Source organism: Canis lupus, chromosome 21 (assembly GCF_048164855.1).
Source record: "Canis lupus baileyi chromosome 21, mCanLup2.hap1, whole genome shotgun sequence".
NCBI classification, from domain to species: Eukaryota; Metazoa; Chordata; class Mammalia; order Carnivora; family Canidae; genus Canis; species Canis lupus.
In genome coordinates, this window is record NC_132858.1 from 52,211,959 (window position 1) to 52,284,047 (window position 72,089).

General features: G+C 34.9%; 2 long non-coding RNA genes across 2 annotated transcripts; both read left to right on the top strand.

The window, feature by feature from the left end:
- Positions 1–5,557: 5,557 nt before the first annotated feature.
- Positions 5,558–52,383, top strand: LOC140613549 (uncharacterized). Its single transcript, XR_012014540.1, has 3 exons — positions 5,558–5,612; positions 50,663–50,838; positions 51,907–52,383. It is a non-coding gene; the product is annotated as an uncharacterized lncRNA (long non-coding RNA).
- LOC140613548 (uncharacterized) lies at positions 24,065–30,884 on the top strand. Its single transcript, XR_012014539.1, has 3 exons — positions 24,065–24,161; positions 28,205–28,283; positions 30,603–30,884. It is a non-coding gene; the product is annotated as an uncharacterized lncRNA (long non-coding RNA).
- Positions 52,384–72,089: the final 19,706 nt, after the last annotated feature.

Genomic DNA, 72,089 nt, shown 5'->3' on the forward strand with positions numbered 1-72,089 from the left:
TGATCATGCTTTAAAAGAGAAACAACTCTTTCAATAGTAATGTATTTTAGATAACTTTCTTTTATTGAACACCTTCTACCTCTAAAAGGTCAACTCTTAACATTTTAGAAATTATTATTTACTGAAGACATTTGAAACTAATTACTTCAACTTCTCTATCATTTATTTTGGGATTTAGTATTAGAAGTATTTCCTACTTCGGCAGAAATTAGAGCATCAAAGTATTATCTGAAAATTAAGGAGACAGAGAAATTTTCACTATGAATCTCACTTTTACCAATTATAGAGTGATCATTTTGAACTTTTCCATGGAAATAGAACTTAAAAATCTCATCTTGTGAAGACAATTAAAAAACTCTAGAATATTCACCACATTTAAGAACTGAAAGGCATCTTTAGATAATTTCACACCTTGTAAGTACGACTTTCTCTTTCATTTGAAATAGAATCTGAATTTAATTAGATAAGTGTATACCCAGACTCTCCAGGGCAGTCAATTTATTTAAAAGAAATTAGGTAACTGAGACTCAAAATGTATTTGCCAGGAATGTGCATTGTGTGTCATTTAAATATACAAATTTAAGAATTGGAAGGAAGTAGATAAATTTAAAAAAAGAAACCAAGTAAGAGTGACCTTATTTTAGAAAACAGTTACAATTATATGTTAAAAGATTTTGTCATAATACATAATAACTTCCTCAACTTATAATGAAAAGTTATTTTTTAAAAGATTTTATTTATTTATTCATGAGAGACACAGAGAGAAGAGGCAGAGACACAGGCAGAGGGAGAAGCAGGCTCCATGCAGGGAGCCCGACATGGGACTCGATCCTGGGTCTCCAGGATCATGTCCTGGGCTGAAGGCAGCCAAACAACTGAGCCACCCAGGGATCCCAATAATGAAAAGTTAAAAGAAATCTGTATTCTAAAATACTGTCAATACCAAACTACTTATTTATATATAAACAATTATATAAAATTATATAGCAATTTATAAATAATTATAACTTTATACACAATTATAAAAATAAGTAGAAATATAATTATAATCTAATAATTATATATTTTTCTTTATAAAAATGATTCATGGTTTACTTGATGCCATTCTTTCATCATTCATCAAGTATTTATTGTCTCTACATGTTGAACAAAGCATAGGATGATGGAGAGACACCAAAAATATAAAGCATAGTTCTTGTACTCAAAGAAGTTATAGTCTAAAAGGATGCGCAGACTCTTTTATTTGATGTTTTTGCCTTTTAAGTTTTCTCCTACCATCAATTTAGTTGGTTATTCCTTTCTTATCAAAACTCTTTCATCACACTCTCCTTCTGGCTGCACTGAGTATAAACATTTGCTCCTGCCACTACAAGACACCAACTGTAACTGGTTCTCAGTGTCCTGGCGCCTTCTGAGTTAACCCTCACTCTGCTGTAGTCATCATTACCTTCACGTCATCAAAAGGGACACACAGTTCCAGACTCCCAGTACTAACCACTCACCATTTCCCTGATCTTTGTTGCATTCAGAAAGAGCTTCTAACAAATAAAATATTGGGATTTATTACATTTTTTCATATCATATTATACTGAAGTATTTTCACTGAATTACTCTTGAGTATAGTGAATCAGTGGTCCCACACATGGTCTTCTTCTCATGAATATTGTTTCATCTACAAGCCATGGATTACCTTGGACCTATTTCTTGAGAAAATGGGTCAGAGAGTCTCTCATTGTTTACTATTATTTATTCACCACATGTTTCATATCTGTGCTTATTTCAAAAGAGTTATTCTTTATACTTATAGTTTTGGGGCTTTTTTTTTTTTTTTTTTTGTCCATATGGCATTCTCACTTTAAACTTACAATATTAAATGAAAACGTAATGTTGTGCTTCTATTTTGAAATACATTTGCTAATTTGTTTTTATTCTAAATGTGAATTTTCTTTCAGGGTCTGTTTTTTATGCTTTATTAAACAAGAAATACATTGTGTCACACTGCATCTCAAAGCCTGTTAAGAGGTCAGTTCCAGACTTCAGTGCTGCAAAGACAATGTACTACAGACTTCCACAGATGCAAAAAGAAACTTTAAACAATGCACATAAAGAAATAAAAATAAATTCCAAAACAGCCAAAAAAATTGCTTTTATAAACTCCAACTTTGGGGTGCCTCAGTGGCTCAGTAGTCGAGCATCTGCCTTTTGGCTCAGGTTGTGACCCCAGGGTCCTGAGATGGAGACCCCCATGGGGTTCCCTACATGGAGCCTGCTTCTCCCTCTGCCTATGTCTCTGCATAGTGACAGGAATAAAGACATAAAATCTTAAAATATATATAAAAATTAAAAAAAAAACCCTTCAGCTTTGACAAAACTAAATGTGAGAGCAAAATACATTGTAGAGAGTTTTAAAGAGGATTCTGTTACCAAAAATTCAAAGCCATATCAAGCTGTTTGCAGTGGAAAACAAGGGGGATTAAGTCATATATTCTCATATATATAAGGGAAACTTTCATAATGAGGCAAATCAAAACCACTTGAGAATTATAAATGTGTTGTAAAGGTATTGCCATATTATTGCACTATAATACAAACAGTTAAAAATGAAAGTGCCAATTGACAATGTAAATATACCTAAAACTAAATATAAAAAATTATTAAAATTTAAAATGTTCAAAATATAATGAAAAGTGTCAAAAGTATAAAAGATATATGCATACATTTAAAATTACTAGAAATTAAAAATGTGTACTTGTCAAAATATATTAATAGAGGAAAAAACAAAGAAACCCATAAAAACCAAACTTTGAATAAAATATAGACCATAGGCATGCATACCTCATTTTATTCCATTTTCCTTTATTGCACCTCACAAATATTGCTTTATTTTTTTATATAAATTGAGATCTATTGGCATCATTTTACGAACTTGCTCACTTTGTGTATGTGCAAAATATTGGTAATTCTCAAAATATTTCAAACTTTTTTATTATTACTATATTGGTTATAGTGATCTTTGATCATTGATTATGACTCACTAAAAGCTCAGATGATGGTTAGCACTTTTTAGCAATAAACTATTTTTAATTAAAGTATGTGCATTGTTATTTTTAAATGTGTGCTCCACACTTAATAGACTAAAACATAGTACAAAACATAGTTTTTATAAGCACTGGAAAACCAAAAAATTATCTGACTCATTTTACTGCTATAGTATTGCAGTGGTCTGGAACTGAAGAACAAAATATATCAGTTTAACTAGAGATTTGTTAAATCTTACTGCTTAAATTCTCCTTTTACAATGGCAAAAAACATGATTCTTATATTTGATCAAACAAAAACATCTACCTAGATTTCTGTTAAAAGTGTATATCTGAAAATGAAGCCAAATAACTACAAACAAAATGTTGGGCTATTAAAAATAAAAACTTCATATTGAAATGTTTTTTAACATTCAGGAATTAAAAATCAAGGATAAAGATGAACATTAAATATTTCAGCAAGCATCACTATGTTTTGTCACAATGTAGAATCTATAAAAAATGAGGAATCATGGATTTTTATACTCTAATAGAACTCTTAAAACTATTTCCCCTAAGACAACAAGTGAAAAAAAGTCAACACATTTTTTTTTTCCCTCTTTGGATGATAAAATTAGTAAAATGTAAATGAGGTTTTCATAGAAGATTTTACATATATAACAGTATAGTATATATTCAATGACTACTACTGTTTAAAGTGCTGTGGAAGTTCATGCATGGAATGGTTAAGTAATTTGCCTGGTCACACAGCCAACATGGGTGAGTGCTGTAATTTGAGACCAGGCAAATGGTCTTCAGAATTTGTGTTCTTGTAATCATTACTTTTGCTAGTAGAAAAACTGTCACATTGGGACACCTGGGTGGCTCAGTCAGTTGAGTATCCAACTCTTGATTTCAGCTCAGAGTGTGATCTCAAGGTTGTGAGATCAAGCCCAAGTAGGACTCCTCACTCAGTGCAGAGTCCACTTGAGTTTCTCTCCTTCTCCCTCTGCCCCTCCCCCTGCTCAGTCTCTCAAACAAACAAATAAATCTTTAAACAAAAAGAAAAACTACCACATTAACAAATACTACAAATAATCTATGTTAAACAGACCTCAGTAACTGTAACTCAGTCAAAGTAACTTTAAAATCACAGTGGAATATGAAAACCTCCAATCACTGAAGAGTTATTCATAGTTTCGAAGGGCTTGATTGATTTATTTTTATTCTTTTTTAACTCTTCTTAATTTTCTTCAATTTACTAAATGATTTTCTTTAATGAAGTGCACGAATGAAGTGAGAAGACAAAAGTCCCATGTACTTGCATTATTCACCATGTGTTACTCCAATGGGTTGTAGTGAGTCTTTACAGCACTCTCCTGCCCCATCACAACCACCAAGTCCTTTGCATAAATGTCAGCAAACTGCATAATATATAAGGACTGTTTCTCTTCCAGGTGTGTTTAGATGTGTTTAAAATATATATAAATATGTACCTGTGTATTTAAACCCATACACATATGTATGCACATGTATGTATTATATACACTTTTTGTAAATTGTTCTCTACAGCCATAATTTCCCAGGAGTATATCATATTTTATCATATACCTGTCAAAGACAACAGCAGACACCAGTTAGATCAGTACAAACAGATTTTATTCAATAACTACTGATGGTGGGGGAAAGAGCTAAATTCATTCTGATTTGTGCAGAATTGAGTGATTTAAAGGTAGAATGACAGAAGGGGATGGGGCAAGACTTGTGCAGAGTTGAGAGAAACTTTACAGAAAGTGGGGAGGGGAGGTTGGCCCACATGACACCCACGTGGGCTTGTTGACTGTCACCACTTGACGTTAAGCTCCTACCCTACCAAAGGGAGTGGGGTTACAGGTGAATTTTAAAAGGATTTATAAATTTACATAATTTATTAACATAGAATTACTTGATTCATTGCAGACATGGATTGTATACAACACACAAACAATGCCTACCTCTCAACTGAAAGTGATATTAGACTTAATGTTCCGTCCTTTTTTGTTACTCATATATTTTCCTATATGGATGGGTCAATAACATAGCTAACTATAACTTTTTTAGACAGAACACTATTTTCATAGGGGGGGGGCTCCCCACAAAAGAATTTGGGTAGCAGTTGAAATAGTAAAAATGCAAGGATAAAACTTTTATCAACTACTGCAAAATTAAAACAAATACTGTAATAAAACACCTGCAGCCAGCAAAACATCATCTAAGAGACTATTCAGTAGATTAATGCAGAATCACTATATTCTCCTACAATTCTACTAGTATTTTGAGTAATGCTCTAAGTAACCTGAATATAGAAATTTAACCCCATAAAGAATTTGAGTTGCTCTCCTTAACTCATATTATTAAATACTGTGCCATCAAAGCAATGTAAGATAAAGAAAACTACAACTTAACCAAGAGTGTACATTTATGTTGAAAAGGTCACTACTGCTCATTAAATGGAATGTTTAAGGACTGTGACATAAGCAAAACATTCAGAATCCAAACCACTGCACTAGTCTTAGTGGTGGCGCTGCTGTGAGTTCAGAATCAAGGTGTGAACAGGTAATATTGATTCACCGAACAGGGATCTAAATAGAAATTTCAAAATGCTTGGTTAGTGCTCTTGTAAGGAGCATTGTCTATTTCACCATAAAAATATTGGACTGGAAAATGAAGCCAAAATATATAAGGCATTTTGCCAAGCACATATTTCATGATTACATTATTTACTTTTGTTAGATCTCTAGAAACTGTCCATTTTACAGTTTCATTTGGCTTGTGTGGATTAAGACAAGTTCCTGCTGCATGTTGCTACCATTTTCCCCCTCAATCAGAGCTTTCATCAGTCTTAACAATTGATTTTTGCAAAGTCAATTGGATAGATCAAGCAGTTAATAAAACTTTTTTTCTGAGCAAGAGACAAAACAGTCACAGCAACATTCTATCATCCAATATTCTATTTTTATTGGAGATAGAAATATAGCTGTTCTGTACTCTTGCTACCCACTTATTCCCTTAGAAATATGTCACAATGAGTGATATTTTGCCTTTCATCTTATAAAACCTTTCAATCGTATTAATACTGGCATAGTCCTGAGATGAGCTCTATTTACATTTCAATTATTTTTAGAACTAGGTTGTTGCTTAATATTCAACGTTTGGTTATTCATATCTTTGGTTATTTTAAAATATCACTCATTCCATGTCCCCACTATCTAGGACAAAGCAATGCAGATAGAAATTGCTAAATATGGTATTTTGAAATGAATGAATAAATGAATCATCAATCAATCAATCAATTCAAAGAGTCTGGTTAAAAAATGACACAATATGGTGTATGGTCTATGGTAAGCTAATTTTAGGTCTATAGTAATTGAAAGGATGAGATTTCTCCTATCTAATCTTTTTAAGGTGCTTTTATTCTAGATCTGTCCCTGTTGTTAATATTTTCTCTAATATCCTGCCAGAAAACCTTGCTAACTCATTGCCCTATTGTCTTTAGCACTAGATAATACCTTTTCGATATGTCTGGTACACCGCAGGTAAATTAGCTCTCACACAAAGATATCAGACCTTTCAAATCTCAACTATTCCCTCTGGTTATATGATAAATTATTGACCATAACACATAACATATTTTGCAGAAGTCCCCACCAACCACCCTGGCCTCAACTGTAATGACTTCAAAACAGAACTTCTACCTAAGGCACAGTGGTTCTGTTACCATTAATACCACCCAGTGGATGCCTCTTTGCTTAGGCTAATATCAGCATGGACATTCTTGCCTATGTTTTGAAATAAATGGCCAACAGAGCTTGCATGAGTGATTATAAATGATATAATTTCAATTTTCCTCTCTTTGATTGCATACATTGAATGGTAATTGGTAAATTCCCAGGGAAATGACAATTAAACATCAAGTATCAATGATAATTGATAAATTCCCAGGGAAATGATAACTTATTTTTTTCCCCAGAAAACTACATGTCCCATGCTAAAAGAAAAAAAGAAAAAAACCACACACACACACACACAACAAAAACAAAAATGGAGCAAACCAAAACTATACAATCATTCATCCAATATAGAGTCTTTGGGTGTCTATTGTGTGCCAGGAAAACTGATAGAAGACCAGTGGAAGACATAGGTTCCTATTCTGATGGAACTTGCTTTTACTGTGGACATAAGGATGAGGAGGTATAGGAAATAAAAACAAACAGGCAAACCGATAAATCAACAACATAATTGTAAATATTATATATTTGTTTATATCTGACTTGTTTTTTATGAGAAAATCTGGGAATAAGTGGGAAAACAAATGCAAAAAAAAAAAAAAGAAAGAAAAAGAAAAAAGAAAAAAAGAAAAAAAAGAAAAAGCCCACCATTGGTGAGATCAAACATGGACTACTTCTGAAATACCAAACTCAGAGCTGATAAGGCTGAGCGGACTTGCTTTGGAGCAAAATTTAAAGGGATTCAAATAAAACCTCAGTAATCCAATCATTTTTATGCAATATTTTAAAACATAAACACAAAATTAATGTCTAATATCCATAATAGACTATGGAAATGTTGTAAAGAAAAGCTGTTGTCATATGAGCCTGTATTTTTGTTGAAAGGGAACAGTGCACTGTGATCACACCTGGTTCCCTGCTGCCCCACTCCACCCTATTGCTTCTTTAAAAAAACAATGATTTTATTTATTTATTCCTGAGAGACACACAGAGAGAGGCAGAGACATAGGCGGAGGGAGAAGCAGGATCCTCGCAGGGAGCCCCATGCAGGACTCGATCCCAGGACCCTGAGATCACGACCTGAACCAAAGGCAGATGCTCAAGTGCTGAGCCACCCAGGTGCCCCTACCCCATCGCTTTATGAGGCCTGATGATGGCATGGTAACAGATTGGGCAACAAAGGGATTTAAATAGAATGCTAATTTTTAGTTGTAGAGATTTTATTAGCTTTTCTGCAGGTTCAAGACTTGGGAGGGTATTTTGATAAGCATATATGGCAATGCATATTTTCTTTTCCCTCTGGCTCCACTCTGGCTCAGAAGCTCACTGGAGCATCAGGTGTGCGGTGGAGGGTCAAAAGGAGGAAGACAGAGGTACCGGTGCTGGGACAGAAGTCACTGTTATGAAGTTAGGAGAATTTTACTCTGCAAATTTCCGTGTACATTTGAAGGGTAAAGGTGAAATGCCTTTCACTGGGGAGTGAGGCTAATCAGTTGGCATTCAGCGTCATTCTGTCCTTTTTTGTTTGCATGTTAAGACAGTAGCAACAGGTTGTCAATTCAGAATGTAATATGTTTTGTTATATCTGCTGTTATCTTTGACCCAAATTCCAGTGTATATGCAATTGCGTCTAATAGGCTGAAGCATAACTCATCTTTCTGAAAGATATTGCATCTAGTTATAACTAGTTCATGTGATTCTTTTTATTTTCATTCATGTGATTCTTTAAGATCATTACATTAGTTTCATACTACATCCTCAGAGAGCTTTAAGTATTTTGTATATTTATATCTTTGCTTTCTAGAACAAAACGTGTTACGCTGACTACATAAAATGTTGCATCGTCTAAATTTATAAACACAAAATGTGGTATTATTCAGCACTGAGTTTGACCATTCTTTGAGTTTTTTTTTCAATCCAGGGGTCTCAGTGTTCTTACTCAACAATACATCTGAAGTAACCTCATTACATAAATGCGTTGAATTACAAACAGAAGATCAAGGAATTATACCGCTTAATACAGTCACTTAATTGGCTAAGAACACTGAGGACAGAAATGGAGATTTAAATATACTCTCCATTCTATAAAACATGATGCTGGATATCTCCATTTTGATTTCATTTGATAAACTGTCACCTATGAAAATTAAACTGTAACCTTATTCACCTCCATCATAGAGAAAGAAGATGTTTAAACTTTCCCATCCTGACATAAGGATATGGGGAGTCACACAATTCGAAATCTAATTAGTGTTTAATAAGCCATTTGAAATGATGTCATTCAACTCTTACAAATTAATCCTGCTCTTTCAACACCTGCTGGTATTTTGCAACAGTAATTATTTCATGACAAAAAGAGGCCTGAACCAGTCCACATTAACATAAGCATCTCTTCTGACTACTCCACGCATTTCTCTCTGAAAGATGTTTAATAACCTCCTCCTGGCTTAAGTGGAGAGAAACTGCAACAGACATAATGAGGCTTGCTCTGAATGGAAGACCGTTTCCTATTCTAAAATACAATTTCAAAAGGTCAAAGAGAGAAAAAGACCTTCCCCAACCTATTGAGGATCTTTCAGAGATTCCTTAACGAAGCACTTGTCTATTCATTTTTCAAAAAAACAAGACTTGCATGGATGGCATAATAGACAAGGAAATTTAATATAAAAGTACTCTCAGTAAAAGTGGAAATCTCAAAATGAAGTAGTATATCTTTTTTAAAAAATAAATTAAAAAGTAATATAACTGAAACTGTCAAATTATTGTTAAATCTTCCCTAAACCAGTGTTTAATATCTCTGCATAATTGGCTGCTTTGGTTTAGCTTAAATTCAACTTAAATGTTATTGTTTCATGATTAGTAGTTTTAGTTATAAAATTACTAGTAGCAAAGAGAGAGAGAGAGAGAGAGAATAATACTTATTTCACAAAATTTCTGGGATTAGTCACAGTTATGAATGTGAGAATTTCTCCCACATACTAGTCATTAACAGATGCTTGTGATTATCTTCCTTGCGTCCACTACTATCCTAGAAATCCCAGGAAGTTCTAGAATGAAGACAAACATTAGGGCAACTCAAAGTCCATGAACTTCTTCTACGTAACAACTACACTTTTATTGGAAACAAGATTCTTAACAAATAGATTGTTAATTGTAAGTCTCAAAATACTACATTTCTATTGGAATAACTCTAATTCATATTATTTCAAGTAAAGAGGAATGTGTAGTCACATCACTCAACTCATTTGACTGTTTTTTCTTGTTCTAGCCCCATATTCATCTGTCTTCATCCAAAAGAAATAATTCTTTATTCAAAAGAAATTGACTCTTTACTTGAAATATTATGTTTCTGTTAAGTATTCCTTTTCTTACTCATATAGAGGGAGGCCTATGTTATAGTTTACCATCCTCATAAATGAATAAATAAAAAGGAAAAAGGTAATCCTTTTCTAAAGTTTTTTGCTATAAAGATAAAACCTTGGCAGAATTTGCTTCAGGCTCCAATGTTAAATTGAAAATATTTGTAGGGATGCCTGGGTGGCCCAGCGGTTGAGCATCTATGCCTTCCGCTCAGGACGTGACCCCGGGGCCCTGGGATCGAGTCCCACGTCGGGCTCCCCGCAGGGAGCCTGCTTCTCCCTCTGCCTGTGTCTCTGCCTCTCTCTCTTGTCTCACGAATAAATAAACGAATCTTTGGGGAAAAAAAAGGAAAGTATTTGTATAAGCAGTCAAATGGCAGACGACTTCCTTGTATAAGTAAAATGAGGACATTGACCATCTGTGTGTGTCTCTGCATGTGTGTGTTGTCTAGACTTTTGAGGAGATATAATAGAAACTGTTATCTGCCCATCCAATGTCAAATTCTCCCCGTGTTTTATTCTCAGGACTTTGATTTTGTTAAATACAGGAACACACCTGGCCTCCTGTGAAGCTAAGAGTGGTGAATAAGCAACAATTCATGGAATGGCCCTATGCAAAGGACACAGATCTTTAAAAGGTCTTTTCCACAGGTCTTTACTCCTTTGTGAGCCACTAGGCGATATAGGAGGAGGTGCTGACTTGCAACCATGAGACAAAGAGTGACAAAATCTAGATCCTAAAGTTGGTCATAATATATATATATATATATATATATATATATATATATATATATATGAGTTTGGGATTATGACACCTCTGTCTTATCAGGTGGGCACAGTCTGCAGCCCTCTCTCCTCCCTTTGGTCGGACTTCTTGTTCATGTGAGAAAAATAAAATCTCGATTTTTGTTATCCTACTGGAAGTAGTATTCCTAGTACTTGGAGCTGCATTCAGTCCCTCTGACAGAAGGCACTAGAGAAATAATACCCATTATACCTACAACGGCTTTTTAAAAGGAATTTTCTTAGTTCTAGAAATATTTGTTGAAGCTCAAAATTGTAATAGCAAAGACTAGCTTGAGTCCATCTGTAAGAAAAGACTAAATAAAGAGCAGAGAGAGAAAGAGTTCTTTTCAGAAGATTGTTACATTCCAGAAAAAACTCTGCTGCTCCCATTTCCAAGCCAAGTGAGGGAGGTTTATTTAAGGGAAACTTGAAAAAGTGAGGTTTTCCATCACTATGAAAACAGACAACAGCTGCCTCTCCCAACACAAATTAGTTTATGTTTCTGTGTCTGTGCTTCATTCTACCAAATATTACTTTGTTTTTGTGACCACATGCAGGTTAAACCACTTAAACAGCAAAACCTTGTCTGTTATTTAAGGTAGTAATGTCTTTTTTTTTTTTTTTTTAGTATCTTCCCTGTTGTCTACACATCTAAGGGACTTTCTTCCTCTTTCACGCAATTGAAATCCACCCTTTTCTACTTTTCAGTTCCCAGTGTTTGGGTCCCATAGTTTCTGAACCTCTGCATGTCTTCTCATCTTAAAATTCTATTGCTGAAAATCTATTACATTCTGCAAAGAAATTACAGAGAATTTTGGGAAGATTGATCATTTTCAAAGTGTATAATAGATCTTCTCAATGAAAAAGAGTGTTCTCCAACTAAATTTAAGGCATGTATTTTATGCTTTTACTTACTAATTTTCAAATCTTACACCATTCATGTTATTAGCTCATATCCTCATCCAATGTCAGATTAAACCATAATTGTTTTCCGTTTGGGTGCTCAGGAAGTAAAAAGCTCTGAGTTTCTATAGTTGTGGTTTTATTTTTGTTACTCAATGAGGGTTTTTTTGGTTGTTGTTGTTAAAATAATCTTTTTTTTAATCTATGCACAGCCTACACCTAAGAAGTGGGGAGTTATAGTCCAACCTCAACGATGCAAAATTTATTTAGAATTCTTTTGCATAACAGATTTATCTATTCTCCCACATTTAACTTATCTATTTTCTATTCTTACACATTTATTATTATTTATTATTTATTATTTCTAAATGTACTTAGTTCTATCATTCCATGCACAGATAAATATTTCATATTTTATAATCAAACACTATTTATTTATTTTATTGCTCAAACAGTCCATCTTTGACCATTTGGAACCACTTGGTCCCTGCATCCCTCTGACTCATCCCAATCACAGTGTTTGTTGTTTGTTTTTTGGCACTTTTTCACTTGCTGGCCCTATAAGGTGCACCAGCCTTATAGTATGTGCTTTTTGCTATGGCCCTAGATTCAGTCATTTTTCCATGAGATCCTGTTAGTTTATTGTCAGGATATAATATAGTTGCATATTAACTATATGTGGGCATATTTATAAATGTTTCTATATGTAGTCATCTATATTTTTATTAAGCAAAATACAGCTCATTCTGATATCTCCAACTCTAACCCAGTAGCACATGGATCATTCCAGCCTCTTCCCCTTGCTCATCTGTAATTTCCAGTTACAGCAAGGAGACACCTAGTTTGCGCCGTCCACCAAACATTTACTTAATAGTTTAAAACTAGTGTGCTCCTATAGTGCGTTCACAAGTGTTAATCCATAAGTCTATAGGAAACCATTTTATCTATTAAAGCAAGTGTTTTGTTTAGTTTTTAGGTAGGCTCTACATCCAGCATGGAGCCCAATGTAGAACTTGAACTTAGAACCCTGAGACCAACACTTGGACACCTAACAGATCCAGTCTTGGGATCACCTCCTAAAGCACAGTGTTTATGTGCAAGGTTCTGTTGCCTCTAGTCCTACAGACCCCATTAATTTCCAAAGTGATTTAGGTCACCATCATTTCCCCCCACCCCCTTGAGTAAGATTCCTTCTTATATTTCTAATACAGTTAGATTCTTATGTCATGGTCTTACATTTCAACCTGTTATGCCTGGACCTCTTAAATTATTCTATCTGCTGGCATCAAGATCCATTCTTTGTTCTGTAAATTCTATGGATTTTCATAAACATGTGGTGCCATGAGCCAACTTTAACAATGCCATTCATTTTCCTCTTGTGCTTCTCCTATCCAACCTTCATACTTCCATCCTGGAAACATCTGAGTTTTGAATAGATGTGTAAAGCTGACCAAAGACATGTTGCTGTTTTTCAGTCTTAAGAAGGAAGTGTCTTGTCTCTTTCTGATAAGGATGATATTAGCTACCATTTTTTTGAAATGTTCTTTATGAAGTTGAGAGCCTCTTCTTAGTTTGCTAAGTGTTTTTTTTTTTCTTTTGTGGAATCCATAATCAATTTTGTCAAACATCTGCAGATGCTTTTTCCACATCAATTTATTTTAACCTGTTGATGTAGTGCATTGCGGCACTGATGGACTTTCCAAAGTTGAAATAGCCTTGCATATCCTGTTTGGTTGTTGTGCATAAAACTTTGTCTACATTGTTGGATCTGATTTGCTAATATTATGTTGAGGATTTCTGCTCTATGTTCATGAGAGACAGTGCTCTGCAGTTTTCCTCTTTTATGATGTCTTTATCTGGTTTTGGAACTAGAGTAACACTGGCCTTTTTAAAGAATGAGTCAGGAAGTATTCATTCTGCTTCTATTTTCTGGTAAAGAATGCAGCAAATTGAAACCAAACAGATCCTTACTGATTCTTGCCTCCTTGATCTAGCATTACTGCAAGAGAGGTGTTGAAGTATCTGGTGGTATACTTATCTTTCTCTTCTTGTAGTTCTTCCAATTTTTACCTCCCCTATTCTGGTGATCTACTGTTAAAGACACAAGAATTTAGGATTTTTTTTTTTTTTTGAGAAATAACTCTTTTATCATCACTCAATTCCTCTCATTACTCCTGAAAATTCTTCATGTTCTAAAATCTATTTTATGGAAATTAATGTAGCTGTTCCTGCTTCAATTTAGTGAATGCTAATATGACATATTTTCCCATCATATTACTTAATCTATCCTAATTTTTATAAATAAAGAGGATTTTTAATAGGCAACATATGTGGCAGCCCAGGTGGCTCAGTAGCCTTCAGCCCAGGATGTGATCCTGGAGACCCAAGATCGAGTCCCATGTCAGGCTCCCTGCATGGAGCCTGCTTCTCCCTCTGCCTGTGTCTCGGCCTCTCTCTCTCTCTGTCTCTCATGAATAAATAAATTAAATCTTAAAAAAATAATAATAGGCAACATATAACTTGGTCTTGAGTGTTATTCACACTGACAATTGCTGTTCTTTTAATTGATCTATAGATTATTCACATATGAAGTTGATTATGGATGTTGAATTAATATCTACTCTATTTGTAATTTTTTTCTATTCATTTTATGTGTTTATGTTCCTTCTTTTTTTTTGCCTTCTGTTTTTAACTGATTATTATCATATAGTTATACTTGTGTACCTCCTCTTTTAGCATCCCCATTACACTTCTTTTTAATTTTCTTTTTAGCCACTGCCTTCAAGTTTGAAATATGCATTTCTAAATATGAGAAAAATCTGTGTTTTCTTTCATATTTGAAGGATAATTCCACTGGACACAGAATTCTATAGCAGTGTGTTTATGCTCCTCTTATCACTTTAAGCATGTCACTGTACCCCCTTTTGTTTGCATGGTTTCTGATGAGAAAGTGCTATAATCTATAAATCTTATAATTGTTCCTTTCTATGCAAGTGTTTGTTTTCCCTTTCGTCTTTGTCGGTTTTCTCTTTGTCTTTGGTTTTCAGAAGTCTGAATACAGTTTTTGAGTGGAGTTAATATTTTTCCTGCTTGGTTTTCTCTGATCTTCCTAGATTTAAACAGAATTCTATGTGTTCTTTTTCACATTTAGTCTTCAAAAAATATACACATGTCTACAAAATTATTTAATTCTGATTTAAATATATATCTTTAATGATGAATATTGTTGATTTGACAATATTAATGCTATAAAAAGTTGAATGTCTAACTGATATCAGATGGAGTTATACATATTTTTCATTTATTGATGGAAATATCACATTTTTTTTTTAAGTTTGCGTTATATCAGCTTCATGGTCATTCAGTATCAGGAAAGTAATATAAAGTACATCAATAATATCTCCCTATAGTTAAAGAAATTTTATGTCAATCCCTTATATTTTTAGTAGCAGCAGATTTCTTCAATAATAACAAACATCAGGACAAAATAATCTTATTTTTCATTCTGTGCTGTAACTAGGGAGATGGAATTTTCTCAATTTTTGACCATACTATTAGTACCACACATAATAATTTAAGGTGTTATTTCACATATATGGAACTACATTAGTAGAATTAATTCCACTATAGTGAAACTGCACTAAAATTTCAAAAAACATTTCTTTTTTCTTTCAGTTTTATTGAGTCTAATTGACCAAAAAAAAAAAAAAGAAAAAGAAAAAGTAATATATTTAAAGTGCACAGTGTATGAGGCACCTGAGTGGCTGAGTCGGTCAACCATCTGACTTCAGTTCAGGACGTGATCTCAGGGTCCTGGGATAAACCACTCAAAGCTCCCTGATCAGTAGGGAGTCTGCTTCTCCCTCTGCCCCTACTCCTCTCTCTCTCTCTCAAATAAATAAGTAAAATCTTTAAAAAAAATAAAGTGCACAATGTAATGATTTAATATATGTATACATCATGAAGATATTCTCACAATCAAGGTAATTAACACATTAATCACTTCCAATATTAACATCTTTTTTTTTTTTTTTTTTTTGGTATGTCACTAAGTTCTATTCTTTTAGAACCTTTTAGTTTCAAGAGTAGTCAAGTATATGTATACTGTATATGAGATTCTCAGACTTTATCCATCTTATAACTGAAAGTGTTTACACTTTAACCAACTTCTCCCCATTTTTCCCTTCCCCAGTCCCTGGAAATCACCATTCACTCTCAGTAGATACAAGTTCACGATTTTTCCCCTCTGGCTTATTTCACTTAGCATAATGCCCTCCAGTTTATCTATGTTGTTGCAAAAGACAGAATTTCCTTTTTTAAAAAAAGTATACATAACTAATATTTTATTTGTATGCATATACACCACATTTTCTTTATTCACTCATCAGTTCACATACATCTAGGTTGTTTCCATACGTTGGCTATTGTGAATAAAACATCAGCAAATATGGGAATAGATATATCTCTTTGAGATAATTATTTTGTTTCCTTTGGATATACACCAGCAGTGGAATTGCTGGATCGTTACTTCTATTTTTAATTTCTTGAGGAACTTTCATATTGTTTCCTGGTGGAAATACTAGCTTACTCTCCTAGCAGCTATGTACAAATGATCCCTTTTCTGCACCTCCTCATGAATATTTATTATTGTCTTTTTGAATATATATCCTAAAAGGTATGACGTGATACCTTATTGTGGTTTGGTTTGCATTTCCCTAATAATTATTGATGTTAATTGGGCACCTTTCCATACACCTGTTGGCCATTTGTACATCTTCTTTGGAAAAATGCCTATCAAGGTTCTTTACCCAGATATCTGTTGGGTTGTTTGGATGTATTTTTCCTATTCAGTTGTATGAGTTACTTATATAATTTGGATATTAACCCCTTACAGAATATGTGATTTGTAATATTTTCTCCCATTCCATAGCTTGTCTTTTCTTTTTGTTGGTGGTTTCTTTTGATGTGCAGAAGCTTTTTAGTTTGATGCAGCCTAATACATTAATTTTAGTGTTTACTGTCTTTTTTGCTTTTGATGTAATATCCAAAAAAAAAATCATTAACTAGACCACTGCCAAAAAACTCACCCTCTATTTTTTTTCTAAGTGTTTATGTTTTTCGGTCTTTCATTCAAGCTTTTAATGAATTTTAATGAATTTTGAGTTGATTTTAGTTTATGGTATAACATAGGGCTCTAATTTCATTCTTTTGCATGTATGTACCCAGTTTCCCCAATACTATTTATTAAAGAGTTTATCCTTTTCCGATGGCATTCTTGTTGTCTTTGTTGAGAAATAATTGACCATATATAAATGGGTTTATTTCTAGGCTATCTATGCTGTTCCATTGATCTATGTGTCTATTTTTGTTCTAATACCATAACCTTTTGCTTACTATAGCTTTATAGTATAATTTGAAATCAAGAAACATGATGTCTACTAATTTGTTATTCCTTCTCAAGATTTCTTGTGCTATTTGAAGTGTTTTGTTGTTACATACAGATTTTAGAATTTTTTTTCTATTTCTGTAAAAAACACCATGGGAATTTTATACAAATTGTATTGAATCTGTAGGTTGTTCAGAGTAATATGGACATTTTAGCAATACTAATTCTTCCAATCCATAGACATGGAGTATCTTTACATTTATTTGTGTCTTCTTCATTTCTTTCATCAATGTCTTATAATTTTCAGTGTACGAGTTATCCACTTCTTTTGTTAAATATATATTTAAGTGTTGTATTATTTATTATTATATATTATGCATTATATATATTCTTTATATTTTATCTGCAACTTTACTGAGTTCATTTATTAGTTTTAACATTTTTTTGATGAAGTCTTTAGTATCCAGTCATCTGCAAATAGGGATAGTTATAAATCCTCCTTTCTAATTTGGATGTCTTTTATTTATTTTTCTTTCCTAATTGCTCTGACTGGGACTTCCAATAATAATTTATATAAAAGTGGCAAAAGTGAACACCTTGTCATATTCCATCTTATGAAAAAGGATTTCTACTTTTCACCTCTGCATGTAATGCTAGCTGTGGTATTTTCTTATATGGCCTTTACTATGTTGAGGTACATTCCCTCTATATCCATATTGCTGACAGTTTTGATCATGAAAGGATATGGAATGTTATTAAATGATTCCTCTTAATCTACTGAGATGATCATATGATTTTTATCTTCCATTCCATTAATGTGGTGTATCACATTTATTGATTTGAATATGTTGAATAATTCTTGCATCTTAGGAATAAATTCCATTCCATCCTGTAATGTATTCCCTGAATGTACTGTTCAATTAAGGTTGCTATTATTTTGTTAAGGATTTGTGCATCTATGTTCATCAGGGGTATCAGCCTATAGTTTTCTTTTTTCATACCATTTCTGTTTTTTTTTTTTTAAGATTTTATTTATTTATTCATGAGAAACACAGAGAGGAGAGATAGACAGAGACACAGGCAGAGAGAGAAGCAGGCTCCATGCAGGGAGCTTGACGTGGGACTCTATCCCTGGTCTCCAGGGTTAGGCCCTGGGGTGAAGGCGGCGCTAAACCACTGAGCCACCCGGGCTACCTGTCTGTTTTTAATATTGGCATAATTCTGGCTTCATAAAATTAGTTTGAAAGTGTTCTATTTGTTGAAAGAATTTGAGAAATATATAAATTATTTCTTCTTTAAGTGTTTTGTAGAATTCAGTGTTCAGCCATCTGGTCCTGGACTTTTCTTAGTTGGGAGAAATTTGATTACTAATTTAATCTCTTTGTGAGTAATTGGTCAGCTCAGATATTCTATTTTACTACAATTCAGTCCTTGTAGGTTGTCTGTGGTCAGGAACTTATCCATTTCTTCTTGGTAATCCAATTTGTTGGCATATGATGGTTCATAGTACCCTCTTATGATCCTTAGTATGTTGTGTTATCAGTTCTAATATCTTCTATTTCATTTATGATTTAATTTACTTGAATCCTGCCATTTTTATTCTTAGTTTAACTAAAGTTTGTCAGTTTTTTTTTTTTCAAAAAAGTATCTCTTAGTTTCATTGATCTTTTCTATTGTCAAAATTTTTAGTCTTTCTTCTGTTTCTTTTTTTCCTGCTCTGATCTTTGTTATTTCTTTCCTTCTACTAACTTTGGATTGGTTCTGTGAGATCTTATTTATTTCTCTCTTTTTTTTTTGGAATTTCTCATATCTCTTTGATATTTTTAATACTTTAAGTTTTTTAAATTTTATTTTAGAGGGAGAAAGAGAGAGTGAGCAAGTGAATGCAGGAGCAGATGGAGAGGGGGAAGGCAGAGAATCTCAAGCAGACTCTAGGCGGAGTGTGGAGCCTGATAAGGGGCTCAATCTCATGACCCTGAGATCATGACTGGAGCTAAAATAAGAGCCAGATGCTTAAATGACTGAACCACCCAGGTGCCCCAATATTTTCTATCTTTGTTAAAATATTATTTAGTTCATACATTGGTGAGCAATTTATGACCATTATTTTGAACTCTGTATCAGGTGAAAATCATGTATCTCCATTACATTAAGGTCAGTGTCTGGAGATTTACCTTGTTCTGTTGTTTAGAACATCGTTCCTTGTTTCTTCATTTTTCTTCATTCTTGCATTGCTTTGTGCGCATTAGATAAAATAGCCACCTCTCTCAGCCTTGACAGACTGATCTTACATAGGAGGTAAACTTCTTCAATCATCTTGACTTGAGCTCCTATTTGCCATTCAAATTTCTGTGTTTTCCCAAGGTGCCATCTTTGTTTTTAGTGGCTCCCAATAAATGAGGGCATGTCAACACGTCAGTGTATCAATGGCACATTCAGCTGTTCAGGCTTCCAAAAGACTACTGATTGCTTTCACCTTCAGCTCCCTGAGGGAGTCTAATGAGAAGCCCAACCTGCAGGCATGAGCTGGGAAAGTCAGGATGTTAGATTTGAAATATAGCCCCTCCCTCTTAGGGAGAACTTGGGAGTTAGGTGTTTTTGCCTACTCCCTATTTGCCAAGGTAGGGGAACTGTGTGGCAGTGTTTGTGCATCAAAGTTGCCACCTTGTTGTTTTATGTCCCTTGGGATTCATAAATGCTGAGTCCCATCAGTGTTCAGTGCTGAGAGACTTCAGAACCAGTCTCTCTAGTGACAGCCATCATAGTTGAGGTGGTAAATGTTTGAACAATCTCCTTTCTGGGTAAAGCTGGAAATCTGATTTTACTGTTGGAGTGAGCCATGGAAGATGGGAAGGATTTGCTGACCAGCTCTTTGGGCTCCCTAAAAGATCCTGATCAGCAATCACATTCAAGATAAACAGAAGCAAGACCCTCAGGCTACAGGAGAGATTTTATGAAGTCAAATAACCTTCAAGGAGAAACTGGAAGATAGGCATTTTTATCTGCTCCCTCTGTCTTGAGCTCAGAGAGGATACCTACAGGAAGTATTTGTACACATGTTTAAAAACAACTTTTTTGTTGTTTAATATGATCCTATGGAAGTCATAAATGACAATTCCCATTGGCTATCAGAACTAAATGATATGAGGGCTCATCTCTCAGATAATAGCTATAGAAGTTAGTATGCTAGATGTGTGGACAAGCTCCTTTTAGGGAACAGCTGGAGACTCAATTTTATTGTAGGAGAGAGCCAGAGAGAAAATTTGGGGAAGTGCCCACCAGTTCTGTTGGCCTCCCAGGAATATCACATCAGAACCTAAATGCTGGCCGCTTAGAAGCCAGACCCTCAGGCTGTAGCTAGTAAAGTATACAGTCAAACTCCTCCCAGGAGAATCTGGGAAGTGAGCAATTTTGTCTGTTTGTTTTACCCTGAGTCCAGAGCTATAGCTGTAGGGAAGTACTTGCATATCTGTCTAACAACTGTTTTTTGTTTGTTTGTTTGTTTGTTTGTTTGTTTGCTATAGTTCTGTGGGACTCATATAAACAAACCTTATTGGTTCTCAGAGCTAGGGAGACTTAGGGTCCCATCTCTCAGGTGGCAGCTCTTGGAGTGCTACAGGTATGGACAAATTCCTTCCAGAGAGGAGCTGGAAACAGAGGGAGTACACAATTGTCCTTCTTGGATAGGTGTAAGTGTATCTTCCTACTTATATATAAGTAAGTCCATCTATCCATCTTTGTCAAAAAAAAGTATACTCAAAAACTTAACTCTCATCATTCTGAGGATGAAAGATGGGTGATAGGTGAATGTTTATCGAGTACAGTTTTAAGTTTGATGTATTATATTTCAATGTTATTAAGCATCAGTTCATAATGTTTGTCCTATACATCTCATTTTCTCTGAATGGTTTACTCGTATTTTGGCACTTGTCCTATTGACTTTATTACTGAATATGAAGATTTCTTTATAAAATTAGTCATTTTATTGTTTTATCAGTTATTGTCACTTAGATTTTGACTTTGCTTTGGTGTATATGTATGCTATGTGTTTTTCTTCACTTCTACTTTATCCATCTGGTCTGCCTGACTCTGTACCATAAAGCTGGACTCAGTCATAAGAGTGCTCTTGCCAGTTGGCTTCTTGTGCTCATCCAATGGAAGAAGATTGAGAATAGGAAGAGAATTGGTGTTCCTCTATGAGAGTCTCTGTGCTCTGTCTTGGGCAATAACTATTCCATTTTATCACTTCTCTCTCTATGTTCCCAGCTCCCAAGACTAAATAAAATATTCCCTTGCTATTGAGACATGTAGCCATGTGAATGGCAACTAATTTCGTTAGAACCTGAATGCCTTAACCTTTTTTACTTTTCTTTTAAATTCCAAAGCAATCCCTTTATTTAAGCCTCTGTATTTAAACTATCTTGATGAATCTAGTTTCTACAGACATTCACTACATTTTTTGTTTGTGTGCTATCAAGGTGCTTGCTTGTACTTTCCACACATTTGAAATACAAACCAAATACGTCTCACTGCTTTGGATCAAGCCACCATTTTGCCTGGAACACACTACTGGGTGGTCTTTCTATTCCTAGTTCTGTTCCTTTCCAGGTGGACTCACATGTACATGGAATCTCACTATCACAAGAGGGCATGAATGCTGGCTTCCCAGTGAGCTGGTGGGGCCTTCAGTGTGAAAACATGAAAAATTACATGTACATAATTTTTTCTGCAAATGGACAAATTTTTTTTCACACTTTAATTGAAATTTTTAATTTTTGCCCACTTACAGGAGATAAGCAGTTTTATAGAAAAGACCATGTCTTGTTTTCCAGGGTTTTCTTCTAAATATTTGACACATGGGAGATATTAATAAATACTTAATGTAGTAACCTGTTTTTTCCAGTACTTTCTCCTATGCCTTCTTTCTCAAGTCAAATACAAACAGCATAAAAAACAGTATGCTAAATATATATATATATAATATAAATATAAATATAAATATATATATAAATATATATATAAAACAGTTAGGAATATTAACTTTTTTGTACAATTTACTGGGATGGAATTGATGCATAAATGAGTTTATTTTTTTAAGAAATCAGTTTGTCAATCATTTTGTGCTTGCTTTAACACAGCAACATTTTTGTTTATCTTTCTGTTGTCCTTATATAACTTTCTAGTCTTTTTCTCATATTTGCATTTCTGACTTTGTGAGGAAATTACCTACTTCAGCTTTACCTACAGGCTAAGAAGCATAGTCTTTATGAAGAAGTGATGGTACTCAGCTGAGCAGGAATGATCTATGGGCTCAAGCATCAGACTTTGTTCCGAGATTATTGTTCTTATTTTGCAGATGGGGCAAGATATCTTGTTGTTGTCAATGGAAAAATAAAATGAGGTGTCAGTTATCAAAGAATTTCAATTCCTGCCTTCTGGTAAAAAGGAAAGGAGTTCTGTGTGTGTGTGTGTGTGTGTGTGTGTGCACATGTGTGATGATTGTAAAGAGACTGGTAAATGCTTTCAGGTTCAACTTTTAAATTATTAATTTGAACAGACCCTTTGTAGCCTGAAGCAGTTTTTCCTTACTGCCACTGAATTTTACAGAGCTCTTAAATATGTAAATTTATTTTTAAAGATATGATAATGCCTCTGGCAATATTGGAGAATACATATTTCTTTGTCCTAGTCCAGAATCAGATACTTCTACCACTTCCACAAGGATGAGGATTTACTACCTTCACTTAAGACTCAACCAGTGGAGCACTTGGGTGACTCAATTGGTTAAGCATCTGCCTTCATTTCCAATCATGATCTTAAGGTCTTGGGACAGAGCCTTGTGTGGGGCTCCCTGCTTAATGAGGATGCTGCTTCTCTCTCCCTCTATCCCACCATTTGTGCTCTCTCTCTCAAATAAATAAATAAAATCTTTTTAAAAAGATTAATTCAAAGTTACCTTGTGAGGAGTCAATCATTTTAGATCAGAAGCTTAATTATTACATCAGATTTTCAGTTAGGTATTTCTTGTATCTAGTAGAAATTTTCAAAACCTGCTCAAAATGCTGGTTAAAATGGCATCAGCATAATGAAATTCATGGCATATAAACTGTGTGGGAGGGGTGGGCATTGTTCTTCCTGGCTGCTGGCTTTAGAAGCACAATATATTTTTAAAAATTGGACCTATTTTTCATAGGCAAGACTTCTCCTTTCCACCTTTTAGAAGCTCTACTACCCAGCTTGGATAATAGCTATGAAATGAAAATTGAGTGCAATACATTTTATTCCATTTCATCATATAAATTCCCATTTCCCAAAACAATCTCCTTTGGGCATCATAATGAGCATTACCACTTGAAATCACTTAGGGAAGCTGACAGAAAAGAGCTTCAAGCTATTTCAAAAGCTCTTTTTTTCTTGATCAATTTTCAAAATATCTAGTAGTTTATACACACAGTAGATATTATTCCCCTAACAAATATATCCATAATTTTACATAATTTGTGAATGCCCACCTCTCTTCTGTCATGTTCTTTTTCCTCCTCAACTTGTAATAACCAATAACAAAGCTTATTTCAGCCTTTAAATATGATTTGACTTTAAAAGTGAATTAAATTTTATAAAGATAATTCAAACCTGTGAGAAATGCTAGGAGTTGTGTTTAAACTACATATGGTCATCTACCAAAATTCTGGCAAAAGTCAGGCTCTCAACCCCGCTGAATTTAGATTTGATGAAACACTTGCGAAGCATTAATATCATGTTCTGCTTTATGAGTCTGAGGATAAAGCCTAACTTCCCCTGATTCCTTTGTGGCCAGGGTTCTGAGTTCTAGACTCCAACAATCAAGAATGATGGGGGCAGAAGTGAATCCACAGCCGTGTGACTGAGTTTATACATTCTGTAAACTCAGTGGCAAGAAACATTCAGTTCTTGAGCAGCTGAGGTGGAGTATTGGTAACACCCATGTGTTTGCAAAAATAGCACCATGACATGTTCTAGAGTTTTCTTGAATTGCTTTATTCCTGATCAATGGCCGAATCTGAAATAACTGATGTATTTTAATGAATTTTTAAAAACTTCAATCATACTGTACATGTACAACAGAATGTACTACAAGAATTGGGATTAAAATAGACATTTTTTTTTCCTTTTTTAAAAGATTTTATTTGTTTTTTCAAGAGAGACACAGAAAGAGAGGCAGAGACATAGGCAGAGGCAGAAACAGGCCCCTTAAGGGGAGTGTGATGCAGGACTCAATCCCAGGACTCTGGGACCACGCCCTGAACCAAAGGTAGATGCTCAACTACTGAGCCACCCAGTCATCCCAAATATTTTTTTTTTTTTATGCTTAGTGAGAGAGTTGACCACTTAACATTAACCCAAATCATAACATGTGCTCGATTGGAGTGGGAGTTTGTGTTTAACAAAAAGAAACAAGTCTGTTTGCCTAGTAGACCTGAACTTTAAAGTTTGTGTATACACACAATTAATTATTAGAAGGACTGTGTGGCTTTCCCACAATGATGTTTAAAAAGGCCAGTATTTTGCACCAAGTAGTCAACATCCAGGAGAATGAAGTGGAGGCCAGAGGAGCAAATAGGGAAGCAAGGAGGAAGATAATGCATTCTTCTTGCCCATGCAAGATTGATTTCTTTATGAACTAGACGGCAGATAACTGAGAAAAATAATGATCTCTGTCATTCTCTGGGAATGTACTATATAACTGTCTGGATATTGTAAGGCAAGTGAAAGGATGTTTAGTTATAGGACACTTTAGTACATATTTTGCTTATGCTTTGGACATCATAATATTAATTAATTTAAAAGAATTCCAAAAGCCAACAGTAAAAAAAAATATTTTTTAAAGGTTTTATTTTAAGCTGAGTATATAATGCTTAAGCTGGATAGTATTAATAGAATGTGTTATTTAGGGGGAGTAGGATTTCAAACAACCTATTCTATGGAATAGGGACTAAAATAATTCATGGTGTTTATAAAAGAACAGGCAAATACAAAATTAATGTTTATATCCAAGAAGGTAGAGCTCACTGAAAAAAGGGAACATCTGAGAAATAGAATATCTGCATGTAGTGAAGTTGATAGAAAATCATCAATTTTATATAGTTGCCACTTGAAAAGGAAGAACCCACTCATCCTCATGTCTGAACAGAAAGAACAGCGTTTCCCTTTAGGCTCTCTGAATGGAACATAACTAGAGTGGGTCTTCTAGATATTTAACCAACTTCAAACACTGAAGTGGATTTAAGAAACTCAGATTGAACATTGAATAATATTAATATTTAACATTTCTTCACACAAAACAGAAGAAACCAAGGCAAGGAGGAGCATTTATAAAAAAAAGATTAAAGACTAGATATTAGCTAGGAGACATAAAAACCCAATGTATAGTGCATTTCATACACACTGGACTATATAAAAACCAATAGAAGACATGGCTAAGGTGGGGGGGGGGAATTATTTTATGTAGGCTTAGTTTTCTCTCTTTTTTTTTCTAATCTACGACTTGTTTTACTAATCTTTAATTTGTAGACAATCCATCCACTAACAGAGAATTGACCATATTTATAAAACTGGATTACATTATTTTGAGTCTCTACAATAGGATCATTGTTCATCAGTTAAACTTATAATAGAATTTGCTGGGTCTTTACATATTTTCACATATTAAAGATAGAAGTAACAATTTGGTTTTTATAGCTAATTTCATTCTATCATATATGAAGAATCAAAAACCTTATAAAGTTACATAGCTAACCAAATGCCATAAGTCCCAGTAGTCCCAGTCTACCACCTGAGTATCTTGGTCTTCTTTACATATGGACTTTTTGCTACCAATATTTCTATGTGTGTGTGTATATATATATATATATATATATATATATATATATATAGTGCGATTTTACATAATGTATCACATTAGAGCAACTTTAAATTTATGGAAAAATTGAGAAAATAGATTGCATATATCCCACACACGTCTTCCCCTATTAATGTCTAATATTATCATGGTAAATTTGTTAAAATTTATGAAAATCTAATTTGGTATTTCCTTCTTTTTTTGATGATGTTTTAAGTGGTTTTATTCTCTTTCAATTTCAAATTTCAATTTTTATTGCTGATATATAGGAAAGCAATTGAGTTTTGTCTATTAAGGATTTATTCTTTGAACAAGCTGTACTCACTTATTAGTCCCAGGGATGACTTGTAGATTATTTGAGATTTTTTTTTAACTTGTAAAATATTACATGTGAAAATGATAGTTTTTGTTCTTCCTTTGCAATCTAATAACAAGCAACTATACTTAGGGAAAACCATAGCATAATTTTATTTTTATATTCTTTTATTTTTTTAAGATGATGGATAGAGAAAATGTGGTCTATGTATACAGTAAAATATTAGCCATTAGAAATGACAAATACCCACCATTTCCTTCGACGTGGATGGAACTGAAGGGTATTATGCTGAGTGAAGTCAATCAGAGAAGGACAAACATTATTCATTTGGGGAATATAAAAAATAGTGAAAGGGAATAAAGGGGAAAGGAAAGAAAATGAGTGGGAAATATCAGAGAGGGAGACAGAACATGAAAGACTCCTAACTCTGGGAAACGAACAAGAGATAGTGGAAGGGGAGGTGGATGGGGGGATGGGGTGACTGGGTGATGGACACTGAGAGGGGCACTTGACAGGATGAGCACTGGGTGTTATGCTATATGTTGGCAAATTGAACTCCAATAAAAAATATATAAAAATATTTTTTTAAAAGATTTTATTTATTTATTTATTCATGAAAAACACAGGGACAGAGGTAGAGACATGGGCAGAGGGAGATGCAAGCTCCTTGCAGGGAGCCTGATGTGGCATTCAATCCCAGGACCCTGAGATCACACCCTGAGCAGAAGGCAGACTCCCAACAGCTGAGCCATGCAGGCATCCCTGTAGCATAATTTAAAAAGAAAAAAAAGTCTTTATAATGAGATCACCTATCAGCAACTTGATATTTTTAATTTTTATTTATTTTTATTTTTTTAAATATTTTATTTAATCATTCATGAACAACATAGAAAGAGAGGCAGAGACATAGGCAGAGGGAGAAGCAGGGCTTGATCCCAGGACCCTGGGATCGTGACACTAGCCAAAGGCAGATGCTCAACCAGTTAGCCAATGAGGTGCCCCACAACATTTTATTTTTATTTTTTATCGCTAGTTTATTATTTGATAACTCTTGAACAGTTGCATAAATCTCTCTCATCCACTTTTGGTACTGTCTTCCTTTTACTTGTTTCTTGTTCCAGCTGTTGTTTTAATGACCAACCCCAGCAGAAGAGTGCTAGGAACTCTCTGCTACGTTTCCATGCATTTGTAACTGGAGTGATCACATGGGGAAAATATTTGATTAATAGGAGATAAGATTGGTGAATAAATTCTTCTCTGTTGTTTTATTTGTTTTTTTTCTTCCACCATAGAAGACTTCAAGAAGCCTTTAATGAGGCTTCTCTGGGAATGTGCTATGGAAACAAAAGTCAGTTGCACAGAGTAGTGACTAGCTTGATGATACATTCCAAAATGGACCTTCACTTGTCCTGTCTCCATCTCTGCCTCTCTGCTGCTCCCTGGAAATGCAGCTTTCCATCATGGCCTCAGTTTCTGCATTCTGGGCAACCTCATCTAAACTAAGTCAAGTCACAGGTGATAATTTTGCAAAACTAGAAGGGATTATCCTTGTGTATACACTAGGGATACCTACAGTCATCTGCTTCTTCCCAGACCCAAATTGCTGAACTAATCAAATATAGAGTTAGCACATAATATATATAATATATTGATTAATCTGTGTGAAACATTGTCTCCTCAGCTCTAAAATCTAAGGAAAATTCAGGTGGCTTCAATGATCACATTTGTTATATAACTATAATTTTCATTGAATACATACATAAATAAATGAAAGTGTCTTCCTCCAAAATAGTGCTCATGAAGTGCCTTCTTCCATCTGAAAGCCTGTTTTGATTGGCAGAGCCTTTCAATTCCCTGTCGATGTGATCTTGGTAAGTCAAGGATATGGTCATACCTAGTTGGACACATAATGTCATCCATCTTATTTTATAATAGAAACCTTACAGCCTTCTCTCTCAGTTGAATAATCATTATTCTACTAACCCTAAAATGTGTGCAAGTTTCATTCGTGACAGATTGCACATGTGGGTTTTGAGGTCACCATTATTCACATGGAGCAGTAAGATATGGGCAGTCTCATCTTTTATAGATCATACTCATACCTCCTGTTGTTTTGTGAAAATCTTGAAGATAAAAATTAACATTCATTATTCAAACTTTAACTCAACGGACACAAATCAATATGGGGGAAGTTGTTATAAACCTACATGATCCCTGAATTATTTTTATATAGATATATGACTTACATCTTAATAAAAAGGGTCAGAATTAATAGTCTCAAAACACATCAGTTCATATTTTAGCATAATGCATTGTACTGTACTTTACAATCTCCATACTTTTTAATGGAACAAATCTTCCTTAATTATTTAAACACATTATTTAAACATAGTTTCCTGCTATTCGATAGAATATTATATGGGTTTTCTTCAATGTTAAGTCTAAGGTTTTATTTTCATATTGTAAAAGTGGACTCAACAGACAATTAGCTCTGCAACCTCATCAATTTCAGAAGGAATGTCACAATGTCAAATACATTTAAACCATAATACTTATTTTGGCAGATGTCATCCAATATTTAATTGGCTTTTATCCAACAAGTGCATAAAATATATAAAATCTATAAGTTATCTGAGAGTAAATGTATCAAATAATTCATCTTGGGGTTCACCAGGGAGTGATATTACTTGACAACATCTGTAGGCTTAATTCAGTTTCCTTGTATATGGGTTTGACTGCAATCACAATTTCAATCAGAAATTGTTAATTGTAATATTGAAAATTCAATAATGCAAAATTTCAGTTTTTCAATCATCATTTTCAAATTGTTAGAGACAACCTCATATGGTATCCTCAGAATGATATAATATCTTTAGTCCATTCTTTCTGTTTAGGAATATGCTAATCTGTGTAGCTTGGTTTTTCAAAAGACTGATAAAACTTCCTATTGCAATTGATTGAAAATCACCATTGATCAATGTGAAGCAAGATCTTTAGGGAAAATGTAACCTTAAACTACCTACCTGTTCCTAAATCTTTATTAATAATAATTTTGGATAAATTGTATTTGTAGACAATTTTCTGACATAGTATATAGTGAAATATTTTCTCAGATATTTTTAATTATTATATTAAATATACATCATTAAAGAGTTGTTCCTTTAGACAGTTATTTCATCCTTCAAAGAATGTATGCTATTGAAATTTGATTTAGCACTATTTTATTGATGTACCTTGAAAAATCTTATACTAAATAGCTCTATGATCTCTCTATTACAAAAATTTTAGCAATTATGTCAGAAACTTTTTCAGTATCATTGTTCCTCATAGTATGGTTTGCATATCAATATGATCCACAAAATCGGTCACTAGTTTGTCATTAAAGAAGGAAAGGAATCCAGAGCAGGCACTTCGGACTTTTAATAAAAAAATTAAAAATTTAGGAATTATTTAGAAATTATTATAAAGTAGTTTTATGTTGGTTGTATCTAATAATAAAAATAGGGCTTTTATATGTCTGATATTTTCACTTTCATTTCATTGTGTCTTACAAAATATCTACAATAATTGGAATCTAAAAAAAAAAAAATCATTTACTTTAGATAGTTTAAAAGTACTGTTTCCCCACATGGTATTTTCCTTAGCAAAACTCATAGGAACTTATCAGGGAATGTTTCCTTGAAATAAAATGGCCAAATTGCTCTTTGTTTGATTCTTGCCTTATATTTGTTACTTATCTGTCTCTATATCATTAGAGTCTGAAGATCTTGTAACTTTTTCCCCTTTGCCTTCTCCACTAGAATTGCAATAATACTTATTTTGTAGGGATGTCATAAGTGCCAACTGAGATTATGAATAGAAATGGCTGGGCTTACTGCTGTAACCTGGAAGATGTACCCAATTTATCAAGCTTATTGTTATTCTTTCGTGCCGTTAGCTTCCGGAGGGCAGAGACAGTTTGAATATTCAAATCCTCAATCACCAACCCTCAAACACACAACCCTGGTTTACCATTGCTTGGTAGAATGGAAACCTGCAAAGTAAAGGTGGAGTTTGCTCATGGTTGCATCAATGCTAGTAAGCACGTTACCAGAGATCATGGACAGACCTGCACTAGGGGTGGGACAAGAATCATAACAGCAGGTCTTTGTAACTTTACACCCTGATGCTTCTTGCTCTTATTTCTACAGTGTTACATGCATACTTTATCAAGTTCAGCTTTCAGCTCACAACCCTGAAGAGAACAACAGAGAAAGTTACTAATTTTAAATCACTGAAACTACTCCAGCTAAAAAATATGTTCTTTTAACAAAAGTAATGTGCTTAAGCTGTCTTCTTTTTTTCTCTTGACTTTCCCACTGACTTCTTTTGGATGAACCCCAACTAAGTACATTGTTCCTCTCTTCTTTTTGGTAGTTTAAAAATCTGTATTGATCATTTTATATTAATATCTGGTGTGTTAGCTGACATGAAAAGAAGCATGTATAAGAATAGAAAAGAAAAAAAGAAAAAAAAAGAAAAAAGAAAAAAGAAAAGAAAAGAAAAGAAAAGAAAAAAAGGAAGAAAAGAAAAGAAAAAAGAAAAGAAAAGAAAAGAAGAAAGGAAAAGAAAGAAAAGAAAAGAAAAGAAAAGAAAAAAGAAAAGAAAAGAAAAGAAAGAAAAGAAAAAAGAAAAAAGAAAAGAAAAGAAGAAAAGAAAAGAAAAGAGAAAAGAAAAGAAAAGAAAAGAAAAGAAAAGAAAAGAAAAGAAAAGAAAAGAAAAGAAAAAAGAAAAAAAGAAAAGGAAAGAAAAGTATGTGGCAGAGAAGATTGGCAGTCAGGAAAATCAAGTTTTCTGAGAACTTTTTATCCTTTGGTTTGAGACTCCTATTTCTTGAGTTACGGAATTTATATTTAAAAGGAGGATTAAGTCATAAGAAAAACTCCGACACACACAAATTGTTCTGATATTGTCTCTGAAACTGTATTGAACATGCGATAAGTGAAAGCTTCATTATAACATGGAACCCTAAAATTAAGATCTAGACGCTGTGCTAAGAATATGAGGGCAGGATCCCTGGGTGGCGCAGCGGTTTGGCGCCTGCCTTTGGCCCAGGGCGTGATCCTGGAGACCCAGGATCGAATCCCACGTCGGGCTCCCGGTGCATGGAGCCTGCTTCTCCCTCTGCCTGTGTCTCTGCCTCTCTCACTGTCTGCCTATCATAAATAAATAAATAATAAAAAAAAAGCTTTAGAAAAAGAATATGAGGGCAAAACTAAAGTGTAATCTATTCAAGTTTCTTGGGTGCACATAATAGCAATTAGACCTACTCCTTTGTGTTATTTGTTTGATTTGTTTTAGCTAAAACTCACCTAAGGACTTCTTGAATATTTTCCTTTCCATTTTAAATTATTTTTAAAGTCAAAAATGACATACTGCCATTTAAGATAATTTAATTTGATTGTGGATTTATTTCAGCCTAAGACTTTCTGGGGTGAGTATTTATCAATGAGTGACATTGTATTCTGTTCTTTTAATTTACTATGTACTTTGCGCCTTTACCGTGTGTCGTACCTAAGTGACGCCCAATGATGCACACAATTGTGTAATCTCCTCCAATTTAGTGTGGGTTGCCCTGTGACTTGTTTCAAACTAACATTATATAGCAAAGGTGATGCCATAGAGCACACCTATAATTGCATTTTTCAATTTAATTATGCCTTAGCTAAAAACAGACTCCTTCTCCCTGTCCATGCCCTATTCATGTTCTCTCACACGCTCTCTCTCAAATAAATAAGTAAAATCTTTTTTAAAAAATTCATTGTATGTACATACCACCTTTTGGTTATCTATTCATCTGTCAATGGACATTGGGCTAACTCCACATTTAATTAGTGTAAATAATACTCCTATGGACATGTGTGTACAGATACCAAAAGGGGTGCACAGACCCTTTTTCCAGTTATTTTGAGTATGTACTCAGAAGTGGAATTGCTGGATCATATAGTTATTCTAATTTTAATATTTTGAGGAGCTGTCAACTGTTTTCCACAATGGCTGCACCATTTTGCATCCCCACCAACAGTGCATAAGTATTCTGTTTTCTCCACATTTTCACCAACATTTTTTTTTTTTTGGTACCACTCTTACTGGGTGTAAGAAATTGAGTGATTACATTTTTAAAATTAATGTTTACAAACATTTGCTCACTCCTCATAAATTACCTATACTATTTGGTCTGTATTCTTACTATGCCCCATTTAAAAATTGGTAAAATTGATTTCTCTTAACTAGAAATGCACGGATCGAATTCTGCAATCCAAGCTCTTTGACCTGAAATCATATATTCTCTCCACTATTTTGTTATGTCACCAACCTCTACGTGTCACATAAGGGCCTACGGAGTATCAATGATTTACTTAAGTGGCAGTGTTTTCATTGTAATTTTAACTGATAACAAAGGCTGCAGCTTCAACAAAAGCACAGAAATTCATGATTGAATAGCATATACCATTTTTTAATGTTTTTTTTTTTTTTGATGTTTCTCTCCACGTTTTGAATGCAGCCAGTCGGTTCTTTTCAACTGCCTTTCAGAGAAACATAGCAGGAAGCAAAACCACATCTTCAGTGCTCTGAGTAATAGCTTGACACGCTGCTTAAAAAGAATCCCAGCTGTGTCGTTTCATAAGTCATATGTTTGAAAGCTTCTGCTGATTTTTCTACATGTGGGGAATGGTTTTGCCTTATTTGCCACTCCAGCTTGCATGATTTCAAACATTCTGCTCAAAGAAAATTTCAAGCACTGAGCCCTTTTTAGAAATCAGGCACGCCAGCTCTGCATAGAAAGGAATGTCACTACCAGCAAGCATTTTCCTTGGACACGTTTGTCTTTCATGACACAATGTGCTCAACTCTTTTGTTCTTTGCTGGTCCTAGCCACTTACGATCATTCAGCTCTGTGGTCTCTGAGGCATATTCCAGGGAACGATGGAGCTGCCATCGCAAGCACGACTGTACGTCACAACACACTTACCTCTCTGCCTCAGAAACCACCTGACAGTGGCATTTGGCAGGGGTGCACCCTCACCAACGTAAAGGAAACAAAGAGCTATGGTTTCAAAAGGAATTTATGTTTTCTGAGGATCCACATTATTTAGTTGTAAAGATCTTTAACCCTCCATCCACTGATTTGTACTCAATAATAATAATAATAATAATAATAATAATATAGAGCCAATACTGCTTTATTAAGAAAAACACTTTTAGCTTTTATAGTTTTCCATTTTATGCAATGTAATGATATAGTAGCAGATTAAAATTTGTTCCGTACAGGGAATCCCTGGGTGGCTCAGCGGTTTAGCGCCTGCCTTCCGAACGGGGCATGATCCTGGATACCTGGGATCGAATCCCACGTCTGGCTCCCTGCATCGAGCCTGCTGTGTGTCTCTCTCTCTGTCTGTCTCTCATGAATAAATAAATGAAATCTTTTAAAAAAATTGTTCAGTATAGAAGACTGCGTGTACCATGCTTTCTTACTTTCTGTCATTGCTTTAAGCTCTCCATGTGCCTTATTTCTTACCATATTTAGCAGCAGAATGCATTTCATATTAAGTTCATTTTTCCAAAGAAATGTGAGAGTTTATTTATGATTTCAATATAATATCTAATCAAAAGAAGAAAAATATATATAGTTTGAATTAGAAAGTTAGTGTTGAAGGAAGTAACATGTGACAGTAAAAATTTAAACCCACTTATTTTCTTAGGGTATTCATGGGTAAAAATGACTGTCACGTGGAGATTCTTTTTTTTTTTTTTTAAATCACGTGGAGATTCTGAAAACATACAAGTATGCACTTACTGAGAATTATTCTTGAAATATATTCATTTCAATTAATATTTTGATGTATGCAATATCTTAAAAACATATTCAAAAGTACAAAGTATATACAAATATATTTAATTATATTTTTGAAGGTTAATGTAAGAAGATAAGAAACAACTTGAAAGAGACAGTTTCTTATTCTTCTTCACTTCCATGCGCACTTATCCTGATGCATTTTTGTTTTGCCATAGATGAAATTTAACAATGGATGTCACCCTGTGTCCACTAATGTAAATTTTTTTAATCTTTTTTTTCCAATAGCAAAACTATATTGACAAAATATATACTGTCTGCCAAATGTATACCTCAGTTTCACACCCCGGCCCCCTGAGATGCTGACCTTCATCATGACTTGCTGGATGTCTCTGATATCTCAGTCATGCCAAGTGCAAGGAACTCTGGTCTGAATACAACCCTCCCTCCTCCAGCTGCTACTTTCTGCGATGAAGTGTCACATTCCTTTGTTCTTTTTCATTATTCTTGACCACAACCATGAGTTCATCCTTGACTAATCACTGACTTTCATCCTCCAAATCCAAAATGTTGTCTTTTCTTTCATCAAAACACACCAGCTGCTGTACCTTCTGTGTCTGGTTCCCTCTGTGATCATGAGTGTCACTATGTCACCTGGAGTTCCACCCTCCTCCTAGCTACTCTCCACTCACCACACCACACACAGTATTCTCAGCATAGCTGTAAGTATGATCCTATTAAAACATAAATAGTCAACATGTCACTCCTTTTTCAAAACCCTGCAATGGTTTAACACTTAACTCAGAATAGATGCCAATTCCTTAGAATGCTTTAAGAAGCCACGTGTCACCCAGACCCCATCACCTTCTGACTTTCTGTATTATTCTTCTGGCACCTCAGATCTTCTGGATCACATTTCCTTCCTTGCTATTCCCAGAAAGTGCCAGGCACACTTCTGTTTTATGGTCATTCCACGGGAAAGCTCTGTCTCCAGATGTTAACACAGCTTGCTTCTTCATCTACCCCAAGTTTTTGATCCGATGTCATCTTCTCTAGAAGGCCTACTATAATCACTTTATTTAAAATTTCAGTCAGACTTCTCCCCTCTTCTTCCCTGCTTTACACTCTTGCTTTCCAATTCCTTGGCATTTGTCTCCTTCAAATATACTATCTAGTTTTATGCATTTATTTATTTACTCTGTGTATTTATTTGCTTTATGCTTGCCGTCCAGCTTCCCCTGTTAGAATGTAAACCACAAGAACTGAGTTCTCATCTTGTGTCAGAGACCTTAGAAGTGTGCCTGTATAAAGCAGATGCTCTATCAACAATCACTTAATGAATATATACTTTTCTATATGGTGTTAAGCAATGAGGACATGAATATATATTAAGGAAATTTAATAATACCTATTCACTCTTGTGAATAGTATTTTGAGGGAGAAAGTACTGACTTTCCAGTGAATTCATATTCTGGATAATCTTTTACTGTCTCTCAAGAGCAAACAGGGGATTTGGTTAAAAAAAAAAAAAAAAAAGGATCCATAGTATATTTTAGAGCAATTCATACTCACAAAATCAAGCTTTTATGAGTGAATGGATGGAAGACACACTGTACTTGGAAGAACTTCTCATAAGATTAATTTGGTATCTATCCAGACATAAATACCTGCAGGGGAGATCTGAGATCTAAGCAGGAGATTTTGAAACTGTTGTGCATTGCAAGATCAAGGAGAGACATCTTGAGAAGACAGGGTCACACCCAGGTGGCAGGCTCACAAACCATGATTTGGCTGGAGATCTAGGAGTAGCTCCATATCCCTGAAGAATTGTCTACAGCCTTGTTGGCCTTGGTTCTGCCACCAGCACCATATAGCAAGAGACCCAGGAAGAGTTATGTCAACCTATGCATCAGGAAATGGATATACAGACCTCTGTCCTGGCTGTGGACTCTAAAATGACCTGTGAATCAGCTCAAACCCCACTCAGACATTGTCCAGAAGCCCCCAAAGCTCAGTCCTATCAGAAGAGGGAACCAGTAGGAAACATTGACAATTGAACACACAGAGACCCTGAGAGTCCTGTATGTGACTCCAGCTCCTACCAGTCACTGTACAAAACTGTCCTTATCGAAACAGTGACCAGGCAGGAGAAACTCCTATGTCCCCAGAAATCCTAGAAAGTCCCTATATATGGCTTTAGCCCCTTATAGCTAGTCTGCTATCAGTTCTTTGGGTCTATCAGTTCTTAGGATCCAGGGAGACACTCCCATCTGCAACCCCAGAGATTCTGAAAGAGTCTTATAGTTCCTTCTGACTGCAGTATATTTACAGCCCTGGTAGCAGAAAGATTCAGCATGCAATACTTCTGGCTGCACCCTTGGGGATCCTGAAGAGCCCTATATTTGGCTACAACCTCATCACAGCTGAAGTTGGACATAAGAGTTACCAGCCAAAGCATCCAGTAACAAACCCTTCAACCTACCCTTCTAGAGACCCTGAAACACTCTATGATCACCCCAGCCCCTCTCAGCCACAGTCCATGAGAAGTGCTGTTGGCCCAGAGGACCAGTCAGAGATATTGCCATCTGGATCCCTGGAGATCCTGAAAGGATATATATAACTCTAGCCCCTCCAGTCACTATCAGTCTACTTAGCCCAGGAACCTGGTGTGAGACACATCCACCCATTTCTTCAGAGCCACATCTGTAGACCTCAATCTTCACTGTGCCATCTAAAACAGACCTGGAGCACAGTTCCAGTCTCTCTTAGTAACAATAAGGGCTGGTCCTGTTGATTCAGAAACCCACCCAATGCCCAGGCAGTAGCCCTCACAGGAACTGAATGGAAATCACACCTTCCATGAACCAGGTAAAAGGCCTGCTGCCTGAAGGCCCAACTGTGAACCTTAAAGTAAATATTTGTCCCAGCCCCACCCTACTGAAAAAGATACTGTAGACAGTCCTATACAGCCAGGGACCAGACAGATCCATGCCCACCCAAGCCCATGACGAGCCAATCATGGACCCCACTATAGATCTAGTGACATCTTTTGTAACTGGCTCCAACCCGGTATGAGTGTAAGTCAAGAAGTAATCCTACCAGCCTGTGGAACAGATAAGAAAGACTTTACCTGCTGAAAGCAGTCTTGTAAAGACTAAAAAATATATTTGTTCTTTGAAATACACAGTTTATAATATAAAGCTATATACATCATGAAAAATCAGCAAAATATGACACCATCAGAAGAAACTAATAAAGGTCCAATAACAGACCCCAAAGGAATACAAATCTATGATTTTCCTGATGAAAAATGGAAACATAAATTTCTTAAGTAAGCTCAATGAAATGAAAGAGAACACAAGTAGACAACTATATGCAATAAGATAAATAATGGATGAATAAAATGAGAGGTTTAATAAAGAAATAAAAATCATGGAAAAAGCCAAGCAGAAAATCTGAACCTGAATAATATAATTACAGAATAATAATAAAAAAAAAACAATAAAAGAGCTTCAAAAATCTATTTGATCACACAGAAGAAAGTCAGTGGACTCAAAGATAGATCACATGAAATTAGCCAGTTAGAGAAACAAAAAGAAAAAACAATAATGAAAAAGAGTAAAGAAAGCTTGCATGAATTATGAGAGATCAAAATAACAAACATTAAATTAACATCATGTGATTTCCAGAAAGATAAAAAAGCGAAAAGATGGGAGAAAGTTTATGTAAATAAATAATTGTTAAGGGAAACCTGGGTAGCTCAGTTGGTTAAGTAGCCAGCTCTTGATTTCAGCTCAGGTCATGATCGCAAGGTCCTGGGATTAAATCCTGTGTTGGGTTCCATGCTCAGTGGGGAGTCTGCTTGAGCATTCTCTTTTCATCCCCGTATGTCCCTCCCTCAGCTCATTCTCTTTCTCTCTCTCTCTCTCTCTCTCTCTCTCAATAAATAAAAAAAACAAATACTGAAAAGTTCCCAAATCTTGGAAGTAATATGGGCATCCAGACACAGAAAGCTCAAAGGATTCCAAGCAAGATCAACCCCAGGATAATTATTTTGAGATATATTATAATCAAAATCTTAAATGTCAAAGACAAGAAAAGAATTTTGAAAGTGGCAAAAAAAAAAAAAAAAAAAAAAAAAAAAGACATCACACAAAAGGGAATCTCCATAAAGTGATCAGTGAATTTCTCAGCTGAAATCTTCAGACCAGGAGAGAGTGGGATGGTGTATTCAAAGTCCTAAAAAAAAAAAAAAAAAAAGAAAGAAAGAAAAGAAAAAAAAATGCCAAACAAAAACATTATATCTTGCAAACTATCCCCCAGAAGTGAAGGACAAATAAAGAAATTGTCAAACAAAAGCTAAGAGAGTTGATTACTAGAACTTCCTTATAAGAAGTGCTAGGCGGAGTTCTTCAAGTTGCAGTGAAAGGATATTAAGTAACAATACCAGCAGCAGCAGTACCACCAATAACAACAACAATAACAGATAAAAATAAAAGGTATTTTATAAGGAGATAGTCAAATTCAGAATATCTTAATATTGTAATGCCGGTGTGTATATCACTAGTATCAGAGGGTCTAAAAGAAGAAATAGACACAATATAATAGTTAAGGACTTCAGTTCCCCATTTTTGATAATTGGATAGAATATCCACATAGAAAATTAATAAGGACAATAAGGACCTAGTGGACCAAATGGACCTAATAAACTTATGTAGAACATTCCTTCCAATGACGCCACAGTATACATCTTTTTTATGACATACACAAGGACATTGTCCAGTTTAGATGATCTGTTGAGCCATAAGGCAGTATTTAACACATTTAAGAAATAATATCTGGGGGATTCCCTGGTGGCTCAGCAGTTTAGCACCTGCCTTGGGCCCAGGGCTTGATCCTGGAGTCCTGGGATCGAGTCCCACGTTGGGCTCCCTGCATGAAACCTGCTTCTCCCTCTGCCTGTGTCTCTGCCTCTCTCTCTGTCTCTCATGAACATGGATGCAAAAATTCTCAACAAGATACTAGCCAATAAAAAAAAAAAAAAAGATACTAGCCAATAGGATACAACAGTACTTAAGAAAATTATTCACCATGACCAAGTAGGATTAATCCCTGGGACACAAGGCTGGTTCAACACTCGTAAAACAATCAATGTGATTCATCATATCAGCAAGAGAAAAACCAAGAACCATATGATCCTCTTATTATGTGCAGAGAAAGCATTTGACAAAATACAGCATCCATTCCTGATCAAAACTCTTCAGAGTGTAGGGATAGAGGGAACATTCCTCGACATCTTAAAAGCCATCTACGAAAAGCCCAGAGCAAATATCATTCTCAATGGGGAAGCACTGGGAGCCTTTCTCCTAAGATCAGGAACAAGACAGGGATGTCCACTCTCACCACTGCTATTCAACATAGTACTGGAAGTCCTAGCCTCAGCAATCAGACAACAAAAAGACATTAAAGGCATTCAAATTCTCATGAATAAATAAATAAAATCTTTAAAAAAAGGAAAGAAATCATATCTGTATCTTTTTCTACCAGAGTGATATCAAACTAAAAATCAGTAGGAAAACTAAAAATGCACAAATAGCTGAAAATTGAAAAACCAGTGAGTCAAGGATGAAATCTAAACAGATATCAGAAAGTATATTGAGAAACAAAAATGAAAGCTCAAATACCCAGACTTGTGACATGTAGCAAATACAATTTTTTTTGTAGGAGGAAAGTTTACAGCACTAGATGCCTACAATAAGAAAAAAAAATATCTCAGGTACACAACTTCATACCTCAAGGAATTAGAAAAGGAAAAACAAACAGCCCACAGAAGGACCAGAAGAATAAAGACTAAAGCAGAAATAAATGAAATAAAGACTACAAAGACAAAAGAACAAATCCATGAAGCTAAGAGTTGGTTTTTTTGAAAAGATAAAATTTACAAACCTTTAGCTAAACAAGTCAGTTAAAAGAAAAAGAGAACTCAACTAAAGAAAATTATAAACAAAAGAGGAGACATTATAACTGACACCCCAGAAATACAAAGGATCATAAGGATCATTAAAAATAATTCTACAATTGAAAAACAAATTGGTTAACCTGAGAAATATGAATAAATTCCTACAAACATGCAGCCTGCCAACAGTGAATCTTGAGATAGAAAATCTGAACAAATGGATGAAAACTAAAGAGACTGACATAGAAATAAAAACTCTCAATAAGAGAAGGCAGATAAGAACACTAAAAGAAAACCACAGACAGGTATCTCTGATAAGTGTATATAAAGATTTTTTTTCAGCAAATTTCTAGCAACTCCAATTCAACAGTACATTAAGGAGGTTGTATACCATGATCAAGTGGGATTTATCCTCAGATCCAAGGAAGGTTCAACATACACCAATAAAAATGATAAAACACATTAAGAGAATGTATAAAGGTTATTGGGTCCTTAAGACAGATGCAAAGAAAAAAGATTTGAGAAAATTCAACACACTTTCATGATAAAAGCTCTCAACAAATTCGTTTTAGAAGGGGCATTAATTTAATAAAAGTCACATATGACAAACCCACAGCTAAAATCATTCTCAATTGTGAAAATCTATAACTCTTTTTTCTATTGATATATCATATCAATAATATGTCATTTAGATAGTTATATAAAAATTTACATATATATATACATATATACACATATATACATACATATAAGTACATATATGTATATATTAAAGACGCTGCATTTGGCAAGAGCAAGAAAATAACATAAAAGAAACAAAAGGTCTGTTTCTCATGACTATTACATCCCAGAATCACTAACAAACATAAAGTAAGAATTTCCAAATTAATTTTAAAATATTATTTGTGGCTAGTGTTACAGCAAATGTTGCTGACAAAGATATATATATAAAATTCAGTTTTCAAAAGAAGAAGAAGCAAATATTACCATTTGTGACAACATGGCAGTCCTTGAAGGCATTATTTTAAGTGAAATATGTCACACAGAGAAGGACAAATATTGTATGATCTTACTTATATATGGAATCCAAAAATATCTAAAGTCAAAATCATAGAAACTTAGAGCAGATTGTGGTTGCCTTGGGTTTGGGGAGGCGGTGAGAAATAGGGAGATGTTATTCAAATGGTACAGACTTCTAGTTATAAGATGAGTAAGTTCTGGAGATCTGACACTCAGCACAGTGATTATGATTAACAACACTGTGTTATATGTATGAAAGTTGCTAAGAGAGTAAATATTAAGTATTCTTAGCACACATACAAAAAATATAATTATGTCAAGTGATGAATGTGTTAACTAAACTTATCGTGGCAATCGTTTAGCAATATATACATGTATCAAATGATCATGTTTTACAGCTTAAACTTGCATGATTTATATTTCAATTATATCTCAATAATGTTGGAAAAAAGAATTCTTCATGAGAGATATTTGTGCTAGGCTTAAAATATTCCTTCACATTATCTTTGGAGCAGAAATTATTAAAGATGCTGCATTTGGCAGGGGCAAGAAAATAGCATACAAGAAAGAAAAGGTCTGTTTCTCATGCCTATTACATCCCAGCATCAGTAAGAAACATAAAGTAAGGATTTCCAAATTAATTTTAAAATATTATTTGTGGCTAGTGTTACAACAAATGTTGCTGACAAAGTCAGTAGGGCTTTTTCCCTTAACAGGTCTGAGGAGTATAGGAAAGATTCTTAAAAGAAACCATTGAAATGAGATTTAAAGAATAAGTAGATTTTCACTGTCTAAAAATTTCAGACAAAGAAATAGCATCTTCACTCTCAGTAGTTACTAGAGTGCCTCATAGAAACAGGATGATAGATGTTCCCAAAAAATTCTACCTTCACAGGTTTATGCTTTTTTTTAAATTTATTTAAAAGTGGTGTTCCCAAAAGAGATGGGGGAGAGAGACAGACAAGATGCTTAAAAATAGCTTATTTTGTAAGGGAAGGCTTCAGTGTATGTATCTGTACTGTTTCTGTTTATTTGCCTGTCTTTTTTTTTTTTTTCTTTCTTCTACTTGGGATTTCAGGCAACCAGTTTGACATGCTTGCTTGCTCTTCCTCACTGCAAAGGTAGATTGACCAATACATCTTAGAAAGCAAGACCAATAAGGAGTATATGAAGAAATAAATACAAAGACATATTTAAGCAAGTATGCCACCCTAAATTATGAAAGCAGAGACTGAAAAATAAACCTATAGACTGATACATCTTATAAACATAGATGCAAAAATTCTCACAAAATATTAGCAAATGGAATCCAAAAAGGTATAAAAATAATGATAAACCACAGCCATGTAGGATTTATCCCAGGTGTGTAAGACTGGTTTAACATTTGAAATCCAATTAATATAATTTATCATATTAATAGACTGAAAAAGGAAAATCGCATAATCCAAACAATAGATATAAAAATAATAATTGGACAAAATTCAACAACCATTCATGATAAAAACTCTCAGTAAACTGGGAACAAAATGAGACTTCCTCAATTTGATAAAGAACGTATGCGAAAAAATCTACAGCTAACATCGTCCTTCATGGGAGAAACATGAAAGCTTCCAATTAAGATCAGGTCCAAGGCAAGAAGATCCCCTCTCATCATTTATCTTCAACATCATACTGCCAGCCTTTGCTAATGTAATTAGGCAAGAAAAGGAAATAAAAGGTATACAGATGGAGCAGAAATACATACAACTGTCTTTGGTTTCAAATTATATGAATGGTATGCAGAAATTCCAACAGAATATACAAAAAACAAAAAAAAAAAACCCTGGAACTAATAAGCAATTTATTAAGGTTGCAGGATGCAATATTAATGCAAAACAATCAATTGCTTTCCTATACACAAATAATAAAAAGTGGAATTTGAAATTAAAGATACAATGACATTTACATTAGCATGCAAATTAATGAAATACTTAGGTATAAATCCTACAAATTCTATTTAAGATATACATGAATAAATTTATAAAATTCTGATGAATAAAATCAGAGAGGAGCTAAATAAATGGAGAACTATCCCATGTCATGGGTACAAAGACTTGATATTATCAAGATGTAAGTTGTTCCCAATTCGATCTGCAAATTCAGTGCAATCCCAACCAAAATCCCAGCAAGTTATTATGTAGGTATTGCCAAAATGATTCTAAAGCTTATATGGAAAAGCAAAGACCCAGAACAGTCAACAATATTGAAGGGAAAGAGAAAGCTAGAGCACCGATGGTGCACAACCTCAAGACTTACCCTAAACTACAGTAATTAGTAGTGTGGTTTTGGCAAAATAATAGACAAATAGATCAATAGAATGGAACAAAGCCTAGAAATAGACTCACATAAATATGGCCATGTAATTTTTGACAAAGGAGTAAAGGAAATGTAATAAAGCAAAGATACTTTTACAACAAATGATGTCAGAATAACCAGACATCCACATGCAAAAAACACAAACAAAAGTAAAAAATAAAATCTACTCACAGACTTTACAGTCTTTACAACTAACTCAAAATCACTCATAGACCAAATATAAAATGCAGAAGTATCAAGCTCATAGATCACATAATATAAAATCTAAGTGGCCTGGGTTTGGTCATGCCTTTTTAGATAAAAGACCAAAGACATAATCCATGTGAGAAATAATGGATAAGCTAGTTTTCATTAAAATTAAACTTCTACATTGCCAAAGGTAGAATCAAGAGAATAAGAAGAAAAACCTGACTGGGAGAAAATACATGCAAAACACATATCTGATAAAGGACAATTGTTAAAAATGTATAAAGAACTCTTAAAATTCAACAATAAAATATTCGGTCAACTTGAACAATTAAAAAATGAGCCAGAGACCATAATAAACCTGTCACCAAAGAAGATATATGCAAATGGGAAATAAGCATATGAAATCATGCTCCACATCACATGTCATTAGGGAAATGTAAATTAAAACATTAGTGAAATGCCTCAACATACCTATTAAAATGACCAAAATCCAAAATAGGTCAACGTCAAATACTGGTAAGGATGGATCAAGAGTAACTCTCATTCACTGCTGGTGGGAATGCAAAATGGTACAGCCACTTTGGAAAACCATTTGGTGGTTTCTTACAAAGTAAACAAACTCTTATCATATGACCCAGCATTCATGCTCTTTAGTATTTACCCAAAGGAGTCGAAAGTTATGTCAAAAAAAAAAAAAAGTGCCTATAGATATTTCTAGTAGTTTTATACATAATTGCCCAAACTTGGAAACAATCACAATTTCCTCCAGTTTATGGTTTGATTATAAAAAAAACAAAAAAAAACTGTGAGACATAAGACAATGGAATATTTTTCGCTGCGATAAACATGATTTACCAAGCCATGACAAGACAGAGAGAAAACTTAAATGCACATTATTTTTTTTTTTTAAATGCACATTATTAAGTGGATGAAGCCAATCTGAAAAGAGTACACACTGTATGATTCCAATATATGACATTTTGGACAAGGAGAAACTATGGAGATAATAATCAGTGGCTGCCAAAGGTTTGTGTCATGGAGATAAATAAGCAGAGCACAGAAGATTTTTAGGGCAGTGAAATACTTGGTTGATGTCAGAAAGATGAATATATGTCATTACATATGTATTTAAACATTTATTTAAATCCACAGGTCCTATACAGCACTGAAACTGAGCTCTAAGAGAAACTGTGGACTTTGGATATTATGATTTGTCAATGTAGTCTTGTGTTTGGGAAAAATTGTACCATTCTGGCAAATATTGTCGATAATGGGGGAGGCTGTGCATATGTGGGCTCAAGGTGTAGATAGGAAATATCAGTACCTCCCTCTCAATTTTTGTTGTGAATCTAAAACCACTCTTCAAAAGGTCTCAAAAATAAAATTAAATTAAAAGGCTTTAAGGAAAAGATGCAAATTTAAGAAATGTTTTATATCTTTTGGTTCAGCTTCTCACTGACATTTTTCTGACATTATTCCAGGCCAGCGTTCAGGAATTCCTCCAGTTACTGTCATAATCACTCAGAGGATGCAAATACAGTACCACTCTCTTTTACATGAAGAATCAAGCTGGCAGACAGCCTTTGGGGGACAGAGGAAGAAGACCTAGCTCTCTATGCATTTCTTAATCCACTTCTGATCCCATTTTACCGGTTCATTGACCAGTGATTTATCTCATTAGAATTAGAAATTAAACCAGTCAGCATATGTAACTGTTTTCAGCATGTAGTTCTCAGAGATCCACAAATAAGACAGTCCATCGGGAGACCAGAGTGTACTTTTAGATTATGGTGCAATTGGTAGAGGAACTTCTATAAAACTGAAATTTGGGGCAGCCTCGGTGGCTCAGCAGTTTAGCATGGCCTTCAGCCCAGGGTGTGATCCTGGAGACTCAGGATCGAGTCCCACGTCAGCCGCCCTGCTGGAGCCTGCTTCTCCCTCTGCCATAGTCTCTGCCTCTCTCTTTCTCTCTGTCTCTCATGAATAAATAAATAAAATCTTAAAGAAAATAAAATAAAACTGAATTTTGATGTGGATGTTGTTCATTCATTTTTCTCTTACACCAACCCTTGAAAAATAGTGAAAGGTGCATGAACATAAAGGACATCAAGGTCTCAGTAAAAACTGCCTCAGATGCAGGGAATCAAAGATCATTATGAATTTATGTTTCTGCCTATTTGTATACTACTCTTTGCAAACATTTCATGTAAAAAGTATTTTCAGAAAAAGAGGTTGAACAAATCAAATCATTTTCCCTTTTAATCTCATTAAAAAAATCACAAAACATTAACACACTTTCAATTAAAAAAAGAGCCATGAAAACACATTATAAATAATCTAGCTGATAGTGTAAACTTTAAGCTGGAGTAAGGGAAGATGGTAACAGTCAATAGAGATCTACCCATATATGCGACTGTGAGAGTTTCTCTCCATGTTGGTTATGTGATATAAATAGTCCAAATTAGGATGCCACTTATAAAGCAAGATAGAACAAAGGAATTTGGGATGTCAACATGGATCCAGATGTGTACTATGGAATGTTAAAGATTTGGATGATCAGAGGTTTACAGTCACCTCTTGAGACATTTTACTTTTTTCTTCCTAAAATTTTGACTTGCTCATTTTGTTGTTTTGATTTTTTTTTTCCCACAAAAATCATCTTAAAGGTAAAAAGGAAGCAGGAGATAGCAAAATTAGCTGGTCTGTCCCTGACCAGAGTCAGTTAAATATGTACAAAAACTTCCAAATGCTGAACAGGAAGCACTGGCTTCCAAAATTTGGTGTTAGCTACACAAACCCTTGGAGCAAAAGAGGCTGTGTGCAAACATGGAGGGGATTGTAAAAATTAAGGAGAATACAGTTTTAAGAAAAAGACATACATTAGAAAAAAATTGATGGAAGAAATTTTTTGAAATACTGAGTATCCTTTTTGCTCCAGTTCATGTTCTCAAACTCTTTCCAAAATGCTTATTGCATAGAACAAACAGAATTGATAATTACAAAGATGAGTTAAAAAACAAAACAAAACAGAATTTACCCACAGGTTTCATATCCAAAAAAAAAAAGGGGGTAAAATCTAATGGATGAATTACTAATGAAGTAAGATTCTAATAAATAAATGAATAATGAGAAATGTATTATAAAGAATTGTTTCAACAAATAAAATAAATCTCCAGACAAACATATAACTACTAAGTCTGACTATCAAGAAATTAAAGGAAATGCCAATGAAACAATCATGTTGACAGATATCAAGAGGAATCAGAAGTTTAAAAATATTCATGAGGTACAGGTTAAAATACAAGCCCACAAATATAAAATTGAGTTACACAAAAGTGATGTCAGTCTCATAAGAGACATTTTAAACGAAATTTGTGAAAACATGAACAAGCAGAAGAAAGAAAAGTTAAAATTCATATATATATATGAATTCATATATATGTGGTTTATATATACATGCATATTACCAAGAAGAAATTAAAAATGAAACAATCACCTATAGCATGTAAGACATGCAATATAGATCTAGTTTGTTCAAAATGAGGAAGTGATCTGAAATTTGTAGATATCTTTTATAGGAATGCTGTTTATCATCCCCTAAAATGATTAATCATAATCCAATTTGCTAGTTTTAACAGATCTAAAACAAGTTATATTATGGCTATCAATTGACCAATCATATTTAAAGGTATTAAAATAAAGATGGGGGGCAGGAAGAAAATGCCCTTAAAGTCAAACAATCAGTGTCCCTGAAGCACATGCTATGACAAATGTGACATAAATATGTACAAATAAAATAATGCAATCATAAATTGATGAAATTCTCACCCTGCATATTGAAAAGTCACTAAACTAAGCCAAAAGACACTAAAAATTAAAAAAACAAAAAACATATGGAAAAAAGAAGGGACAAAATCAGGCTTCTTCCCCATTACATTCAAGGCCATAGCGTATCCTCACTCACATTATAAGGAAACTCTCAGGTGTTCTCAAATAGTCAAAGATTGGGGGATTAAGTTTCCTGAGCCTCCTTTGTTGAATTGACTACACGATGAAGAATTTCTGACAACAAAGGCAGTCAGGAGGATTTGGAAGAAGTAGAGAGGAAGTTAATTTCTTCATCTTTGAAAGAGGACACGAAAAGGTAGTGATTTATTTTTGAAGTTAAGAATAAAGAAAAATAAACTTATGAGGTATAAGTACTATAAAGACTGGAAAGTCTTTCATAACCAATAGGTGCAGTTGTCTACCACAACTTCTTTATCCACTCATGTCAGTGGACATGAGTGTGGTTTCTATGGCAGGTGTATTTTGCTTTTCAATGTCTATGCATATTCTGACATTTTACTAATAATATTCAGAACGTTAATGTAATATATTTCTTTTTTTATTGTGATAAAACTGATAACAGAACTCTCTGTCCATCCATTCAGCCATGGATGGCCACCTGCCACCTCCAGCTTTTGGCTACCAATGAACAATGCTGCCATAAACCTGATGTACAAGTATATTTGTGTCCTTTCATTTTTTTGTTGTTGTTGTTGTTGTTCTATATCAAGAAATAGAATTGCTTGTTTGTAAGACAAACAAAGTCGAGCTTTTGAGGAAATAACAAATTTTCCACAGCAGCTACATCATTTTACATTACCACCAGCAAAGCAGCTGAGTTTCAATTTTTCCATATCTAACCAATACTTATTATTTTCTTCTTTTTTCTTTATTTTCTTTGTTTCTCTTCTTTCCTCCTTTCTTTGGTTCCTTCCCTCTTTCTTTCTTTCTTTCTTTCTTCTTTCTTTCTTTCTTTCTTTCTTTCTTTCTTTCTTTCTTTCTTTCTTTCTTTCTTTTCTTTCTTTCTTCCTTTCTTCTTTCTTCTTTCCTTCTTTCTCCCTCCCTCTCTTTCTTTCTTTCTTTCATCCTAATGGGTGTGAACTGGCTCTTAATATGTTTTGATTTCTATTTCCTTAATGACTAGTGATGTAGAGCATTCTTTTCATGTGCTTATTGGCCATTCTTATATTTCCTTTTGGGAAAAGTTAATTCAATCTTTTACCCATTTTTAAATGGGATATTTATTGTCGTTGCCTTTGAATTATAAGAATTCTTTACACATTCTGGATATTAGGGGATTAATATATTAATATATCAGATATAATATATCTGATTAATATATCATATATATTTTATGGAAATATTTTCTCCATTCTATGAAACGTCTTTCACTCTCTTAATGGTGTTCTTTAATACATCTTTTCTCCTTAATTTTGATGAAGTCCAATTTATCTATTACTCTTCTTTTTTGCCCATGTTTTTGGCATCCTATTGAAGAAAATGTCACCAAAACCCAATCTCATGAAAATATTGTCTTGTTTCCTTTAAAGAGTTTTATAGTCTTAACTCTTACATCCATTTTCAATTAATTATTTTATGTGGTGTAAAAGAAGGATCTAACTTCATTCTTTTGCACATCTCTGTATATTTGCACTGGATGAAAGACATACTGAGAATTTTCAATGTTCTCTGTAGTTGCATTATGACTCCAAGAGGCCATCTGCTGAGAAAACATTACCTTGGGAAGTGTTCCTTGCAGGTATTTTTGTAAATTAAAGCTACAACTTTATGATAGAAATATGTTTTACTCCATGAGCACTTGTAATATTACCTTTCTACCTTTTTTTCTTTTTTTTTTCCAAAAACTGTATTAGATTACCAGAAAATGTAAGTACATATCACCAAGTATTTATGGTGTGGATGTCATTTGATTTTCACCAGTGCAATATTTAAAAATTACAAAAATAGAAACTAAAAATACAAGTGCTTGGCAAGTCATACTCACCTCAAATTTTTTTGTTTCAAAGAGAAAATCAATACCCAATTGCACAATACCTGGAAATAACCATTAAGAGAACAGTGCATATCAATTTTTGTAGACATTAATTTAGCCTGGGTCAGAGGAAATTTTTCTGGATGTTATAGTAGCACCAGAGTGTATAACTGGTTCTTCACAATAGAAGCCAACATGTCTTGAACCAGTGCATCAGGGTGAGAGTCAGAGAAGCCTGGCTCAGGAAGTCTGACTCACTGGACACACTTCACAGAGATCCAGAAAGCCAGCACATCAGCACCTCCAACAGAGACTAAGAGCTGGATGAGAACATGGGCATACACATTGGATGCTCTTTTCCAATTCCACAGCCACCCAGGCCCATGAAGAGAAGAAACATCAAAATGCATATTATTTATAAGGAGAGACAATCATTTGACATAGGCTAAGGAAATGAGACTGAGACACTATCCATCTATCTGCTGACCTTATTTTTCATCACCAAACTCCAGTGATTTTGTTTCATCATTGTTTCTCAAAGTGTGATCTGAATCACTCATGTTGGGGTGACCTGCCATGCTTGTGGAAATGCAGTTCCTGGGTCTATCTCAGGCCTTCATGAGTCAAAATTATTGTTTTGAGTAGAGCTTGAGAGTCTGCCTGAATTATCACCAGGCACCTTTACTCTCTTATTTGGAAACTACAGTCTGAGAATTGCAGCTTTATATTTCTGCTTATGCATTGCAAGCCTGTGATATCAAAGACCACACTCACCTATTAATACTTCTTTATGTTTTAACTAAGTTTCTAGTTATTTTATTTTTTTATGATTTTATTTATTTATTAATGAGTGACAGAGAGAAAGAGGCAGAAGCATAGGGAGTAGGGGGAAGCAGGCTCCATGCAGGGAGCCTGATGTAGGACTCCATCCTAGGACTTCGGGATCATGCCCTGAGCCAAAGGCCGATGCTCAACCACTGAGCCACCCAGGGATCCCAAGTGTCTAGTTTTTCAAGTAGTATTCATGCTTTTTAAATGCTTTAGTGTACACAGCTCCTTTCCTATTTTTCTCCAGGTTTGGATGGTGACTGTGGATGGGCATTGATATGGATGACAATCTTAGCCACCGACGCCCAGTGACAGAGACCATCAGAGACTGAACCACCCTGTCTGCTGATCAGCTACACAACTTGTGCAGCTCCTGGAAAACATACTCCTGCTTTCTTGGACAATGATTCTCCCAATGTTATGGTAGATGGGAAACCAGTGAAGTTGAGCTATTGGGAGGGAGGTAGATAAGATTATCTTACCTGTGACAGAAGCATTCTTACCCACGTGTTTTGCATCATTTATAAATGTGCATGCCAAGAGGTGTGCTGAAGTGTGACATCTTTTCCCCAACACTCCTATCATCCCAGGCAAAGCTAAACTTTTTCATGACTAAAAAAGCAAAGGGGAAGAAGCCAACTCTCATTACATATCCACAAAGTTCAACTCTGACTAAAGAATCAGCATTATTAAATATCTGAATATTCAGCTCCCACCCAGGGAGACCTCAAGTGTTTATGAAACACTTAGAGCAGTTTCATGCCCAGACCTATAAAGGTTGAGAAGAGACAAAATTTTCTGCTGCAAATACCAGTACCTTTGACCTTTATTGATTTTTCCTGCATAAAGCCCTTTTGGATTTGCTTAAAAAGTGATAACACCTATATCTTAACTGACAGGTTTTACCACAGATTACTTTTTTCCATGAAAATATTTTGAACCCAAGAGTAATTTCAAAAGTTTTGTTTGAATAAAATATAGGAGTTTATACTTTTACATACAATTAAAATTCAGTTCTAAAATGACAAACTTCATAAAGCCTTATTTTTCAGAAGATTTGGTCTTAATCCTACTAGGTATTACCCAAATATTTTCTGAAGTTAGTTACATTGTTGTGCTATGAGTACTAAGCACTCAACATTTTAAAGACCTTTATCTTTAAGAAGACACATCTTGTGATTTAGGAAATGTAGGCACTTTTTTTTTGAAGATTTATTTATTTTAGAGAGAAAGAGGCAGAGTGTGAGTAGGGGGAGGGGCAGAGAGAGAGAGTTAATCTCTAGCAGACTCCCCACTGATTGCAGAGCCCCATTCAGGGCTCCATCCCAGAACTCTGAGATCATTACCTGAGCTGAAACCAAGAGTCGGATGCTTAACCAACTGAGCCACCCAGATGCCCTGTAAGAAATATAGCGCTTTTAAAGCAATGTTTACATATATAAAAAAGTACATTATATGCTTTAATGTACACAGCTCTTTTTCTATTTACAGATGACTTCAATATGCCATCACTAAATAACTGCAAGTCTAGGTACTACATGGCCTTTCCTCCATGTCCATTCAACACAAGGTGGACCACATTCATATGTCCTTAGGGCCAAGGGAACTATTTGCATGAGGTGCGGACAGAGCTGGGACATGTTTTCTGCTGGGTCCTGACACCTCTATGGCAAGCCCATGATTGACAGAAGGTGTTCTGACTGATCCACTGTAGGGAATCCAAAAATTTAAATTGTAACCTCATCCACTGGTTTATTATGAAGATATATTTGTATTATATGTTGTGGATAATTATGTTCAACATTTCAATTTCTCCTTTTTAGTTTATCAATAATATATAATAAGAACACATTATTCAAAAGATGCTGTGAAAGTCATTATATATATAAATAATATATAATAGCATAAATGTCATTGTATAAGCAATGTCATATTCTTAATATTAATAAACATAAATACTTAGAAAAATGTCCCAAATTATAGCATGTTGTGTAAAATATACAGGAAATTTTGTACTCAGTTGAAAATGCTAAAACTCAGAAATCTAGAATGAACAAATAGGTAGAATGGAATGCATACAGAAAAGGAGGGAAGAAAAGAATTGTGGAAATAAAATCAAGTTTTTCAGAAACAAGATTCAAAAATAATTATTTTATTTTTGGAGATACATGATTACAATAAATAACTTTTGGCCTCAAATGTAAAAAAAAAAAAGCATTCATCCAACTGTATAGCTTTATTTGGACTAGGACTAAAAGTTAACAACATTGCCACTGGTTGGGTGGTCCTAGTGATGGATTTTCACTCCATGAGGACCATTCTTTCACCAATTTGAGTTCATGAATGGAAATGCCTTACCCATAGATCCCATATTTTCCTGGTAGAAGGACTCCAAACATCATACATGACAGTTGATCTTGAAAGTTGCTTCAAATCTTAGATTTTTTTTTTTATTTTAAGGAATTGAGATAATTGTTCTACTCTAAATAAATTAATGTTTTAGGATCAAGATAAATCACTTTCCTGTCATATGAAGGGCCCTTGCAGATACCCTCAGGGATGGGATTGTAAGGAATGAGAGAGTATGTGTGATATGTTAGAATGCAAGAGAATAAAAAATAGTGGTGTAATTAAAAACAAAGAAACACACAAAACCTAGGACATATACATGCCACAAGTATATGGTGTTCATTAGCTTTTAGTAATTCTTAGGCAAATGTCCTAAATCAATGATTGATATTTTGAGTACTTCTAGAGAAAACTCTTGATATGGAAAAAGTTAAGCTGTAAATAAAATTCATATATTAGACTAATTTTCTTCTATCAAATCTTCATTAGTTAGGAAAGTCAGAGCTGTGATGTATGTGAGTACGCATCATGAGTTTATATGTATGTCTGTGGACCTATGCCTGAAAACAAAACAAAAACCCGTTCTATTTTAATAATTCAGTTGAATCACAGACTCATATTTCCCCAGAGAAAGCAATTCCAGCTCCCAAAATAGTTACCAACAATTGTTGGAAAAAGCCTGTCATGCCATTTCTAGGACCAGAGAGTCCTTTAATGGGGAACTGATGATGTAAAATCTATACTCTTAAAGCTTCTAAGAAGCTATTGAAATACTTGAAGAGAAGAGTCAGTAAGTAATCTTACACTCACAAAAAAAGGTGATTCACTGTCAATTATCTTAGTGGGAAAGCTGATTGTTCTAAACTCCATTAGATTTTCCTAAGAAAGACAAGACTCTCATGATGGCTTTAGAATTAATTTTAATGAACATTAAGAGCAATAAGAAAGTACATTCTCACACCCTTAGTGCAAGGCAAGATTTTAAACGAAGAATACAGACTTGAACCCTGGTAATTATTGATTCTAGTAGCAGTTTCGGCATGAGTTAATTCTGTAACTTGGATGAAATGCTTGACTTCTATCACTTTTCTAATTTAGAATATAATAATATTAGAAATCTAAAATGGTCACAGGAAAGATTAAGTAAAATAAAATTTATAAGGCACCTGACAGAAAGAATAAGACTACTGTGTGAATTACTTTTCTCTTTTCACCTTCAGATTGTATCAAACATTCTACTGAGAATAAAGTGAGAATTTTCATTATTATGATTTTGTCCCATGGAGAGCAACCAAGCTTTGCTTTTCATTATGAATTTTAACAAAAATCAAGGTCCAAGAGCCCATTTCAAATATTCAAAAAATGTATCTTATAAATGTTAAAACTAAAATAAAATTGACTTGCACTTCTATGAGCAGATTTGCATACTTTCTGCAGTAAATGTTAAGTAGATGAATGTCTGGCTTTCTATCATGCCAAGAGGAGATAATTTTCAATATGGATAACTTATTTTCATATGATGAATTAAAAATAGAGTGAAGAAGCCTCTACATTTATTTCATTATCATTAGAAGGGAAAACTAAATTTAACTATACCAAAATCAAACTACTATTAAATTGAAAGATATAGCCTATATTGACATACATAAGACTAAATGAATCCATTCAGCTGGTTAATTCAATATCCTATTTGGAATTATGTTTTATTAATGAAATATTTTCATGGGCCCAAAAAGTAGTGTAAATTAAAACCAGATGTTTGTCTTGGTAGAGAAAAGCAATGAGTACTATTTGTCCTAAAAGTAATCAATCTAGGACCAAACTAGATTTGGTTTTATTCTGTGTAGATTTTCTCTGGGACTAGAAGTGAACTGTCTGGAAATTTCAACATACTCAGATGAGCATTTAGAAAAAAATAAACAAGAAAAAGAAAAAAGATGATATTTCTGTTCATAGTAGTATGTGAAGCAGACCTTTCTGTTGTATGATGATTTGATTGAGAAGAGATTTAAAAATTGCTGTTGTCAGTTTATTGCCAACTTTGTTCCAGAGGTAAGCATGGTGAATAATTTATACTGAATCTGGTGGTGATGGTTTCTCGACGAGTTTGACTCTACCAAATAGTGACTGAACTCATTTTCATAGTCATAGTTTATTAAATATTAAGTCTAAAAGGAGGAAAAATTAAAGATCTAAAAGAAATATTAATCCAGATAAATGAATTAACATAACATGAAATAAAATCTGAAAATTTCACATACTATTTTTTTCTTAAGGAAGAATTCATGACAAAAATAAAATAAAGATGAGTTGCAGAATCTGAAAAGAGTAATTTTTCTTAGTGAGCATTTTCAAAACATGTATGTGTAAATTTTTATATAATTACATATATAGTGAAGATTTAATCTAACATATAAGTATAAATATACATATGCAGTGAAGACTTAAAATATAAATTGAAAATTTAAAAACATACTTGTCTTTACTGGAATTAAATGAGTCCAACAAACTACAAGAACAATGAAAAATATAATGAAGACAATAGAACAAAAATATAAATAACAATAGAAATTTATATAACAGAAAACAAACCTGTGAAAGAATCGAAAGACAGAAATAGTATTTTTATAACTCTAATTTTAAAAATGTGCATATAATACATAACTAAATGAAATAATGAATTTAAAAAGATAAATCTGTAAAAATTTAAACAGAAAAAAAAATTTATAAAGGAAAGAAGGGTTAGATAAACAAAATTAAGAATGAAAATAAGAACATAGTTAAGGATGCAACAGAGATTATAAAGTTAATAAAAAATTCCAATTATAGCATAAAATGATAAATTTTAAGATCTATTAAAAAAAATCTAGAACAATGTAACATACCATAATTGATTCATGAATATCTGACTAATCTCACATTTTAAAATATTGAAGCGGCAATTTAAAATTTTTCTTACAAATAATAAGCTAAAAAAAGATAATAATATACATTCCAATTCCTTCTATAAAGCTATTATAACCTAAATGTCAAAACCAGATATGGATCATGCGCCAATTTGAGTCATTAGTATAAATGAAAAAATCCCAAACACTATAGTATTAAACCAAGGACATTGACACATAAAGTATGTTATTTGCATATAATAACTTGTGTGCTATGAATAATACTATATGAATTAAAAATAGAATAAGTTTTAATAAAATGTATATATTTTACCATTTTTTGAATTATTATAACCATTTCAATATATATAATTATTAAACGAAATTTAGCACTGCTTCATGTTTTTTTTTCTTTTTTAATTTAAATGGTTTCAAGGGAACTTCTTACTTGACAACATGTTCTGTATATCTGAATATCTATCCAGCTCCATATATCACATAACCTCATGAATTAAATGTAAGAAGCACTCTTTAACAAATCAGGGAAAAGATAAAGATGCCAATAATTAGAGCTTTTTAAAAATATGTTACTGAAGTTCCTAGCCAATGCACTAAAAGTGACTCTTTAAAAAAATAAATGTGTATGATCAAAAGTTTTAGGGTACTTAGTTTTAACAGCATTCTGTAAATCCACGGATGGTAGTTTTGGCAGTAACATTTTGTGCAGGGAAGGCAAATCTGTACCCAGAGTAGATGTCTATTCCAATAAGAATAAATTGTTGCCGCTTCCATGGTTCAATGTGGTCAACTTGCCCCAGGTGCCTGGATGACCATTATGGGGAACAGCACCATATTGAGACTCAATGTTGGTCTCAGTTCTGGCAGACTGAGCACTCAGCAGTGCCTTAACCAGATCAGCTTTGGTGAGTGGAAGTCTATTAGGTTAAGCCACGTATAACCCACATTCTTACCATGTGACCATTTTGATAGTGAGCCCAATGAGTGATGACCAGGGTGGCTGGGAGAAGAGGCTTACTGGTGTGGGTACCATCACACAGAATGGGTCATCCTAACTCTTTGATTATTAAAATTCTCCTTTACCAAGTTCACCCTTTGGTGACTATTCTCATGGAAGAGAGATATCTTTACATTTTTTGGCATTTCAAAGAAGTCTACCAATGCACATCTTCCCAAATTTCTTTCTCACTAGTATTCTAATCACACTTCCTCCCAGTCCCTGACCATTCAGCCAAATCATTGGCCATTAACCTGTGGTTTCATACATAATCACGCATGTGGCCATTTCTCCTTCTAAATATACAACCAGGTGTACTGCTTGACGTTCTTCCCACTGGCAGGATTTCTTTGTACACCATCCTTCAGAGATGTCCTGGAAAGAAGATATGGTGATGGTGTTGTCCACATCCAGGTGGTGCCTGGCTACTATGCAGAATGATCTGTAAACCACTTTTTGCTTCACTTTCTCAGATGGTCGTAGAGGAACTCCACATGAGGACATAGTTGCAGGCTGAGAGAGAGAAGACAATGGGCCACTTTGTAATGTAATTTACTTGGGCCTCCTGGGTTTGCTTGTACCCAATCTCCTATAGACCACTTCCATTTGATGGTAGGGTGTTGCTGTGTATACCTAACTTTTTGACTTGTTGGGTCAGGTAATAACCAATTTATGATAGGAAGCTCAGATCCTATGGCAACTTGGTGGCCCATGGTTAAGTGTTCAGTTGCTACTAAGCCCACTGGTAGGCCAAGAGTTGTTTTGTTTTGTTTTGCTTTGTTTTTCTCAAAAGTGGAGTAATCATCTGTAGAGAAGGGCAGGACTTAACTCTAAAATCCTATAGTTCTACGTTGCAATTCATATATAGGGCCAATTATATATAAGGCTCCAAACAGCATCCTTGTCTTCCTCTGCCACAAGCATCATTGGATCTGCTGGATCTGCTGAATCTTGCTGGCCCAAGTGGGAGAGCAGCTTGCACAGTAGCCTGTATCTGTTGTGGTGTGGAGTCTTCTTCTTTTTTTTTTCTTTGCACCTCAATACTGCCAACTTTTTATGTCAATTGGTAAATAGGCCAGAATAACACATCCAAATGAGGAATATGTTGCCTTTAAAAATCCAGAAGCCCACAAGACATTATGTCTCTTTTTTGGTTATTGGAGTGACCAGATGCAACAACTTATCCTTGACCTTAGAAGGAATATCTCAACATGCTCCATACCGTTGGCACTGTAAAAATTTCACAGGAAGTCAGTTTTGTTTTTAGTTTTTTCTCCCATCTTCTGGCTTGCAAATGTCTTCCCAATAAGACTTGAATAGTTGCTACTTTTTTACCAGGTCCAATAACCACGTCATGGATATAAAGAATCAGCATGATACCCTGAGGTAAGGAAGAGCAATCGAGGTCCCTATAACACTAAATTATGACATAGGGATGGAGATTTGATATACTATTGAGATAGGACTGTAAAGCTTTCTTTCTGGCCTTACAGGCTAAAAGGAGTCTATTTCTGGTAGATCTTAGGGGCAAGGATGGAGAAAAGGGATTTGCCAGATCAATAGCAACACATAAGGTCCCAAGGTATGTATTAATTTGCTTAAACAATGAGACTACATCTAGTATAGTAGCTGCAATCAGATTTACCACATATTTAAGCTTTAATAATCCACTGTCATTCTCCCAAATCTAGCTATCTCCTGTACAGGCCAAAGAGGAGGGTTGAATCAAGATGTAATAAGGATCCCATCTCTGCCTCTTTCCCTCTTTCAAGTCCTTGATCATGGCACTTATTGCTACAATCCCTTAAGGAATGTGGAATTGATCTTGGTTTACTATTCTTTCTAGGTATATTTCTAATGGCTTCCACATGGCCTTTGTCATCAAAGCAGCCCTTACTACATAGATGGGAGAACCAGTGTGAGGAGCCTGTCAGTGGGTGAATATTTTCACTCCAATTAGGCATTCAGGAACTGAGGAAATTACAGGATAGATTCTGGGACCCACTGGACCCATTCTGAGACATATCTGAGCTAAAACTCCATCTGACTTCTATAAGCCCCTACTCCGACTGAAAGGTCAGAATGACATTTTTGGTATCCTGGAATCAGTATTGATTCAGAGTCAGTATTTAGTGGTCCCTGATAAATCTTTTGATATCCTTCTGCTTGCTGCACCACCATCCTGGTGAAGGCTGAAGGTCTCTTTCAGGAGGGATGGGAGAAAGAAAGATTAATGGTATATATTTTTGGTAGTGTTTAAGGATCCTTCCTCAAGCATTCCTTGCCTTCCCTTCATTTGCGTGGCTCTTAGCTTATATACTGGTTCAAGTGTAGGAATTAATTGAGGGGTCATGACACTCTGTTTTTATGATTCAAGTTAAACTTTTGTTCACCTGACCTAGAAGTTTTCTATTTATACAGATCAAGCAAGAACTTGGTAGGCTTTTATCTCTTTCCCTTCTAAGAACCCTATGATCAACTACCTATCATAGGTTTTTATGAGTCAGATTAATTTTGATTGCTGCTTACACTCTTCTCTTCAACATGTTAATCACACCCATCTTGCTTTTGGTGGATAAGTGACACCTCATGGCCCCTACCACTCCAGGGTCCAATTATTTCCATGTTTCTCCATTAAGTAATGATATTTTCCACACTGAGCTGTGTCCTACAAAGAAGAGCAATCAGGGCAGCCTGTGTGGCTCAGCAGTTTAGCGCTGCCTTCAGCCCAGGGCCTGATCCTGGAGACCCGGGATCAAGTCCCATAACAGGCTCCCTGCATGGAGCCTGCTTCTCCCTCTGCCTGTGTCTCTGCCTCTCTCTCTCTCTCTCTCTGTGTCTCTCTCATGGATAAATAAATAAAATCTTAAGAAAAAAGACAGATCATGGAGCTTTTAAAGGATGATGGGTCTTCCTTCATAAATTTATTTCTAAAAATATTGGTGAAAAGTCTGTCTTCTGGACCTTCCTGATGTGGATGAGTAGGTCTTAATTGACAAGTCCACTTAGATATCTTGATATCCCTAAGTCTTTGAATCCCTTCATCTACAATGAACCAAGGCACATCCAGAATTTCCAATTGCTCAATGTGGATCACCTTTTGGTTGATGTGTCAGTCAACCAATCAAGCAAATAGAGCCCTTTCTAACTTATGAGATGTAACATTAAATGAAGAATCTTAGCTTAGTGAGCCCATGTAAATAAATTTGGTCCCATACAAGTTTTTTTTTTTTTTTCCACTATTATCCTGCATGTTTATAGTATCCAATCTCATACATGCTCCCTGGATCTCTATCTATATAAATCAGAAAACTCAAATGTAATGCACCTCCTCATTGTGCTTCACCTTTAGGGGACTGCCAGAACTTGAGTCTGGTTAAAGATCTAGAAACAAGGAAAAGTGGAAAGGCTGAGTCCTGAGGACAATCATATTACCCTGTAAGGTAACTGCTTTAGAAGAGGCCATTACCTTTTCCTCAGTCAATGTAAGGTTAACCCTCTCAGAAGAAGGTGGAAAAGTCCATATTATTGTGGGTAAAGAGGCTGATACCACTGGAATGGGGAAGACGCTTCCACTGGGGTTGGGGAAATTTCTTTTGCAAGTAAAGATTCATCAGAATGTGGGACTCTGCACCCAGCTACATTCTGGTCATCCTACACAGCACCGCTCCAACTTAGAGGATTCTATTTTTGTCCACTAAATGTCCTAGCCTTAACAGTGGATACTCTGCAAAGCTGAGAATTCAGCTTGTGTTTTAATTCAATCATCTCAGAATGAAATTTTGCATTTGATTCTGAGTAATCTTAGCTTTTTTGACTACAGGGGATAAAGGTCTGCTTCAGGGCACACAGAGAAGCTCTGTAGTCCTTTAGGTGGTGCTTGAGTTGGGTATTGAATCCCAAAGGTCATGCTTTCTTTGCACCATTGGTCCAGCAACCTTAGGAGAAACTAGCGAACATCATTGTATTTCATCACTTTTCAATAAATATTCATTTGAAAGTAGTATGCAGAGTCACCCATCTCCTCACCTTTTATAAGTGGTTGATTGGGTGCTTCCCGTGTATCTCTATTCCTAGATCACACCACAGACCATCAGTGTTCTCTTTACTATGAGCAATAGAGTCATTAGCATCTTTGAAACTATTCTGATTAGAGATTTTAGTCAGGAAATCTGAGAACCAATTCAGAAAACTCATCCATTCTGTTCTATGAGAACTACTGTCAGTATCAAAAGTCTGTTTTAGATAAGGTTCTCTAGACAAACAAAAACATATATATTTTCCCCCTCTTTCTAATAATTGCCCATATATGACCTTTCCCCTTAACACGGAATATACTTACATTTCCAAGGAGAAAATAACCTTGAAATCTACCCAATTTGTCACTAATCCGAAGTCTATCATCTATGATTATGTGCAGTCTCAAGCTTAATGGTAGCTTATCAACCCCTGCAGGGCTGAGACATGAAAAAAATGAACAAAAACCCCATTCAAAATAAGACTCGGAGACAGAGGACTCTGTGACACATGGAAATCTTGTTGGCCAGGAAGGGAGAATATTCTCGTCTCTGACCAAAGGTCCAGGGACTCGGGATCAAATATGGGAGGCTCTGGCTCTGCTTTCTGGGAAGAATACTTTGATCCACAATCAACCACAGCTACACCTGCCTTGGCCTTGAAGCAAAATATCCTGTGAGGATATTCATCTTTCAGGACAAGTTCTACCTATGTGGCTTTAATTACAATTGACTTTCTTTAAGTTCAAATAGTCAGTGAAAGCAGATCTTTTGTTTTTCAAATCTCCAAACCCATTTTCTTAAGGATATATTGGCTTCTTATATATTTGTTTCTGGTCAATTTCATTTGGAAATAATCAAGACTAAAGCCTGGGAGAGGTAGTTATTTGTTCCTCTGCTACTTCAATTTCCCAAAAAATGGATGGTTCAAAATCAGAGGATTAATAAAATAAGGCACTCAGTTCCTCTTCTGCTGCTTTTTGTAACATCAATCCTTTCTCTTCCACTGATCTAGACACCGCTTCTTCAAAATGACAGCATCAAGGGGTGCCTAGGTGGGTCAATCAGTTAGGTGGCCGACTCTTGGTTTAGGCTCAGGTCATGATCTCAGGGAACTGGGATGGAGCCCATGTTGGGTTCTGAGCTCAGGATTCTCTCTCTCCCTTTCCCCCGCCTGCCCCTCAATCAGTTCCTCTCTCTCTCTCATTCTCTCTCAGGTAAATAAATAAATCTTTTTTAAAAATGACAGTATCAAACTTAGCCTGTTTCTTTTTATGTACTTGTTTGGTGCTTTCTAAGTGTCAAAAGCTTTGACTAGGGTACTTTTTTTTTCTTATTTTATCCTCAAACATTTCAGGTAGAAAGATCTGGCATTACTTGTGGTAGTGACAGTTGAAACATTAAGACCCAAAGTGTTATGTTGCAAAGCTGACACAGTTGAATGATGGTGGCCATGGGACAAGAATATTAGTACTCTGATTGCTAATTCAGGATATATGTGCCTAGCCATGAAGTATACTGACACCATCTTATTGACAGTTCTCAAAACTTCCTGTTAAAGGCATATTAAAAATACACTTTAAAAATTATTCTTACTGAATAACAAATGTAATGGCTTCTCAAACTGAAAGGCCATGCTGTTCTAGTGCAGACACAAACTGGAGGAGACACCTAAATTATACCTCTCTTCTCTGACCAGGTAAATTCCTTTTTTTTTTTTTTTAAGATTTTATTTATTTATTCATGAGAGACACAGAGAGAGAGAGGCAGAGACATAGGCAGAGGGAGAAGCAGGCTCCATGCAGGGAGCCCGATGCGGGACTCGATCCCTGATGCAGGACCCAGGATCACACTCTGAGCTGGAGGCAGAAGCTCAACTGCTGAGCCACCCAGGCATCCCTGACCAGGTAAATTTCAATGGTAGTGGGTTATATCTGCGAGAATCATAAGCAATGATAATCCCATTGTTTCTCAATAATTAGCTTGAATCAGAATCACCTGGAATGCTTGTTGAACCACAGATGAAGGGCCCAGGCCAAGTTTCTGATTCAGTAGGTCTAGGATGGGGCTTTAAAATATTCATGTCTTACAAGTCCCCCAATGATCCTGATCAGTTGTTCCCAGAACCGTACTTTGAGAACCACCTGGGATGATTAATTTTCTGTGTCAACTTGAATGGTCTATGGTCAAATATCATTCTAGATGTTTCTGTTAGGGTGTTATGGGAGGAGATCAACATTTATGTTGCTGGTTGGGGTAAAGCAAATTGCTCTGGATGGTCCTCATCTAATCAGTTGAAGATACAAGTAAAACAAAAAAGACTGAGCCTTCCCTAAGTAAGAGAGAATTCCTTCTTTTTGACTGCCTTCCAACTGAGACATTGGCTTTTACCTGCCTTCTGACCTGGACTGGGATTGACTGTCCTGGGTCTCCAACTTGCTGACTTACCCTCTTACCCTACAGATCTTGGAGCTTGTCATCCTATATAATTATGTGCATTTATGTACATATAAATATATGAATGAAGAACCCAGACTAATCCACTACCATTCTATGAAACTTGCCCAAGCTGAAATGTATATTGTAAATATGAGAGAAGCTGCTATTCAGAAAGAGGATGACAGGTTAAAAATAATTAAATAAATAATTGAGCCAAGTAAGAAGCAGAGCCAAGGCTTAGAAATACACAGGCTTTCAGTTTCTGTGCAAATTATTCTTATTTGTTCCCCTCAGCTCTTGGTAATCAAAATGACCATTCACTGAATGTGTTTGTCAACCCAGCTGCATTTGAGGCATTTTTTTTTTTCTCACAGAAGTAATTGCTCTCTTTAAACAAGTCCCTTCTCAGCTCCCACCCTAGATTCTTGGAAAAGCATATTGATGATATAGCCTGCAGCTGTAAGTGTGCAGACCCCCTATCCTGCTCACTGTGTTCTCTTCCTCCCTCTGGTTCCACTCACCTTCTCTTCCCTGCACTATGTCTGGCTTTCCCCTTCCACTAATCACTTTGTGCCACATTATTGGTTTGCTGTCTGTCGCACTGATTTGACGGCATTAAAAGTCTGTGTATCTTTATATTTGTGTTTCATAGACTTTGCTGTGGAACTATTCATGGCAGATTTTACACGTGCAGGGGACGTGACTGCAAGATTGGTAGATAACAGAGGTGACTTATGCAGCTGATTATCCTCAACTTCATGAGTCAACCCAAGTGGGGATGAATGAATCCACTAGTGCATAAACTAATGAGAAAAGTATTGTCATTTACATTTAAAGCTTAAGCAAAGGGATTCAAGAGGATACGATGATTATAATATGAAGCTTGATTCATGTAAGTGAGAACTAAGACAATTTTGCTTCAACTGTCTCAAACTCATTGTCCTCAAAATATAAAATAAAGGCAGTGCCAGTGCTTCCCTTCTATACAATAGGTACATTGTATGTGCAAGAGAGGCAAAAATACACAGAGCCCTTAGACCGGAATCTAGCCAATATTTAAGTATTAGGGATTATTATTTCATCATTATGTTCAATTTTCTATGGCCTATACATTGCTTTGTGTGCTCTAAGATATGTCTTTCTCAGTACTCTGATCACTGGTTAAAATTGGCAAAAATGATAGTCAAAAGTTGAGACCAGTCTGCTGAATTCAGAATGTCTTAATTTCTATGGTATGACATTTGCATAGTTTTTTTTTTTTAAGATTTTATTTATTTATTCATGAGAGACACAGAGTGAGGCAGACACAGGCAGAGGGAGAAGTGGGCTTCATGCGGGGATCTCGATGTGGGACTGGATCCTGGAACTCTGGGATCACGCCCTGAGTCAACAGCAGACAGACACTCAACTGCTGAGCCATGCAGGCGTCCCTGCTTAGGTTTTGGAATACTTTAAAATTTTCCATAATAGGGGCACCTGGGTGATTCAATTGATTAAGCATCTGCCTTCAGCTCAGGTCATGATCCCAGGGTCCCTGGATCCCAGGATCCAGTCCCACATCAGGTTCCTTACTCTGCAAGGAGACTGCTTTTCCCCCCTCCCTCTACCTCCCACTCTCCCTGCTTGTGCTCTTTCTCTCTCTGTCAAATAAATAAGTAAGTAAGTAAATAAGTAAGTAAATAAATAAATAAATAAATAAATAAATAAATAAACCTTAAAAAAAGATCATCATATCAGTTTTTTTCACAGTTGATTATGCTCTCTTCCCTGTTTTTTTCACAGCTGACAATGCTCTCTTCCCTATGTGCAAATGTACTCAGTATGAGGTGAGGATCTTTGGGATGAATATGAAAAGCGTAGTTTACAACACACATTACAAATGAGTTAGTAAATTTTGTTGGACCTTGTCAATTGGAACAACTCCTGCATCTTACAGAAACTGACAACATTAAACAACGCTACTATGGGCATCTTATTGGAGGTCTCCCCCTTGGCAGCCCTGCATCTTCAAATCACTGGACATGTGATGGGGAGCAATGGCCCCAGTAGAGCATGTAACTTCATCCTCTATGCATCTTGATTTCCATCTGCTTGATTAGTAACCATCTAATTAATTTCAGCCCTCCCATATGGCATAACGTGGGAGATGTTTCGTGATTTAGAATTTCTAATGATCAGTAAAATACCCCATAGAAACCCTGATATGTCTTATGAATCTGTTAATCATGCTTTAAAGATTTCTCCATATCATTAAGGATGCTTAAGATGCTGTTATTAGTTCAGAGCAATAAACAAAGATTTGATAAATCAGAGACATTGGTTCAGAAGGAAAAGCTAAAACACTAGATTTGAATTTTAAGGTTGATATCTTAGAATTAAGTTGTAGGCATTCAACGGTAGAATCTGACTCTTGGGGCACATAATGAGACTTTTATGTAGTCTTGAGATACATATTCTGATCTCTCAGCTCCTCACCTGGCACTGAGAAATTTAGGAGCAACTACTAAGTGTGTTTCCCTATGGAATCTACCTTGAATGCCATTATTTCATGCTCATTAGGGCCCGTTTGCAACTAAGGGAGCACCATAATGGCATCTAACCATTTAAATGTAAACCTTTACTTGTTTACCATAAAAATAGACCAAAATGGAAAGCCAGAAAAATTCTTCTAAGGTAATATATTTACCATTGGTGATACCATTTAAATACTTGCATAAAATGGATCTCAATTTCATCTGGGGTTTGATCTCCCCACACCTGGGACCTTATGCCTGCCATACTCCACTGTAACCTCCACTCCCACCATGAGTGTGCTAATCCCCATTCATTCACTAGATCCAGTTTTGATCCTTCTAAACTACCACAGAAAACCTTACTTGACTTTCAGAAAATGGTAGGTGCCTCTTTATGTTATCTTCTACTTATCTCTGCAACTCGCTGCTTTGATTTTCTATACGCTTACTTTTATTTGACTAGCCTGGATGTTTCTGGAGTACAGCTGTGTCCCAATCACTACTACAGTCTCAAGCTGAGGGAGGTATCTCCAAATAGCCAAGTTTTCAATATTTGCTAACAAGCTGAGTGAAAGTCCAATAATCATTTTAGAGAACTTAAACTGCACTAATCAGTCTGTTCAATATCAAGATAAAAGGTATTTAATTTATTTGAAAGTGCTGATACCTAAATGACAAGGCATATCTCAATTTTAGGTGGCTTAGTGATTTGATTAAATTCATTTACAACTTCATGAAAATGCTTTATGTCCTAGAAATTTGATGCAATTGGTATACACAGGCACAAAAATTTTTAGAATAAAAAATTTATCCAAAAATAATCTACATATTTGGCAATCTACATCTTTTAGTAGTTATTTCCGCCAAAATGTAATAAAAATGGTAATCTACATGTTAACTAATTATAAGAATCATCTAATTAAGGTGAGAGAATTAATCCACTGGAGGGAAATCGAAGAGAAATAGAAATGGACTCTTTTCATAATAATATTTTAATCGGAAAATGTCCTGCTCTTCAGGACTTAATTTGGATATATTCATTTCAAGTATTGATTTCTGGAGAATAAGGTAACTGATCAGACATAGCTTGGGAGATAACCAGGATTCAGAGTAAATCAGTTTTCAGTCAATGATAAGCTAATAAGTTAATAAGTCATACGTTAATAATGGAAATGAAAATGAAGATGGAACACAGGTATATGCATTTCAGACACACCAGACACTCCAGACAAATGTACAAAGGTAGGATGTTTGCTAAAATATATTGCTTTTGTTTACTGATGAATGGGGCAACTTTAAACTTTATGGAAGCCAAGTGGCCAGCTGTTCAATTTGCTAGTCTCCATTCTATTTATATCCTCAAGCAACAAAGATATGAAAGTTTTAAAACAAAACCAAAATATTTGGAAAGAAAGTTTACTACTTGGTGAGACTTAGAGCCAAGATTAATCTTCTCTTCATATTTATTTTTACTTTGTCTTCATAAAGATTTTTAAAAATTTATTTAGGCATAATTGACATGCAATAGTATATTCATGCCAGGTGTATAATAGAGTGATATAATATTTGCATACATTGCAAAATTAGTCACCACAATAATAGTTAACCATCTGTTACCTTATAAACCTTACAGTTAATACAATGCTATTCACTTTTGTCTGTGCTTCTTCTGCATCTTGCACTATCCATTTAAAAAGTATCATTTGCATTTACAGGTGTGTAGAGAAGACATCCAAAAAGATAGTGTTAGAAAATAATATATTTTTACAGGTCATCTATTTGAATGACCTCTTTGTTTTTGCTCATCCAAACTAGTTTCCTCTGGACAAATCAGGTCTTGATTATGAAATTGGAAGACACAGAGAAGGGAGAGAGGACAGAAAGAAGAATAATAGATTTTGAAAGATACTACATGCTTTTTGATCTGTCTTCTAAACTAAACACTAGGATGCATGTATAAGGAATTACTGAAAAATTTAATGTCTTGCCTTTTAAGAAATACCTTTATTTGTCATAATTAACATACGTTTAATGTGAATATTCCAATGCTTTTTTGAACTACTTTATAAACATGAATATTAATTCAGAAATCTCAATCCAGCATACTAGTATATCTTAACAAATGTAACATTTTAACACGTGAAGTTGAAATGTTCATTTACAGTGACAGATACCCCAAGACCACAAAGAGTTGAGTAACAGGGAGATTTTATAGTTATGATGTATATTTAAAGTTATGGAAGGACAATGTAGTTTTGTTATATTTCTTTTTTTTTTAAGATTTATCTATTTATTCATGAGAGACACACAGAGAGAGGCAGGGACACAGGCAGAGGGAGAAGCAGGCTCCACGCAGGGAGCCTGACGTGGGACTTGATCCCAGGTCTCCAGGATCATCAGGCCCTGGGCTGAAGGCAGATGCTCAATTCTTGAGCCACCCAGGCAGCCCTGTTAAATTAAAAAAAAAAAAAATATAAGCAACATTATCTCACACTAATTATGTATGTAATGGTCCTTTTGATTAAAGTGTATTCCAATAAAAAATTACTGGAATGTTAAAGCCTAGCTCTCATCTGATAGCATAATTAGAAATTATCTTTCACTCTGTAAACCATCCTGATAGGACATTTGCCATTCTCAAAATAAGTGTACCACCAACTAATCTCTTTGATGTTTAGACTTTCCTGTGGGTAGTTGGATTTTAATTTGCGGCCAGGACACTCTACTATTCTCTCCAGGAATATAACTTAATAAGTCATGTGCCTTTCTCAATTAAGGCATAAAATTTGTTGATTTTCCCCAAATTTTAACTAGAGTTTTAAAAAATAAAAATTCTGGGATTGAGATGAGGTAGTTTTTGATAAATAAGTGACTTTAAAACAACAAAAAAGAGTAATTGAATATTTTTAAAGACTCCAAATAGTGGGAGTTAATTCAAAATAATGACTGAAAAAAATTACTTGAAATTATGGAAATAGAGTGTAAAACACTTAGGATGTGATTTCTATACATTATTTTATAAGAATCGTAAGTGTTCTCTTTGCAAAGTATGGGATCAAAGATATATGTAATACCGATGTGACATTTCTCTTTTATGAGAACTGCCTCATAGTTTTCCACAAAATATTTTATTAAATGGGCTGAATGAAGAGCTTTATAAGATCCATTGATTTTTATCACTTGAAATTACTTTTCTCCATAATTTATTTTATTTTGTTAAATATTTTATTTATTTATTTGAGAGAATGAGAGAGAGAGAGAGAGAACGTGAGTATGCATGAGTGGAGGGAGAGTAAGAGGAAAAGGGTGAAGCATACTCCCCACTGAGCGAGGAGCCCAATGTGGGGCTCAATCCCAGGATGCTGGAATCATGACCTGAACCAAAGGCAGATGCTTAACTGACTGGGCCACCCATGTGCCCCACTCCTTGATAATTTAAAAATAAAATACACAAAGTATCTGTCAATTGGATAAAATTTGAAAGCTTTGGTCATACTCTCTTTTGACAAATGTTAGTGAAAACACAGGTTAATGTTTGTGCAAATGAAATGTACAAGGGAATTATATACTTTTCGCTTAATTTCCCTGAGTCCTCCCATACATATGTGTATAATTTTGAATGAGGCCTGTGGGCAAGTATTTTTACAAGCCAATCTACTCTTCTTTCCCTTGACTGTCTTTTGGAGTATATAGATATGATTTTAAGTTTTTTTTTTAAATATTTTATTTATTTATTTATGAGAGACACACAGAGAGAGCAAGAGAGAGAGAGAGAGAAACAGAGGCAGAGGGAGAAGCAGGCTCCATGCAGGGACCCTGATGTGGGACTCAATCCCGGGTCTCCAGGATCACGCCCTGGGCTAAAGGCAGGTGCTAAACTGCTGAGCCACCCAAGGATCTCTGATTTTCAATTTTAATACAACAAAAATAAAATGTTTTGGTATGAAAAATAACATTGTTTATTATTTATTTGTTTGTTTTTTTAAGATTTTATTTATTTATTTATTCATGAGAGACAGAGAGAGAGAGAGAAAGAGGCAGAGACACTGGCAGAGGGAGAAGCAGGCTCCATATAGGGAGCCTGATGTGGGACTCAATCCTGGGTCTCCAGGATCAGGCCCTGGGCTGAAGGTGGCGCTGAACTGCTGAGCCCCCTGGGCTGCTCTAACATTAAGGTTTACATGAAGTTTTTATTTTTTTTTTTTATTTTAAGATTTTATTTATTTATATGATAGAGTAAGAAAGAACACAAGTTGGGGGGAGGGGCAGAAGGAGAAGGAGAAGCAGGCTCCCCACAGAGCAGAGAGCCAGACAGGGGGCTTGATGCCAGGACCCTGGGATCATGACCTGAGCTGAAGGCAGATGCTTAACCGACTGAGCCACCCAGACGCCCCTACATAAAGTTTCTTTTTTTTTTTTTCATAAAGTTTCTTTTAAAAACATATATTGTATTTATTTATTCATGAGAGATGCAGAGAGAGAGGCAGAGACACAGGCAGAGGGAGAAGCAGGCTCCACACAGGGAACCCGATAGGAGACTCGATCCCAGGACTCCAGGATCATGCCCTGGACCAAAGGCAGGCACCAATCCAATTAGCCACCCAGGGATCCCCCCATTAAGTTTCTATATGTCTTGGCTGTTGCCTTTAATTTTATCTATAGATCAAGCCAGCTTATCTGAGACATATATATGTAAGCCTTTTAGAATAAGTCTAAAAAGTTTAGAGTTTATTTACTCTCAGTAGTATAATTAACTTTCAGTATTATAATTCAAGTCTTTAATAAAAAATCATTATTAAAAAAAAAAAAAAAGCAGAAGGGCACCTGGGTCACTCTGCTAAAGGTCTGACTCTTGATTTTGGCTCAGGTCATAATCTCAGGGGCAGGAGATGGAGTCCTGTGCTCCAAGCTGGCTCTGGAGCCTGCTTAAGATTCTCCATCTCCTTCTGCTTCTCCCCACTTGTGCACACTCTCTCTTTCTAAAACAATAATAATCAAAAAATAATAAATTTTAAAAGACAGATTTAGAAAGGAAAACGTATGTATTTAGATAAGGATGCATTGTGGGTGTTGAGGGACCTTTCCTCCTGCTTCCCCCATGTGGCAGTTCTCAAACTCCTACCTGAGAACTGCTTACTAAGTGAACTACAGAGAAAAATGTATTTTCATTTTTTTAATTCCAGGAACTAATTTTATTTTTATTTACTACATTCTATAGTGTCAGCTATCCATTTATAATGTAGATTGGGACAGCAATTCTCAAACTGGAATGACCTGGAGATATTTAAAGAGTGTTTATTTTCAGACATTGTCATCAACGTTTCTTATCCCAGCAAATTTTATCTCAGGAATTTGCAATGTTAAAAAAAAAAAAAAAAAAAAAAAGGAATTTGCAATGTTAGCAGGCAATAAAGGTGATTCTGATTCAAACGTATTCCATCCTGGATTCTACTTTGTCCACCTACATTGCAAATGTTTATCAGAAGCCCTTCAGCTTCTTTACAGTTTATTCCGAATTCCTTAATTTGTCAATTTCCATCATAAAACATATTTCTTGAATCTTACTTAAATTTTGAATGGTGTGTACCTATTTTAGTTTCAATATTTCCAACATGAAATAACCCTGCAGGTTTTTGTTGTTTTGTTTTGTTTTGTCAATAGTGCCATATTATTAGCTATTCGGGAGATTGTAGGCTGTAAATCTCTTAAACTTATTCATATGTATCTGATTCATTTGAAGTAGTTTTTAAAGCCTAATATAGGGATCAGATATTTATTTCCATCACCTTTTTTTTTTTACTTTGGTTCCATAGTTCAGTTTTTTTTTACTTTGGTTCCATAGTTCAATATATAAGCTACCACATGACTACTTCTATTTCTTTCTTTTTTTTTTTAGAGATTTATTTATTTATTTGAGAGAGATGAGGGAGGTAATGGTAGAGGAAGAAGGAGAGCCTTCACAGACTGCAGCCTTAACAGAGCCTGATGTGGGGCTTGATCACATGACCCTGAGGTCACAACCTGAGTTGAAAACCAAAAGTCAGACGCTCAACCGGCTGTATCACCTAGGCACCTCTGCTTCTGATTACTTCTATTTCTCTTTCATTCCCATCTCTTGACCCCTCATATTTCTGTCCATGGTATTTTCTACAATTTTTTAGTCAATTACCAAAAAAAAAAAAAAAAAAAAAAAAAAAAATTCTATTATCTTCAACATATATGTTCTTATTTTGTCCTCAAAGTAATATATCTTTAAATTTAAATATAAAAACTATAAATTTAAATATTAGAAAAATTAAATATAGACATATTTTAAAAGTTCCCAATTGTATTAATGTTAATGCATTGCTGGAGGGAAAAACAGTCTTAAGTTGACAATGGCAAGGCTTCTGGTACCCTGTGAGTCTTCTTTAGCATATGAAAATCCTTTTGAAACTTCCCTTTAGCTTCCTGCCCC